Consider the following 54,626-nt stretch of genomic DNA (forward strand, 5'->3'; position numbering starts at 1 on the left):
TCCGCTGGACTTTGGAATTTCTCCTCTTCCTCCTGTTCTGAAAACCTGGGCTAAGCGCTCAGCGTGCTGCCCCCTGCTAATGAAGGCAGGCACATGCTTAACCACAGGTCTCCCTTAAGAGAGAGCCACAAGCTGAGCTGGTGAGTGGGTAGAAAACATCAACCGTGCCCTGATTTATTTTGTTTTTGAAGCCATCACATTTGTAGTACACTACATCCTCCTTCCTCTTCCTCCACAGCTTTAAACAACCACCATCTTTCAAGCTGCGGGATGATCACAAGGCCATTATTAATGCCAAGGCCATGGGATTTGTAACGTAGCATCACTCTCGGTGAAAAAGCTACTGCCAGAACCAGCCTGGACGTTTAAATGAATTTTTAAAAAAAGAGGTAATGTCTTCATCTACCCCCAAGGACTTCTTGTACCGCCACCTAAGCAACAGCTTGAGCTGTAGCATAGCAGAAGAGTTAATAAGAGAAGACCCAAGACAGCCTCAGGCTTTTATCACTCAGAACAAACTCTTGTTTACAGAGCTGGTGTCAGAGCTGCTCAGGAAGTCGGGGCACAATTCTTGAAAGATGAATGGCAACATCAGCGGAGAGGCACTCCTGCCTCATCTCTCAGGCAAGCAGATGCAGTGTTTTTGATGTGTGTGTGTTCAGCAAAGGAAGGGATGCGTGGGTTAGCCCCAGCTCTCCGGGTTACATCAGGAAGAATCCCAGATCTCCCCATTTCACGCTGCTCTTACACCTCTCACCTTCACCAGCCTCCAGCAGGGAAACACCTTGGGCAGTTAATTCATGTAAAGGGACTGGCACCAGGGATTTACGTAGCTGTGCCCAACACCAGAATAAACCTACCCAGGCCACCGCTCCCCCTCACCCCTAGTAAAGTCAACATACTCCCTAAGGCCACTTCCAAGAAGCCTTTTAAGGTTTCTTTTAAGGTTTCCCAGCCTCCTGCAGCACAAACTGCCAATTGAGATTCATGCGGAAACTCTGGGATCACGCTGTGATTGCAGCAGCCACCCACTCAACCAGCGCAAAGCGTTCAGTCCTGGAGCTGGAGGCCAAATCCTGCTCACCAGAAGCCACCAGCTCCAGTAATAACGCGGCATGCGGCTCAAGCAGCCCTCACTGCAGACAGAACTGAAAAATGTTGGGTTTCAGCAGATTAAATATTTTCATTTGTGTAAACGGGCAACAAAGGACATCTTAGCCACTGCAGAAAGACCCCAAGTTGTTTTTAACCACAGAACCACAAGAACTTCTGGTTTGTTCAACACCTTTCATATTTAATTTATTTAGATATTCTCTACATTAAAGTATTCTCATGCCAACACTTCCAACCTCCCATCCCTACCTCAAGAAAAATAGACTCGACACAGCTTTAGAGTGGAATGCACTGGAATAAAGTTGCTAATGCGTCCAAGTTACAGAGAACACTGAACAAATCATAGGAAGAACTGCACATAGGAAACATCAGGGAAAGCTGGAATTAGCACACTATCATTCAAGTCATGTTAGCACCTTCCCAGACAAGCACTGAAGGCATTTAGAGAGGTGTAACATGCTTTGGTTAGCTAGACCAGCGCTTAGACTACATTATGCCTGGAAAAAAGCACGAAAGCCTGCCAGCACTGGGCTCTGAGCCTCATCTGAACCAGTTTAAAATAAAATAAAAATATCACACTGAAGTGGCTAGCCAAGCTTGCTGTGTTTGGGAATGCTGAGCTCTCCTGACTAGCCAAATCTGTGCCTGGAGTGCAAACCACAACAGTTTCAAACACGACTCAGGACCCAGTGCCACCTAGAGCATGCTTTATAGCAGAATTCAAAATATCCATTCGTATGGCAGGTTGCTTTCTCCTGCTGCACTGTTTGGTATGAACATTTTAAAAGCTGACCTCCCCCCAGTACAACTGCGTCAGGTGTAAGAGCTTTCACATCACATAATAGCCTTCCATAGCAGCATGAAGCCTTGAATTACCTACAGACCTGCCCGCTGGGGGACACTACTGATTTCAGAATGCTTTTAGCTGCTCTTCCACATCTCTGGCATTTCCAGAATTCAAAAAAAAAAAAAGTTAACTAGGAAATTTGCTCTGCAAACATCGATTTAAAACCTTTAATTCGGCAACTGAGCCTTAGCATGCTGCCTTCAGGTAGCAACCCACTGGCCTGTGACCTCTGAAAAAGACCCTTTATTAGTAGAAAAGCGCCTGGTGTGCCCACTAGTGTCCTCAGTTCGTGCATACCTCTACAAATCTTAAGCCACAGCTAAAAAACAGCGACTTGCATGTTTCAGAGAGGCATACTGTTGTGCACCACACTTTCCACATACTACCCTGGTCTTCAGGCACAACAGCAGGACAGCAGAGTACCATCTGCTCGATCAGCAGCAAGGCAACTGCACATGATCAGATAGAGCAGATGCTTTGGACAAAGGAAGTCGCATTTGCTCTTTGATGCTTTCTAAACCATGTGCTCCTGGTTTGAAAGCAAAGATCTGCAGTTTCTGGTAATCCTCAAGACATTCCCTTGAAATGTCTAGAAAAGGTCCAGTTCAAAAAAAAAATAAATGCTTCGTGATAGCTATTGCACATTTGTAAGAGCTGGCCTAAAGGTTTTCCTGAAGACCCGGGCTTTGGAAGAAGGGATATTTTAAAAACTGGTATCAGTGTATGTTGGAACACTGGCACAAATGTCACCTACTCTTGGTTTTAATTATAAGGGCAACAAGTAAACACCAACACATGAAAAAAGAAAACAAACAGCATTTCACAGAGCAAGGAGCTAGAGATGAAGCTGTGGCTAGTGTTTTGCAGTTGAATCTCGAGGATAGAATTCAGCCAGTGTTGTCTGAGGAATTCTCTTCAACATCTCCTTGGGGAAGATTCGCAAAAGCTGCCATCCAATGTCCAAGGTCTCGTAAACAGTGCGATTTTCGTAAGGACCTACAGAAATTAAACACAGACTGAAACACGTGGCAGGAAAGTATCTCACTAACAGGAAGGTCTGCAACCAAGACCTTCTAGGTGTTAATGCAGACCACGACGTTATTGAAACAGGTTCTTACCCTGAGCAATGAAGTTCTTCTCAAACTTCTGCAGAAACTCCAGATAAAGAAGATCATCTGAGGTAAGAGCTTCCTCGCCAACTACAGCCTTCATAGCCTGTACATCCTTCCCAATAGCATAGCAGGCGTACTGAAAACAAAAGAAACATTAGTGCTTTTACTTTGGTAACTAAATTACATCCTTAGTTTAACAGCAAAAGAGGTGCTCATTTGGAAGGATGACATTTGGGGTCCTTCAGTTAGCTCAGTCTCCTACCAACACTGCATCATTATCATATTGCACAGTGACCAACACACTACAACTGAATCTGCCTACATTTAATACAGAAAAGAACAATTTATACAACAAACATCCTCAGCAGTTACTGCATACCCTACAGCACACGCATTTCGTGCTGCAGAGAATCTCGTGAAGGTGACTCACAAGGCTCCACAGCATCCATGCAAACATTTCTGTTCCAAACCCAAAACAAGGGTCCCACTAATCACTCCTTACTTTAAAGCAGCCTCAGGAGCATTCTGGGCCCCAAGTGTTTGGCTGAGTAGTGAGAGAGGTGCATTTGAAATATGCCTCTGCTTCTCTGAAGGGGTTTTTACATACCAGTTGGTTGGATACATCTGCGTGATCCTTCCTTGTCATGCCCTCTCCAATAGCGGACTTCATCAGTCGAGACAAGGAGGGCAAGACATTAATAGGTGGGTAAATCTGAAAAAAGAAAGAGACATCCCCCCAAAAAATCAGTAATAGTACTTCAAAAAAGCATAGAAATGATCTTAAACAGGTTCCAACCACTGTGGTACATACCTGCCTGTTGTGCAGCTGCCTGTCCACGTAAATTTGTCCCTCAGTGATGTATCCAGTCAAGTCAGGGATAGGATGAGTAATATCTTTGGGGAAAAAATGGTTTGACAGTTTTCAGACCTTTTATATTCATTCTAGCAGTGATGTGCCAGCTTTTTCAAACACTTAAATAACTTCTAAAGTAAAATGCCATCAGTTAGTACCCCCATAAATCTCTAAGCCATCTTATGCAAGAGCTGCAAGTACTCCTGACAGAGCTGGAGAACAGTCCTGAAGTCTTAAATGGGCAAAGTATTTCTCTTAACCACACAGAGGAGACAGCCAACAAGTGCCCTACCCAAATGAAAACCTAAAGGCCACAGGACCTACCTCGCTGTGCATCAGCAATAGGGCAGTCTGCTCTAAAGGAGTCCTTTAAAGTGCTAGTTATGAAAACCATTTGAAAATTACTCACCGTCATTGGGCATGGTAAGAATAGGAATCTGAGTAATGGAACCATTTCTGCCTTCCACACGCCCAGCACGCTCGTAGATGGTAGCCAAGTCAGTGTACATGTAACCTGGGAAGCCACGACGGCCAGGGACTTCCTCTCTAGCTGCTGAAACCTGAGAGTCAAGAGAAGCATTTGAGGAAGCCAGATCACTCACACAAACCCGCCATCTCCCCTAATTAATCCATAGCAGTCACTTAAAGGACCTATTCCCACGGCTGATACTGAAATACAGCCAATAAGCCCCTATAAAGGGAAATATGTCACCCCAACTGTGTATGATGAGACAAGATGCCAAGGCAAATCAGAAAGTATTAAGCTGCTGAATGCCGCTAGTCAAATAAGTTTAGCTGTGAAAAAGGCAATAGCTTTTTGACTGCTGAATATAATTCTAGGCAATAAATGAGTAACTAAAAGCCTCACTGGCTAATTTAAGAACATTGTAAGGAATACTAATTGTAACAGCTTGAGCACAGATTTATATTCACTTTATACTATGAACCCTTTGTGCCAACACCCAGCATACGAGTTAATAAATGCGTACCTCTCGCAGGGCTTCAGCATAGGAGCTCATATCTGTCAGAATGACCAGCACATGCTTCTCACACTGATATGCCAAGAACTCTGCTGTTGTTAGAGCTAGACGAGGTGTGATAATGCGTTCAATGCTGAAACAGAACAGCACGGCCTATTTATGACAGGTACTTTAAGGCAGCAAAATAACAGTTTGAAGTTATATGCATTAAAACCCTCTGAAAAGTCTGCTACATGCACCGACTGGAGCACCAGCATTGCCAATTCCACTGAGCTGCAAAATGTCAACCAAAATGACACCTGGCAGGTCAACAGTGACGCTCTGGCTTCCAGTTTATTTGCTCTTCTCAGCCTTTTCCCAGCCAACACAGGTAACTTACGTTGGATCGTTGGCCAAATTCAAGAACAGGCACACGTTGTCCATGGACCCGTTTTCCTCAAAGTCCGATTTGAAGAACCGAGCAGTTTCCATGTTCACCTGAATTGTAATATTAAAGCATCAGTTCCAGACCAGATTTTAACATCCTTCAGGTCTAAACACCTTATTACTAATCCATAAGCAAAGCTCTTCACACCACAGACTCCCCTGCAATCCCAACTGAATGAGTTATTTCTACAGAATTCCACCCAAGGGACAAAGTTTAATATTTTACTCTGACCAGGGAATCACTTTGGCTGAAAATCCCAAATAGATGGTAGTACTTTAACATTCAGCCAATTTACTATTTAATTACACACATGACCTACCCAGAGAACTTTCAGAAAAAGTAACGTCCAGCTACCTGCAGCACTGTCTCATTACTTGAGCATCATTTTCCTCCAACAATATTGACTTACACCCATAGCAGCAAACACGATGGCAAAGTTTTCTTCACTGTAGTCCATCACATCTTTGGATTTCTTCACCAAGCCAGCTTGGCGACATATCTGAGCTGCAATCTAAAGGAGAAAGCTTAATAGTCCATCTGCATATTTGATGCAGAATTTAACCCCAGTGAAATGCAATTTGCTTTAGCAGTTTTAAGAACAGCACTGAATACCCACCTCGTTGTGGGGCAAGCCAGCAGCTGAGAATATTGGGATTTTCTGCCCCCTGGCAATACTGTTCATACCATCTATAGCAGAAATGCCAGTCTGGATCATTTCTTCTGGATAGATTCGACACTGGGGATTAATTGGCTGACCTGTTACGTGTTTAGAGAACACACATTATTCCATATACATGTTTGAAGTTTGATCAAACTATCACTGATCTAAGGCTCATGTCAGAAGCTAGAAACCCCACCTTTAGGCCCATAAATCTTAAGATGCACCTGGCCAAATCTGAGCCTTTTGCTGATCTCAAGACTCTGGCATTCTACATTCATACAAATGGTAAGGGTGCTTTCAAGAAAAGTCTGTCAGGTTATTACCTTTTTATCTCTGAAGGCTATATAGTTAAGTAGTATATGTGTACTTCTCTGAACAGGTTTCAAGCATTACTAAAGACAATGACCTTCTTCTACCCTAACCACCTGCACTTATATGAATTTGATTTGAGTTTGATGCTACACAGAAAAATAAAAATAAAGATTAAACTCCTTCTAACGTTTAGAACCTACGTTCACAAACAAATCTATTGTAACATTCAGAAAACAGAAACAACGGATGCAAATAAATACCAGAAATGGACTAACATACCCATAATGTCAAGGAAATCTTCAGCCAAAACAATAGGGCCTCTGTCTATAGGTTTTCCTGATCCATTAAATACTCTGCCTGCAAGAAACAGCAATAAAATAGAAGTGTAAGTTACTGCAAAAATAAGTTAGTGGGTAGTAAGTTTGTTCACTCTTCAAAGCAAGACTCAAGTACTTACCAAGCATATCTTCAGAGACAGGGGTTCGAAGAATATCCCCAGTAAATTCACAAGATGTTTTCTTTGCATCAATACCTGAAGTTCCCTCAAATACCTGTCAAAATACCAGGAAAAAAAAGAAAGCAAAAGAAAAAGTAGTATTGTGCTCTACAAAATAATGCACTGGAATGCTGCTTCACAGCTTGAGAATTTGATCAGCCGGAGGGAAGGAAAGCCAGGCAGTCCCCTGCTAGCAGAGGATTTCAGAAGCAGTTCACTCGTACAAAACATGACATAAAAACCTACTTTAAACAAAATTCATGAGGTGTATCAGCAGCAACCAACAAACCCAGTGCCATTCTTTTGATCTCAAGTATTTTCCTTTGCCAACAGGGTAAAGTTCTTCAGATAAGAAGAATTGTTATTAACAAGAAACAGCTGCCTAGAAGACAGACCTGCATCTGCATATCAGAGGAGCTGATCCTGAACCTAACACTGTACAAACATAGTATGATTCCCTTAATCTATCTGCAAGGGAATCAGGGTGTTGAGGGAGTGCAAATAAAAAAAAAAAAAAAGTCATTCTCCGCTCCAGTTTTCAATCTTTTAAAATTATTCATACCATTTGTACTTGGAGTAAGTGGATTTTTATTTATTTTTTACTTACAGTACAAAAAAATGCATTGCAAGACATCTGACAAAGTTCAAACGCATACTGATTAATAAAATATTTCTCTGTTGCATCCAGAGACAATACAGTCCCCAGTCTTACCTGAACAACAGCTTTGGAGCCACTGACTTCCAGAACCTGTCCGCTTCTTCTTGTGCCATCAGGAAGAGTCAAGTGGACAATCTCTGCATATCTAGGAAACTGAAAATGAGCAAGAAAGATCCATTAAATCTGTTTGTGGTTCCCTTTGAAATGGCACTATTATAATAACTAAAAGATCAAGAACAGAGTGATTATATATGTTTCTTCATTTAAGTTTGACAACATTGGGAGAGTTTGGTAGAACTGGAACGGTTCCTTTCTTTCTCAACAGCTTCAGCTACTCATCCCTTTCTGCTGGCACTGGGACAACTCTTCGGATTTAATACCAATTGACTTATTTTCTTTTATTTCAGCAGTCAAAAGCATATCTAGCATTTAAATTGCTCAGGCGACCCACAGATTTCACAACAGTCTGCATTTAAACTCTCACAGCTTATCCTGGAAAATATCCCTCAACAACTTCATTAAGAGTCTTTGTCTTTACCTTAACTTGATCCAAGATAACCAGGGGACCATTCACACCCGAAACAGTTTTATAAGCTGCAAGAAAGAGCCACAAGTCAGGTACTTCCTCAAAACATCAGAAATATCCCACATCAAGTTCTCAAAGTCTCATTCTTATCACCAGCCACAGTTTTGCAGATTTTGGGCCCAGCTCTGCATTGCTTCTCTGTTTATTATGAGCTCCACAAGAAGGATTCGGTGCTGAGCTGCATTGCCAGCATTTTGCCAGTACTCACAAAGCAGTGGAATTAACTTTAAGATACACAATTCTGCCATTTTCTCATCTGTCACAAATTCATCGATGCAAGCATTGTATCTGGGGATAACCAGAATGCTGGTGAAGTTCACCCTGCCACCAGAAACACCACTACAACGTAAAGCTACCATTTTAAAACAAAACAGTTCTTTAAAATAAAACACTTCTTGAGCTATTCTGTGTTGACTTAAGGATTGACACCAGATACAAGGCCACGGCTCACCGGTGCACCACTAGGCTCATGCCTTAAACATCAGCAGCTCAGGTATAAGCACTAAATGCAGCTTTGCAAGGCACCAGAGTGCCCAGAAGTTAGAATTCATTACTCTGATATCAGCACGGCCGAAAAGCTGTGGAAACAGTGAAAAACCCTGCCCTGCTCCAAGGACACGCGAGCACCCCAACATCACTTGATCCAGGCAGAAGTAACGCCGAGTCAGAGCGTTATCAGGGTCACAAGGGAGCAGTGACCCAGAGCCAGCGTTAATCACTTGTTCCTGGGGGAAAAAATGAGCAAGTGGAGCCATTCACAGCACACAGACAGCAGCACCGCTATAAGGCAGGGGAAATGGGTGCCACAAAAAAGGTCCCAAATCCCAGCAAGGCCAAGCTGCAGGGAATTGCCTACCTTAGGCATCGTGCAGCTTTGCCCAGGCCTGGCACACAAACCTGGTGTTGTATCGACCATCAACACAGCAATGTTTACACCTAAGCAAACCGTTTGAACTGTTGCAATGTAATCTCTTAACTGCAACAATCAAAGCTGCATCAGATAAGGTCAGTGGGTGATGAGGCACATGAAGAGGCCTAATGCCAGAATTCCTCCTGTCTCAGTTTTAGCACTTGTCTCACGTTGTTTGGCACGATTTTGGTGTTATAAAATTGGCTTTAATCCAAAGCACAATGGGCCGCTGCTGTCACCTGGGCAAGGAGAATGACACAGGCCTCGGCCTGAGGAGAGGCCTCTGCACGGCCTGCGAGGGCTGGCAGCACAGCAAGAAGACGGGAACATCCTCTTGAGCAACACACCTCATCCCATGACAGTCTTGTGAGCGTTTCTTCCTCATTTCCCTTGCTCTGACCACCAGAAAACATCCCTGGCACAAACAGCCCCAATCCCACCAGTGCAGCTCACCGCTGACTTTAATCCCCATCCCCAGGCAGATCGAGCCACACCATGACAACCCAAAAGGAACCGAAACACCGCATTTCCCACACGCAGACGAAAGCAGAGGCAGTTTGGGGCAAAAGCCAGACAAAACGCGAATTGTGCAGGAAGCCGCAGCAGCTCCAGCCCTCAAGCCTTCACTACAGGCACAAGCAGAGCAGCTGGGCTGTGGTGGGAGGCCTTTTACGGATAGATTTGGATTTTATACCAGATGGAAGCGCTCAGGAAACAAACAGCACGGCCTAGGGAGCGCTCGCAGCGCCTCAGGGCCCGGCTGGCCCCGCACCCAGCCGCCTCCCGCAGCACCCCGCGACGCTCCCAAACCCCGCGGCTCCCCTCTTTCCTTCTCCCCCCAGCTCCCCGGCTCCCTTTTAGAGGCCGTGCGGCACTCACTGAGGCGAGGCTGGCTCACGAAGTCCCGCACCAGGACCGCCGCCTGCTCGCGGGCCCCGCCGAGCCCGGCACCGTTGGGCAGCCCCCGGCCCGCCGCCGCCGCCCGCACCGCCGCCATCTTGTGCGCCCTGCGCCGCCCGGGCTCGGCTGCTGCGCATGCGCACATATAGGGGAGGGGAGGGGCCGGCCGCGGGGGGGAGGGAGCTGGCCAGGGTGCTGCGGGGGGGGGGGAAAGGGGAAAAGGAAAGGAAATGAGGGAAAAAGGGAATATAAAAGGAAATAAAGGAAATAAAAAGAGGAAAAAGAGGAAAAAAAATAAAGGAAAAAATAAAAGGAAATAAAAATGAGGAAAAGGAAATAAAGGAAAAAGGAAAGAGGAAAGAGGAAAGAGGAAAAAGGAAAAAGGAAAAAGGAAAAAAAGGAAAAAGGAAAAAGGAAAAAGAAATAAAGAGAAAAATAAAAGGAAATAAAAAATAGGAAAAGGAAAAAAGGAAAAAGGAAAAATAAAAGGAAAAGGAAATAAAGGAAAAAGGAAAAATAAAAGGAAGTAAAAAAAGAGGAAAAAGGAAAAGGAAGTAAAGGGGAAAATGAAATAAAAAGAGGAAAAGGAAAAAAGGAAAAGGAAAAGGAAAAGGAAGGGAAAAAGGGTAAAGGGAGAGGAAAAGGAAGAGGAAAAAAGAAAATGGGAAAGGGAAAGGAAAAAGGGGAAAGGAAAAAGGGAAGAGGAAAATGAAATAAAGGGAAAAAAGAAAAGGAAAATAAAAATTAGGGAAAGAATAAAGAAAAAGAAAAAAGAAAAAGAAGAAGAATGAAAGAAAGAAGTACTAGAGAAAGAAGAAACAGAGAAAGAAGGAAAATGAGAATTAGAGAAAAAGAAGTAGAGAAAGAAGAATTAGGGGAAAAAGCCTTTCTCCCAGACCTTTGCTTTAATAAAAAAGTTAGTGGCCGTAGTTAGAGCCGGCCCTGACTACCTCAGGCCACACTCATTTTGTTTCCGTACAGTTTTTGAAAGAAAAAAATCATGGAAAACATTTATCATTGTTAAAATAACAGAAATACTCAAAGAGAACTGCCTGGAAAAAGCTGACGGGCATGTGGAAATGCTTCCAAAGCACATCTGAGCAAGCTTTCCCGTCAGCTCTGCAGAGCAAGTGACATGACATTGCAGTCTCCTTCAGCCAAACGAGATGGTGCCTGACCTTGGGGCCCACAGGAGAATGAGATAACGACAATAATGTCTCCACAAGTCCCTCTTCGCCTGAAGGAGAGTCTGAAGTATTTTCTGCACAAAGCCCGAGTAGAGCTGAGCAATTCTGAGCTCCCTCAGTAGATGGTAGTGGTGCACTGCTCATCCGCTGTCTACTCTGCAGGTACTTTGAAAGTAATTTCCAGGCCTAGACGTTCAATTCTCAGCTCACAAAATGTATTTAAAGGCTTCAGCTTCTGCTGTAATGCACAGCCAGGGAATTCCTTGGTGGGATGCACTATTCTCATGTTATTGGCAATAGTTTTGGGCCATGCAGAAGCCAGACAAATAGCTTCAGTGGCAGATTTACATGTCAACAGAGAGAAGGTGAATATGTTTGGGATTTATTTTCTTTTACTGCAGTAAATCTCTGTATCCTGAATGAATGATGGTATCAGTTTGGGTTTAAAAACGAAATGAAGGAGCTTTATGTCAAAAGTTTAAGAAGATAGAAATGATGGAAGAAAAGAGATCGCATTTTAAATAATATTTGCAGTACCTCAATCATGCGCGGATATAATTTTCCATCCGGCTTTGCTTACGGGAAACCAGCCTTGTTAGTCTGAGAAATAGCTGGCTCCTGTCCCTGGAGATGAAGCAGGCAGGGTAAAAGTGCAGGGGAAGGCTGAGCTCGAAGCTCACCACTGCCAGCATCCTTCTGGATGCAGGCAACAGCAGAATATCGGATGCAAAGGGACCACAACTGCTTGTACCACAGCTGCACAGGGATCATGGCCTGGATCAGTGGATTTTGGCCTTAAAAATTCTTCTCTCCACTATGAACGCTTATTGTTACACTTTTAGTTTTGGAAATCCTGAAGTGATGATTTGCGTTGTGGACTGGGTAAAGGCAGCTTGCCAGTGCCCTGTGGACCAGCCAGAGCCTGGGGGCCAAGGAACCAGATATTTCTATATTCCTTCAGAGGAAGAGCTTTCTCTCAGTTTATTCTCCTTCTGATGTTAAAAACATTCAGCACAAAAAGGGGAAAAACAAGCTGAGAAGCGAACCCTTGGAGGGAGCTGCTTGTACCACCTCCCACGGGAGAAGCTCTTGTACAAGCAGCTGCGGGGATTGTTCGACACGCGGCTCTTTCCCCTCCCTTTGTAGGTTGTAAAGCAAAGCAGAGCTCACTGCAAAGCCTCCTCAAAACCCACAGCTGCTGCCTTTCCAGCTGGGTATCCTGCAGAAGCATCTCCCACCCTCACAGGGAGTCCCTCCAGACCCGATCGCTGGTGCAGCTCCTTCACCACATGCCTGCTGGGGGAGAGGGGATACAACCCGCGTCTTTCTTCACATCGGGCTCCCCAAGTGATGGATGAGTTAACCCAAAATCCCCAGGGCACAGCAGGTCTCGCTGCTGACACCTGCCTGTGTTTATTGCAGGATGTGCAACACGAAGCCAAAGCTGGGGAGAGGACAGATGCACCAGGGACGAGCAGCTTTGGGCAGTGAGAAAATGGCCAGCAGTCACTGGAGGGTAGTCCAAGACCTAGACTGTGACCTGTTTTAAGATTGCATTTCCCAGGGCCATTTAATGATGTTATCCTTTCCTCCCAGCCATGAATCCACATGCTGTTATTCCATGGGGGCAGATCAGGCTTGCCCTACAGAACAGAGGGTCCCCAGGCAGCAGGCTCGGTGTGCTCAGAAACAGGCTGGCAGGGAGATGAGCATCACGGAGAGCCTGGCTAAATGCTTCTGAGATAAACGCTGCCGCCTCTCCCCCCGTCCCTCCGGTCCTGCTCTGACGCAGGGGGAGCTGCAGGGCTGAAGGAAACTTGTTTGAGCTCCTAATTACATCTCCATGGAAGAGGGACACTCATATCCTCTTCTGATAAAAGGCAGCGATAAATCCTCCGGGAGCAGCAGCTCCAGAGCACACCGCTGCCCGCTGCCACCAGCTCCTCACTCCGGGATGCACCCAGGGGTAAGGGGTTATTTCGCCCTGCTCCATGCAACAGGACTGTGCCTTGCGATTTGGGGGCTTCTTTACTCTGCTTGTCTTTATTTTCCCTACTTTCTTTACTCCTCCTCTGTCCCTGTTGTTTTATACATATATATTTCTATTCTCCTGCATTCATTCTATTATTTTGTCTTTGCTCTTACCAGCTTAGTGACTCGTGTGGCACTCAGATCAGATGATGGAGGGTCTGGAGGCTTTGCTCTGTTTTGTTTTTTTATTGAAAATTGATAAATACCATTGCCTGGGATTTCAGGAAACCACAGGAGTACTGGCAAGAATGATAGTTGAGGCTCAGCTCTGTTCATTTTGCCGCTTAGTCGCTCAAGTTGCTACCAGCTATAAAAATGTAAAGGGCTAATTGGTTGGGTGGCTTAGCACAAATTTCTCTCTGATGTTTTCAGTGTGACCGAGCAAGTGATCTTCTCTCAGCCCCTCTGAAGCCCTGATCTTAATCACATATGTTAGGCTTTCAAGTCCTGAATCTTGCCATGACATTTCAATTAGGTCAAATGAAAAGACACGCAAGGTAAATGAATTTTCTTTGAGACCTAATTTAATCTCCAAAGAACAAACAGGGAAGGAAAGATGTAGAGATTACCACAGATAAGCTACTGGCCTGATTTGTGCTTTGAGTCTTTGAAAGACGACTTAAGTGATGCTTTGAAGCAGAGACGAGATGTCTCCGGAGAGTGGAAAGGGGCTAGAGAGTGCTGCGCCTCTTGGCCGTGATGACTTTAAATGTGAGATTGATGAAAATACGGTTTTTCATAGCAAAACCGGTGCTCACAGGGCACAGCCGCTGAGCGATCTTAGGCAGGAGGGAGAAGCCTTGAACCCTCGGGAGGTGCTAACCTCCTGCATCTCCTACAAAGGTGTCGGGACGCCCCCAGCCCTGAGCACCGGGAGGGAGCCAGAGGACCGAGCCCCCCGGCGATGCCCCCGGGTGCCGTCCCCGCGCCCCGGCGCTGGCTGGCAGAGGGCAGGGCGTCACGGAGGCTGGCGCTGGCGGTGGTGTTCGTGGCCCTGCTGCTGGACAACATGCTGCTGACGGTCGTGGGTAGGGCTGCGGGCCACCTCGGGGGGGATCCTGCACGCGGGGATGGCTGCGGTTTTGCTGGAAGGGGACAGCCATGGGGAGGGATGGGTGAGGGGGCTGCCAGGGCATCATCGTTGAGCCAGCATCCAGTTCAGCTGCCACAAAACCAACTAAAATCATTAACAACCCCCCCCCCCTTTTTTTTTTTCCCAGTACCGATCATCCCCACCTTCCTTTACACAACAGAGTACAAAGGTGCTAACAGCTCTGCTGCCCCTCGCCAGCCTGAGTCGGCTCCTCCAGCCGTGGAGGCTTCTCCTTTCTCCTCCGTGTTCTCCTATTTTGACAACAGCACCGTGACCGTCTCGGGCTCCAGCAGCACCGCAGAGCCGCTGAACGGGACCACGAGCGGACACACGCTGCCACCCTCCACGAGCCCCTCACCACCACCAAGGGGCTGCCTGGAGGGCGAGGAGTTCCTCGCCAACGAAAACGTCCGTGTGGGGCTGCTCTTTGCCTCCAAGGCTCTCGTCCAGCTCATGGTCAACCCCTTTGTGGGTCTCCTGACCAACAGGTACGTCCGAGACCCCCTCAGCACAGCCCTTTAGGGTGGCATATTTCCCCATCCACGCGTTCAGGAGGTGCTTACAGCCCCTCAGAGATGTGCGGGGTAAGGCTGGGCAGCAAGGCCAGGTCTCCACCAGGAAATGAGCAACCCCCAGTGAGATCCTGCCTCTTTTCTCCCGTTCCAGGATAGGATACCACATCCCCATGTTCATCGGCTTCATCATCATGTTCCTCTCCACAGTCAGTGAGTATTGCCCTGCGGTCTGCCCTTCACACAAAGCAGGATGCTGGGCCTTTTCCCCAGCCACCGATCTGAAATAAAAGCAGAACGAGAGAAAATTCCCCTGCTGTGTGCCCAGGCATGAGAAACAAGAGAGAGCAGAGCAGCTGCCTCAGAAACTGGAGGCAGGAATGGACAAGCAGTGCCCTGCACCCAGCAGCACCCAGGCTGGGGGCAAACAGAGGCTGCTGTCACCCTTGGCAGGGTTTTAGATCTGCAGCTCTGCCTGACACTCTGCTTCTCCTTCCTCCGCAGTGTTTGCCTTCTCCGGCACCTACACCTTGCTGTTCATTGCCCGAGCTCTCCAAGGCGTCGGCTCCTCGTTCTCATCAGTGGCAGGTGAATGTTTGAGCTCCCTGCATGCTGCTTCACCCAGCCTCGGCTCCTGCCCTACACCACAGGGTCTGCGTTAGCTCAGTGAGCATCTTGGGTTCCCTCTGCCCCCAGGCTTGGGCATGCTGGCCAGCATCTACACGGACGACTTCGAGAGGGGCAACGCCATGGGCATCGCTCTCGGAGGCTTGGCCTTGGGTGTGCTGAGTAAGGATATTTTGCTCCCGAGGGGTTTTGCGCCCGCAGCACCTCCATCACACGCTGCTTTTGGTGGGCTGAGCATCCTTCAGCCCCACGGCCATGCCTGGCCCCTGCTGCTGTGTGACGAAGCCTTTCCCTTGCAGTCGGGGCCCCCTTCGGAAGCGTGATGTACGAATTCATGGGGAAAGCCTCTCCCTTCCTGGTCCTGGCCTTCTTAGCCCTGCTGGATGGAGGTGAGGAGCTGAGTGGTTCAATCCAACCAAAAAAACAAAGCCCGTGGCAGACACAAACGCTGCTGTCTTGGGAAGGATCTCACAGGGCCCGTGTGAAGGCAGAGGCAGATGAATGCAGCATGGGTGCTAGCATCAGCACGGGTTATTCTGTTATTGCTAAATCATATGTTTCCTACCACCAGATGCATGACATAGCAGTACAGGAAGAATTAGTCCCTCATTACTTAATAAACCCTTTGATTGCTTTAATGGCTTGAATAGCACGCTCAGTAAAGCTCTGCGAGCAGAGTGCTCTCTGTACAAGGCACACGTGGTGCTGCCTGCAGCCTCTCCACCGTGCCACACGGGGATCAGACTTTGCCGGTGTGAACGGGGATCTGTGTTTTCTCAGAGAGAGGTACTATAAATCCAGGCCACGACGGTGTTCAGAGTGCAACAGCAAAGTTAGAGATAGCAGAAATGTGCATTTTTAGTGGAAAGCATTACGCTAATTAAATTACAGTCACAGTTACCATCTTTGCCTAGATGTAATGTAAGACATCTTTAATGAAGCGTGTAAGAGCCTTAGGAAAATGAAATATCGGTTCCCCACACTTGAAACCTTTTATTTTTATTTTTTATTTTTTTCTTTCATCCTATTCTTTTCCACGTCTAATTTCTGCCATGCTCCATTTGTGGCTCGATGGTGAGCAGCTCTGAGCCCGACAGCGAGCATTTCCAGATCTGTTTTGTGCCCGGATAAACCACTTGGAGCACGCTGGCTGGCTCCAGCTCCTATTTCAGCCGACGGGAGCTCTGCTGTGCTCCCACAGGGGCAGCGCTGCCACCCAGCTCCCCCCATGGTGTCCCACGGGCACAGCTCCCTCATCCCTGGGGGCTCTGCTGATGGTCAGCACCCTGCTGAAGGAAAAGCCAGTGGGAGATGTGGCCTGAAGTGCTGCCACCCCCAAAACTAGCCTAACAGCAGCATTTTCTTCCCAGCTTTGCAGCTTTGCATCCTGCAGCCCTCCAAGATCTCCCCTGAGGTGAGTACCCTTTCCCCCCTCCTGAGAGGAGAGGGGAAAGGCGCTGTGAGCAACGTAGGTGGGAGGGCAGCTCGTGTCCCCCCTGCCCACGGCACCAGTGACCCCTCCATCTCCACCAGAGCACCCAGGGCACGCCGGTGCTCACCCTGCTGCGGGATCCCTACATCCTGGTGGCTGCAGGTAAGGTCTCTCCACACCCAAACCTCCCCATCAGCTCCTGCCTGCCCCATTCAGCAGCAGGAGCAGCCCGAAGCAGAGCTTTTCTCCTTTTTCTCCCCACCAGGAGCCCTCTGCTTCTCCAACATGGGGGTGGCCATGCTGGAACCCACCCTGCCCATCTGGATGATGCAAACCATGTGCTCCCCGAAATGGCAGCTCGGTAGGCTGCTCCAATTTCAGCTGGAAGTGTCCTTAGCAGTAGCTACACAATGTGTTTTTCCCTATTATTGAAAAAATTGTATAGAATCGGGCTCCCCACAACAGCAATAACAGCAGAAGAAAGGCAGTTTCGTGCACATGAAGCCTGTTGAATCCTCTGTTCTGCAGGGCAGAGAATCGTGGCGTGCTGGGCTGGAGTCATGGCAGCCAGATGGGTTTTGCAGAGGCAGCTCTGAGTAAAACAAGGCCATTTTGAGAGTCCCACAGAGGGCAGGATGGTACATGCGAATTACCAGCTGCCTCGAAAATGTGATCTGGAGATAGCATTGTCTGTCTTTGCTGCAAAAATAAAAACTGATTGTTATAAAACCCAACTGGCTGGGGAATGACCTGGGGGATGCCCCAGGCTACACTTAGATCCCAAATTGAATTGCAGCCTGGGAGCAGCAGGGCTGAGACAGCCCCTAATCGAGTTATTCTCCGCTCAGGCAGGAGCATCCATCCCAATAAGAGCTCAGGATGCTTTGCCTGAGCAAGTGAGGGGGCAAGGGTGGGCGAGGGCAGAGCTGCATCCCAGGGCTGAGCTGAGCTTGAGGGGAATCTTTGGGGTGACAGGTTTCACTGTGTCCTGTTACAGAGGGGACAGAAAATTAAACCTAAATCTGGGTGTTTCCATAAGGAAGTTGTCTTAGTGAAATAAGCTGGTTGGTTTTATTTCCAGTCGGTGGGAGAGTATATTAAAAATAAACAACAGGTAAATCAGCATGCCGTTCAAATATTTACATTTGGCTACATGACGAGCACTGAGCTTTACGCTTAAAGCAGTTTTATTCCGCTGTATTTGGTGAGCCAAAAGCAGGGAGAGAGAGGTGGAAGAGGAAGAAGATCTGACAGGAGAGGAGGTTGAAAGCAGTGGGGCTGAACAGTTCTGATTTCGCTGCTGGTTCCCCAAGAGAGATGCAGTCAGCAAAGGGAACAGTTTTGCAAATTCTCGCCAATTCACCGTATTTCCTGGAGGATTACATGCTCTTTTTTATTCCTTCTCTCTCCTAGGGATGGCGTTCCTTCCTGCCAGCATATCCTACCTCATCGGCACCAACCTCTTTGGGGTCCTGGCTAACAAAATGGGCCGGTAAGTGGAAGGTGGAGATTTTGGCCTGGCCCTGTGTTGGCACCGACTCTGTTCATGGTGCTGCGACACCGAGAGCATCGCCTTGTGCTAACTGTGGCCTCCTTGCAGGTGGCTGTGCTCCCTGATCGGCATGGCTGTGGTGGGAATCAGTCTCCTTTGTGTGAGTAGAGACAATACTGGGAATATTCTGTGGAATAATCAGCAGGGGTGTGTGGGTGAGAGTATAGACGATCCCCTCCGCAGGGAGGGGACAGCAAAGCCCCAAATCTGCAACCAGACATTCAGAGCATGCACCCGTGGGTGCGTTTCCCTCCCCTCAGAGCCCTTCTGGCCCCATTCACGCCTTCTCTCTTTCTTCTCCAAGGTGCCTCTGGCCAAAAGCATTTACGGGCTGATCGGCCCCAATGGTGGGCTGGGCTTTGCCATAGGTAAGCTGCCAGTGTTCGGGTTTCAAAGGCAGCCTGGAGGAGGCGATGACTGCCGAGGCTGTCCTTGCTTTGGGCAGGAATGGTGGATTCCTCCATGATGCCTCTCATGGGCTACCTCGTGGACCTTCGCCACACCTCGGTCTACGGCAATGTCTACGCCATAGCCGATGTCGCCTTCTGCATGGGCTTTGCAATTGGTATGGCCCAATTTGTGCACCTTCACCCCGTTTACCACCCTCTCTCCACCCCCTGTTCACTGGCAGCAACTGATTCTGCCACAGTAACAGATCCCCTCCAAACCAGAGAGGCAAATTTTGCTCTTTTTCTGTCATCTGAGCTTTTTTTTTTTTTTTTTTTACTTTTTAAACATCCAGGTCCATCCACAGGCGGTGCGATTGTGCGAGCTGTGGGGTTTCCCTCGCTGATGGTCATCATTGGAGTTCTCAACATTGCCTACGCCCCTCTCTGCTGGTACTTGCGCAGCCCTCCTGCTAGGGAGGAGAAGATCGTGAGTTTAAGTTTGGTTTATTCCCTTAAAGCATAGGGGCTGGATAATCCAGAGGCTCGTGGCAGATCAGAATGAATTTGGCAGGGACTGTGTCTTCCCTTTTGGGCTCTACTGTGCCCTCAGCGAAGGGACAGAACAATCAGACAACAAAACCAGAAACGTTTGGAGCTATGGTCCTTCTAACTCACAGATTGTGTTCCCTGGGCAAAAGTTGGCTGCTCTGGATTTTTTTTAAAAGTGGTAATGCTTCCATTTATTATTAATCACCATTCTCACTGAAGCATGACTTCTCTCCTTCATCCAGGCCATCCTAAGCCAGGAATGCCCCATGCAAACCAAAAGCTATACCACTCAGAAGCCCCTGCGAGACTTCCCTCTCACAGATGACAGTGACGTGGAGGCAGAAAATGAGGAATAGCAGCAGCAAGGATGCGTGTCCTGTTTGAAGCTTAAGTTTACAGAGCCGTGGATGTGATTGCACCCAAGAATAACCCTGACTCCCTGACTTGTGGCACAGGATGAATGTGGGCTGTGTTGTTCTCCAGGCCATCAGGGACTGGGGACCCAGGATTTGGAGGCTCTGTCTGTTTAGCTGTGCTGCTCCTTTGCTGTGTGATTTCCAGGCAAGTCACCCAAATCACACCTCATCTGTAAAGAAGTTTAGGAGGATGAAAAGAACTGCATCATCCTGTCCTGTAAAACAACACTGTCCTGGGCACAGTCTGCCCACGTAGTAAGGGATAAGACCAACACCTCTCCCAGATGAGTCCAGTGGCATTTGCTAATGTCTTTAAAGTCCTTACTGCTCTTGAAAGAAAAGCACCAGAGAAAACTGAAATGAAATAATTAGCAACATTTCTTTCACCTGTGTCACTGCCAGTCTGCCAATAAAGATATCTTTGTACTGTTTATGTGCTCCGTGCTCGTCTAAAGACAACTAAAGAAGCTCATTGTTGTCTCAGTATAGCTCTATGTGTTTTCCCATTTATGTGTTGTTTATGGCTTCTTGTGCGTCCCTTCTACCATTCATGAACTTTAAGAACCCTTTAAGAAATTCAGGTAGAAATAAGGTTGAAAGCAGTTTTAAAATCAGACAAAGAATTAACGAAGCTACTTAGCTCACTTGCACGAGTGACTAACAGAGCACTTTTAAATCTCAGCTTTTAGTGGAGATGGAGTAACAGGCTGTTTGTGACCCCAAGCCATCACAATAAGCAGTACAGTAGGTTGATTTAATTGCCATTTTTCAATTTCCTGGCCCTGAGTTTAGAAAGAGAGCAGCTGCACTGTTTACAATACTAAATGAAGTGTAATAAATAATCTTTAATACGGAAGTGAAGTAAAGAGGGAGAGTTAGGTTATAAAAGTCACCAAATAATTATAAACCTGTCAAAGGAATTCACGTGATTTTTTTTTTCTTTTTGTCAGTAAAATCTCAAAACTTGTAACTTCTCCAGCTCCACAGCTGGCAGTTTATGAACTCATTTCTGCGTTGAAGGAGCAGGTGTTTATGGAAGGTGACTTCACTTGCCAAAAAACAACAGTTATCTCTGCTCTAGAGCCCCAGCAGCACAATGCTTTTGCCAGGAGGAAACAGGATAATAATAATTAAAATTAATCATCATTTGGTACCTCATGACTCATTACCAAAGGTCATAAGGCTATAGTCAGGAAACCACACGTACAGAGCGTGAAACCCTCGCCCTGCACGTACGGGATGAAGTTGTATTTCTTAGGCTGACTGGAAATGACTAAGGCTAAGCCTGCCCTAAATCAACGTGGCTATTTTTATCTTCCACCTGCTTCCCTGCCTCGCCAAGACCCAAAGGAAAGCGCTCCCCCTCAGCAGCACCAGCCGCCATTTTGTATCGCCCCGGCCCCGTCACCATGGCAACCCGCCGCCATGACACCCCCTCGTTGCCATGGCAACCGCCCCGCCGCTCTCGCGAGACGTTGCTGGCCCCGCCCCTTCCGGTAATGGCCGTTCGGCCGCCGAGCCGGCAGCATGCACTCGGACGATGTGAGTCCGCCGCTTGCTTCGGTTCCGTCCACCGCCTCCAGGCAGCCGCGTCGCAGCCAATCAGCGCCCGCCCCGCCGTTGGGTCGGCTGCGTCCGGCCGGGGCAGCGCCCCCCCCCGCCCCATTCCAGCCACGTGGGGGCGGCTGGGGGCAAATTTTGGGGGGGGGGGGACCAGGAATAATGGGAATGGGGCTGGGGCTGGGGGGGGAAGGGGAGTTTGGGGGCAGCCAGGGGGTGGCCCTGCGTGTCCTCTCCCTGCCCCATTAGGTTGGGGGTGCTGTGTTACAGCCTGGCTGGGGGGCAGAGGGATTTGGGGGTGGGGTCGGTAATAGGGTTGGTAATGGGGTCGGGGGGGCGCAGGGTGCTGGGAGGGGGTCCCTGATTGGGGTTTTGTCCCCGCAGGTTGTCTGGGACACGCTGGGGAACAAGCAGTTCTGCTCCTACAAGATCAGGTGAGTCAATGGGATGTGGCCTCTGGGGCTGATGTGCTCCTGGGGGTGTGGGGGGGCAAATTTGGGAATTTGGGTGCCCCCAGCTGGCAGCCCGCTCCCTGCGAGCTGCGTTTCCCTCCTCATTTGCAGGACGAAGACGCAGGGCTTCTGCCGCAATGAGTACAACCTAACCGGGCTCTGCAACCGCTCCTCCTGCCCGCTGGCCAACAGCCAGTACGCCACCGTCAGGGAGGAGAAAGGTGAGCGCCCGGCTTTGTCCCCCCCCCCACATAAATGGGGGTTCGGTGCCTCTGTGGGGTCACCTTCCTCTTCTCCTCTTCCCTCCAGGCCGCTGTTACCTCTACATGAAGACAATTGAGCGGGCACCTTTTCCCAGCCGACTGTGGGAGCGGGTGAGTTGTGATCAGGCTGCTGCCTGCATCTGCTCTGACCTCCTCCCAAGCACAGAGGTGTTCCTGGGGTGTTGCTGCTCTGGATTTCAACCCTAATCCTTTTTTCCCCCCCACCCCAGGTTCTGCTGAGCAAGAACTACGAGAAAGCCCTGGAGGAGATAGACGAGAATCTCATCTACTGGCCCCGCTTCATCCGGCACAAATGCAAGCAGCGCTTCACCAAGATAACGCAGTACCTCATCCGCATCCGCAAGCTGACGCTGAAGCGACAGTAAGCGCCGCTACGAGCGAGCTGACGTGCTGGTTTGCTGCCTGCAGAGCCCTTCCCTGGCTCTAGTGCCCCTCCAGGCACTCGCTGTTTTCCTGCAGGGTGCAGGTTTTGGCAGGCTTGTAAAGAAACCCAGTTAAAAGCGATGTAATTGTGGTGTGAGGTGACTTTACAGCTGCACCTGAACTAGAACAGCCCCATTTCTGAGGATGCAGCCGCTGGTTTTTGCCCTGAGCGAGCATTTTCTCACCTGCTACAGAGGGGGCTGAAGGATTCCCTAATTGTTCTTGTTCCCTCACAGGAGGAAAATCGTTCCCTTAAGCAGAAAGATTGAAAGGCGAGAGAAAAGAAGAGAGGTAACGTGACTGTTCCCTGCGATCTCCTCTTGGTGCTTCTGTTCTCGCGTCTCTGAGCGCGCTGACACGAGGCCTCTTTGCTCTGGTAGGAGAAAGCCCTGATCGCTGCTCAGCTGGACAACGCCATCGAGAAGGAATTGCTGGAGAGGCTGAAGCAGGACACGGTAGGGATCACCCCCGTCAGAGCACAGCAGGAAAAGTGCTCCCAGTGCCCTCTGTCCTGATGCTCCTGTGGGGAGGGGGTGCGGGTTGGTACGAAGGGAAGGCAGGGGGTGACTGCTGAGTGGGTTCAGAGCAGCCTGGAAAACTTGTTCCCCAAAAGGCAGAGCCCCTGAAATGTGAATTTGTTTTTTTTGGATAGAAAATTGGCTTTTCTATGAAGCTCGTGCTTCAGAATTAGGAAGGGGGGAACCTCCAGTTGAGCCTGTCTCGATGCAGGCCTCAGACGACCCCAGCACCGCTGGCTGTTTCCCCTCAGCACCTCACAAAACGTTTTCCTTTTCAGTACGGGGACATTTACAACTTCCCCATCCACGCCTTCGACAAAGCTCTGCAGCAGCAAGACGAAGGAAGCGAGAGCGAGTCTGACGTGGAAAAGGAAGAGGAAGAAGACGAAGACAAGGAGGTAAGGGTAACGCTCCCCCCGCAGCACCACGCTCGATCTTTCCCTGCTGGTGAGGGCTGTGATGAGCTCCCAGCTTCGTTTCTTACAGGAAACAGATGAAAGAGAGTTCGTGGAAGCAGATGACAGCGACATCAGTGACTTTGAGGTAAATAAAACACCAGGCGTGAGCTGTTTGGAAGTGACCTCCACCAGCCTGGTGTCCCTGGTGATTGATCAGAGCTGGTGGAAGCGGGTTTGAGGAGCACAAGGCAGAGTCAGGCTGCTCTGCTGTACCCCTGGCTGTCTGGCTGGGATCAGGAATTAGGAAGTGGGATTGGATAATTCTGCAGAAAGTGGAGGTTTTGGTACTACACACACACCTCTTCCTTTCTCAGGACATGGATAAGTTGGAGACGAGCAGCGAAGAGGAGCAGGAAGACGAGGAAGAAACAGAGAAGAAAGCGCACTCCAAATCCAAGGGGAAAACTCCCCTGAAAGGGCCAACCAGAAGAAAACGTCCCCACCTGGAAATCGAGTATGAAAAGGAAACAGAGCCAGCCGCCAAGAGTAAAGCCTCCTGACTCCCTCCTGGACTGGTGTTTTTTACTGAATGACCACATCTGTCCTCTGGATCTGCTCCAGCTTCGCCCCTCTGAGCACCATCAGAAGTTACTTCTCCAATATTTTAGAGCAAAAACTTTCTTTTTTTTAAAGGAAAGGAGGGTTTCAGGATGTCCGGGTTTCTGTCCTGACCCCAGGCAGTTGCAATAACTTTGGACAGCTCTGCACAAAGTGCAGTTTTTAGGAAGAAGGCTCCCCAAAACCACGCGAGGCTCAGCTCAGGTTGCTCCAGGAAAGAACCTGGCCTCAGAATGCCGCTGCAGCGACCCGCAGGCAGCTCGGAGAGGCACAACCAAACCTCGTTTGGGGCAGGTATGAGGCTAACGGGGCAGAGATGGGGGAAAGACAACTTAAAAATAAATATTTTACTGTACAAAGCCGGCGAGCAGCGGATCAGCCGTGCCTCCTCACGTGTTCTCTCGCACTTTCCTGAGGCAGTCCCGCACGCAGCTCTCCTCGCAGCTGCTGTAGACGCCCTCCAGCAGGATCTGGAACAGAAAGCAGCATTTTCCAGAGCCCTGGCACACCGAGGCTAACCGCATTATCAGCCCTGCCCAGCGGTCTGTTGGAAGGGAATGATATCGAGCACCTTATCTCTGGTTGTACATAAAGTCACCCATCAGTTAGGTCAGATACTAACCCCGGGGTGGGTGGAAATCTTTGGAAATCCTGTTTTACTGAAGCAGGCTCCTGCATGTAGTGTCCTGCTGCTTCCTTTAAGGGGACAGAGAGCAGAAATGAAGCAGGAGGTCCCCAGCTCACCTTCACCTGTCCCGCAGAGCAGCGATCCAGCAGGATGAGGCACTCGGTGGCCCCCTGGAGCAGGGCAGCTTTCACCGGCTCCGGCGTCGGGCCTTGGTCAGTGTGGACATCCCACATCATCCTCAGCAGGGCCTGGAGGAGCTCGGGGAGCCTGCAGGGCATCCTGAGAAGGGAATCAAGCACGTGCAGCTTATTGGAAATGCTCTTTGTGAGCCGGGTAAAGCACAGCCCTGCTCAGCAGTACCAGCCAGTGATGTGTGAAGCTAAACTGCAGTTGGACTGGGAGGGAAATGCAGGTGGAATAACAAGAACTGCCAGCACAGGGCCCTAATTAGCAGCACAGGGCTTATTATGCAGCTCTGCTGTGCAGAGAATGTAGATTCAGCTCTTAGCCAAAGTTATTTTCACCTGACTTTTTCCTGCTCTAGAAGCACGAGGGCCCAGATTAACTTTTGGGCTAGGTTTTCCCAGGAATGCAGCAATGCTAACGATTGTTCCCTATCAGAGATTTTCCCCTCAAGGTTTTGGGGCCTTTCCCTCAAACAACACTAACTTTGGCTCTGGAAGGGATGTAACATTTAGGATAAGCTTCCTTAAGGATCTTTTACCCCCAGAGCAGCACCTGGGCCAGGCGTGCTCTATGGTGCACCTCAGCGTCTGCAGGATTCCCAGCCTGGCTTCCTCCTCGGGGCCGTCGCAGACTTCCAGGTAGCCCACGATGACGCGCTGCAGCCTCTTCAGGTGCCGCACCACCAGGACGCCCAGCCTGCCGCCACGAAGCACAAAACTGAGGGAGGGGACACACCCCAGGGCTAAAGCACATCCCTGCGGGTTTTGGGGGCCGCTCTCACCTCTGCACAAAGGCAGGCAGGCTCCTGGCGTACAGGCGCCGCAGCGCCAGGCGATGCTCGGCCTCCATGTGGGTCAGCAGCAGCTGCAGCACCTCGTCGGAGCGGCTGGGAGCTCTGGGCTGCTGCTGCTGCCGGTGCTGAGCTCGCTCCAGGACGGGCAGCAAGTCCAGCAGGCACAGCAGCACTGCCTGGGGGGGGACAGGACGCCTGGGTGATCCCCCAAAAGTCCCCTCACAGCCCCCCCAGTTCACTTGGCAGCCTGCTACTGCTTGCAGCCACTGAGGCCGGCCCTGAGGGCTGCCACCTCCTTTGAGTTGTTCCTAAAATCCTCTGAGTTACTCCTGGCTGCGAGGATCGGCTGTTAACAGCCTGAAGCTAGGCCTGGAGCGCCCGTGAGTGCTCCTCCTCGTGCCCTCAGCTCCCTGTCCCGTGTAGGATTGATTCACAGCACTGTGAGGCTGCTAAAAATTCAGTTCTGCTGCCCTACCTGGAGGAGGGGGGCCTCTCGTGAGTAGAGGTGGTTGTAGAGGGCGTGGTACACGACCTGAGCCCTGTTGTACTGGCACAGATCAGCAGCTGGCTGCAACAAGAGGGAGAGAAACATCATTCCTGTGCCTCACGCTATTGAGCACAGGGCAAAATCCCGAGGTTAATACAAGAACCAGAAAGAAAAGTTCGGAAATCCAACAGGCACCCAACCCCCTTCCTTTAAACAACACCCACAGAAGGAGGTGGCTCCCCAGCCCCTTACCACATTGAGGACGAGGTGATGCAGGCAGCGCACGCCCAGGATCTTGTTCTCCTCACGGTAATCGTCCGAGATGAGCAGCGACGGGGGGAGGACACTCTCCAGGTAGTGGCTGAGCCAGGGCCGCGTGACGTGAGGCAGCGTCCAGGAGAAGATGTGCTTCGTGGCAGGGTTACGCTTCCACGTGTCTCTAGGAGCACAAACTCAGTGAATGCTGGAACTGCAGAGCTCTCATTTCTTGTAATTTGTCCCTCTCTGTACAGGATTTCCCTTCCTCCCGCCCCATTATGGGAGTGTTTGCAAAGTTCTTGGTCCCATGTTTATCACCTAGTGCTCGTACCACGTGCACTCACAGCTGCACCAGCACAATTCCCCGATTCTCCCAGTATTTCCTCCGTGGAGACCAGCCAAACACGCCACCCTCTCCGCTGCAGCCCTCCCCTCCTTACTCACTTGGTCAGCTCCTGCTTCAGCAGCCCCATCACGGCCACAAATCTCCCCTCCTCGTCCTCCTTCTTCCCCCGCAGGAACTCCGCCACCGACCCGCAGTCTGTAGCCCGAACCAGCGACTCCAGCAGCTCCCTGGCTACCGCCCGAGACCTCGCGTTTGTCCAGGGCTGGTCCACGACGTGTGTCACAGCGAAGAGATAGATGGGCGCTGCCACACGGCGCAGGATCGGACCCACCACGGGCTCACCCGGAGTCTCTTCAGTCCTGGCAGCCTCCAGCTTGGCGAGGAGGCGCAGGAGCACGGCGCCCACCTCCACCGCTCGCTCAGCGACGGCCTCGTAGGCGCTGTCCTTGGCAGGCAGCTCCGCAGCCTCCTGCTGCTGCTCGGGAGGCGCCGCGAAGCGGCTCAGCGAGGCCACCAGCTCACCCAGCGTGCCGGGGCTCACGTCCCCGAAGAGCCGGCGGCTGCCCGCGGCCTCCAGGAGCGCCCCCAGCTCGCTGAGCGCCCCGGGACCCTCAGGGGTGAGCGGCCGGGGCTGAGGCAGCGCCCGCTCGGCCGGCGGCGGGGCTGGGGGCGGCCGCTCCCCGGGTACCTGAGGGGGCTGCAAGAAGCCGGCGAGCTCCATGACCCCCTCCCTGGCTCCCCGAGCCCTTTAAGCGCTCCCCAAATCCTTTAAGCCCTCCCCAAAACCCTTTAAGGTTCCCCTAAATCTTTTAAGGCGCCCCCGGGAGGGAGAAGCCGCGACGCTCCTCAGCGATCCCCTCACACACAACCCGCCGCCGTAAAGCGCGCCGCCGCCGCCGAGCTCGCAGCCGTCGCAAAACCACAACTGTCGTAAAGGCGGGGCGAGTGGGCGTGGCGCTGTGTGAATAAATTAGCATGGGTAATAAGGAAAAAACGGGGGTGTTTTTTGGCCCCAAAAAGGCTCAAAACGAGAAGCAGCGAGCGCAGAGCTCTGGTGGACACTGGAATGAATTAAAATAAAGTGGGAAGTTTGGGATGTCGCTGCTCGCCCTGACCTTGGGATCAGTGGCGCGGCCTTGGGGTGGGGCGCTGCAAACTTTGGTCCGATCCTTCCGGTTCATAGCGCATGATGAATGGGAGCGGCACGCGGCTGCGTGACGTGTGCGCCCTGCGTTACGACGTGGCACAGTCCCTTCTGAGCGCCGGGGGGTCGCTGATGGCGTCACTTCAGGACAGTTTTGTTCAAAATCAGGCGGTTTGGGGGACGGAAACAAATCGTGAGGTCATAAAGGTTTTCCCTCGGCCGCCCCAAAGCGCCCCGGAAACCCCCCGAGTGCACAGACCCGGCTGACAAACTGTCCTTTTAATCGTGGCGTTACACAAAACTGCGCAATCTCTCCCCAAAACGGGAGCCTCAGAGTCCGGAGGGGGCAGCTACAAAAACAACCCCACGTGGGGAGCAGCGGGGGCGCAGCCCTGCCCGTGCCGTGGGCTCTGCCTTCCGTCAGCAAGCCCAGGCGGTCCTGGCAGAGATCATCCAGGGGTGGCATTAAAAATCACCCCCAAAACCAACGCAACGCCCCCATGAGTTAAAAACCCCAGCTCCGAAATCCCAAATCCTCCGAGACGAAGCGTTCGTCCCCCCCAGGGACACGGGGCCGCTCACACCAGCTCGTCCAGCAGCGTCCCGATGCCAGCGCGGGGCTGTGCCGGCCCCGCCATGGGCTTGTTGCACATGGGGCACACGCAGCGCACCTCCAGCCACTTCACCAGGCACCTGCAGGGGTGTGGGGGGGAAATGTGAGGCTGAAAAACCCCCGTGGGGAGGAAATCCCCGCTCCCCGCTGCACTGTACTCACTTTCGGTGGAAGGCGTGCTGGCACGGCAGCACCCCCAGCTCCTCCTTCGCCTTGAAATCCTCCAGGCAGACGGCACAGGTCTGCTGCGGGAGATGAGATGGGGGTTAGGGGTGGTGTGAACGCACAGGACCCTATAAAATGCCCACGCACAGCCTGCTATGCTCCTGCTATGATGCTGTGGCCAGGGAAAGCCCTGGGTGGTGGGGTCTCTTCCCAGGAATTTCTGGCAGGGAGTTTCCCTCCCCAATTTCCAACCAGTTTCATGCGGTGCTGGCACGTCCCTGTCCTGCCTCGCGGAGCAATGGGGACCCAAAGCACCATCCCCGTGAGCCCCAGAGGGGTTTCTGCGCTCACCCCGTGCACGTTCAGCCTCCGGGCATCGCCTTTCAAAACCACCTGCGGGAGAAAAGGAGACAGGATCAGGAGCAGGAGCAGCCGGGACCGAGCTGGGCAGTGGGATTCACTGCAAACAAGCACTGAGCTGGCAAAAATCCAGGCTGGACGGGCAGCGACCGCGTGTCCAGGCCTGGATCCCATCGGGATTTTGCCAATGGGATCCAAAATGAGCCAGGAAAGGGCAGGTTGAGCTCAGGCACAGCAGCAGTGTCCCATCACGCGGCCTTTGAATATTTCAGGTCAGCTGGGGACGAGAAGCATCAGTCCCTGCTGCACCCCCACCTCCCGCTTGGCCCCAAATCGATGTCTGCGTGTAGGAAACAGCCGTGACTTTACCTCCTTGTACCCGAACCTCTCGCTCTGAGCCTGGTGCCGCAGTTTGCTGGAGAAGGGGGGAGAAAAAGGCACCGTGAGCTTTCCAGCACCTTCAAGAGCCGCCTGGGAGCAGCACAACCCCGAAATTTCAGGAGGCACCAGGGCAGCGTGGCCCTACCCGGCCTGGGGATGGGATTTAGGGCTGAGTTGTGCTGGGGCAGGACCTGGTCCCGTAGCACTGGGGAGCCGTCAGGAATCGGCAGCAGGGAGCGATAAGAGCCGGCGGCCCCGATTGTTTGCCTTAGGAAGTCGTTGGTGGCGCAGGAAGCGCTCGATTTCCAGCGCTCGCCCGCCGGCAGCTCCCAGCCCCACCGCGACCTTGGCTGAGGCGAGGGTGCCAGGGAAAACTGCCTCGGAGAGAGCCCCAGCAAGGCACAGGGGGCAGGGGACCTCACTGCCTTCGCTTCTCCTCCACGCCAAGCCCCGAAACATCCTTCTGCAGCCCCCGGAGCGGCTGAGAGATGCTGGGGCTGGCAGCAGAGAGTTGGGGCATCCCGCAGAGAAGGGCTGGAGGCCTGCAGAAAGGCCAGCTGCTGCCTCCGAGTTTAAAAATAGCCCTGGCTGAGCAGGGAGGGCAATGTAAAGACATCCTCTGCTGTGCAGCGCCGCTCCTCCCCCTGCCCGACACAATGCAGCCCTCCGAAACGTCCCCTGGAAAACAGGAGCCCCTTCCTGCGCTTCCTGCCCTGCTCCACCGCGGGGACCACGGGGGCTGCAGGAGTGCCTGGCCCCGCTCCGGGGTCAGATCCCTGTGGCAAAAGGCTCCTGGGGTGTGGGGCAGAACAATGGGGCACGGGGAAGGGCAAGGCGGGGGCACCTACGGGGCTGGGATGGCCCCGAGGGGGGTGGCCGGCTCACCTGATGAAGTAGCAGCAGAAAATGAGGCTGAGCACGAAGACGAAGATGCCGGTGCCGAAAATGACCATGTAGATGTTGAGCGGCAGGTCCTGGAACGTGATGGGGGGCATCGTGCAGGGTTTAGGGGTATAAATCAGGCCCAGACTGCAGGAGCACCCTTGGGGGAGGAAAGAGAAGTCAGCGGTTAGAATGGAAGAGGAAAAGAGCCCCTGAAGTGGCTGCAGCCACTTCTGTGCTTCCACGGTCCCAAAAACCCTTCTCCAGCAGCACAAATGCGAGGCAAAGTCCCGGTGTCTGGAAGGAAAGGAGGCCCCAGGGGAGCCAGGAGGGGATTTAGGGAGGGATGGAGCTCGGAAAGCCGGAGCAGCTGGTGCCTGTCAGTGCTTGGAGGGAGCCAGGAGCAGCCCCGGGGCTGTGCTGGGTGGCACAGAGACCGAACGGGGCAGGAGGGCACCGCACGGGGTGGTGGCAGCACGGGGAGGGCAGCAGGGTGCCCACCCAGCGAGGGAACACCAAACCCACTGCTGGCTGATGCAAAATCGGGGTCTGGCAGCGGGTGAGTGCTGCTGCTTGTCTCGAAACGGTGCTGACCCCGCAAGAGCTTTGATTTCCCAGCAGATCGGGCTCACACGGGACTTCAAAGCAGAGCGGAGGCCCCGGCTGTGCTCTGCGGAGCATCTGCCCGCGATGCGCAGCGCAGGGACAGAGGGTGCCGGGCCAGCTCATCAAAAAGCTCCTCCAGAAACACTTCTGGGTTTAATTACAGCCCGCTAAAATCCTCCGCCTGCTTCTCAGGAGAGGAGGAAAACTGCTTTCCACCGGGACAGCAGAGACAGGCAGGGCACGGCGTTAGAAAGCTCTGCACGAGCAGCGAGGTCCCTGGGGAGCTGCAGGACGCACACCGATGCCCCCAGCCCCGTGGTGCTCCCAGCTGGGCTTCTGCCGGGTGTCTGCGTCCTCGTGCACGCTGAATTTACTCAGAGTTTACACGTGGTGTGCTGGCCAAACCCTGCGTGGCTGGAGAGAGGCGTCTGGGCTGTAGGAAACGTTTTTTTTTTTTTGCTGGCCACGCCACCTCTGCCTCCTCACCCACACAGCAGGGAAAGGGAGGATTTGTTTGCTGGGTCCTGCTCTCCCTGCCTCCTGCTCTCGAGACCACCAGGTGCAGGGAAAGACAATAAGAAAGCTGTTTTTTTCTTTTTTCTTTTTTTTTTTTTTTTTTTTTTTCCATTTCCTTACTGGAAATGATTGAGAAATGCTCGGAAAATAGAATGAGAAAAAAAACAAAACAAAACAAAACAACAAAAAAAAACAAACAAGTCAATGAGGTAATGCTGGTGTGTGGTGGGGGGACACGGGCTGGCAGCAGCTGTCGATGGGACATTAAAAATCCCTTGCACGGGCACCCGAGGGGCAGCAGAAGAGGGAAAAGGCGAGGTGGAAGAGGAGAAGCCCCAAGTCCCGGCCCTGTACCGAAGAGGAGCCGGTCCAACACGTCCCCGCCAGCCGCAGCACAGCTGGCAAGGCTAATTTTAGGCTCGCCAGCTCAGCCGGGCTCATTCCTGCTAAAGAAGCTTTCCAGCCCCCACGAGCTCCAAGCAGAGCCACGGGCTGGGAGGCGAAGCTGCTGCCGGGGGAAGCCCTCGAGCAGCGGGTCCCAGGGGGGAGATGCGACCCCCTCCCCAAATCCGGGGCCTCTCCAACCCCGGCCGGCCCCTTCCAGCTCCCCCCAGCAGCAGGCTGGGCGCTGGCTCGGCTGTGGTTTTAATTAGCACAACCCCCTTCTCCTGACAAAGGCTTTCAATATTTTTAGCTCAGGAGGCACAGAAGGCAGCTGGTTTTAATACAATGAAGGCCTGAGGGGCACCAAACCCAAACCGAAACAACCCCGTCACCAGCCTCAGTCCACCCGGGGACGGTTTTGCACCTGGAGCCAGGAGCCTTGAAAGCTGCTCCAACAATTATTTAGGTGAAAAAAAGGAGAAAAGAGGACATCTGCAGAAGGGCTGCAGACACACGATGTCTTTCTCACCCTTCTTGCTACCCGAGGGCTGCTCGGGAAGGCGGTGTGCCCTGCCAGCGGAGCGTTTTCTCATGCCAACCCCAAAAACTCCCCTGTGTAAGCAGGAAAGGTGCAGCCCGACCTGTCGGGGCACTGGGGTTGCGCCACCTCCAACCCCAGCAGGTTCAGGCTGCCTGGTGGATTTCGGTGCTGAGCTGGCCCAAATAACAACGCACGCAGCATGAGGGTGACCCCGTCCTGCTCCCCCGGCCAGGATTAATTCCTCCGGGACACGCAGCCAGGAGCAGTGACGCTTCTCAAGGTCCCAGCCATCCTTCTCACTGGCCTGGAGAAAAACTACAGAGGAAAAGCAGACACCTAACTGCGTCCCCGTCCGATTCCAGCCCTGATGCTGCAACACGCCTCTGAGAGCCCCGGGGATAATTTCTGCCACCAAACGACCAAAAAATGGATGCACGGTCCAAAAAATGCCCCCCACATCCAGGTCTGTGCCCTGCAAAGTGCTGGGCTGAAGTCATGGGGCCCTGCAGCATTTGGGGTCGAACAGCACACCTTCGACCACTGTGACCCCCCAGCTCCAGGCAGCATTTTAAACCGGGACAGACACGAGCTCTGCACGGGCACTGGGTTTTTGGGTTTTTGCTGAGCTGAGCTTCTCCCTCACCCCAATTCTTCTTCAACACCAGGAATGGAAAACTCAGCAGGTCATGAAATAAAACCCATTCTTTCCCCTCCCACACAAAAGCCGTGGGCTTCGCATCACAAAATTGAATGCAGCTTCCAGGTCACGTCTGCTGTGATGTGGGAACGGGCTTCCTCCAAAAGGCTCCCCTGTGCCAGGCAGCTCGCAGCGGGGGTAGCCAAGTCCCCGCCGGACCAAATTACCTGCAAAATGCCCCAAACTACGGCTGAGCAACAGGAGGAGCCGTGATGTGAAAGAGGAGCTGCAACTCCAAGCCAGCACAGCGCCTGCCTGCTGCTCAGACCTTTGGGACGTGTCTATGAACGGCGAAAACTTCATTTCTTTACTGGGATTCGGACTTAAACCACCAGCCCCCGTTCTTGCCAGGGTCCTCAGCAGCGCTTCCCCCTGCCCCCGGGGGGGTGACACCAGGGGGGTGACCCCAAAGAGCACGGCACCCCTTGCCTGGGGGGCAAAACTTATTGGGGTGGATGTGGGGGGCTGCCTGCTCCCTGGCATTGCTACCCCCAAAACTCCCAGGAGAAGCAGCAGCCCCCTGACCCCCCAAACCCCTCCTGACCCCACAACCCCCTCCTGCCCCCTCCAAACCCCTTGTACACCCCCAAACTCCTCTTGCCCCCCCAGACCCCTCCTGGTGCCCCTAAACTCCCTCCCAGCCTCCCCAAAACCCCTCCTGACCCCCAAACCCCTCCTGCCCCCTCCAAACCCCTTGTACCCCCCCAAACTCCTCCTGCCTCCCCCTTTAACCCCCCCAAACCCCTCCTGACCCCAAAACCCCTCCTTCCCCTCCAGCCCCCTTGTACCCCCCATAAACTCCTCCTACCCTATCCCAACCCCCTCCTGGCGCCCCTAAACCCCTCCCAGCCCCCCCAGGACCCCTAAAACCCCCCCAAAAAAACCCTTTTCTCACCGTGGCACCACTGGAACGGGGGCATCCGGGAGCGGCTCCGCGGGGCCGGGCCGGCTCCGCCGTGCGCGGCTCGGGGCCATGGCCGGGAGCGGGGCCGGGCCGGGAGCCGGGGAACGGGGCCGGGCCGCAAACCCCGCCCCAAGCCGGGCCCCCAAGTCCCGGGGCCGCCCCCGAGTTAAAAGGGGGACGGGTGAAGGGCTCCGGGACCCCCCCAGTGCATGGGGAGGGGGCTGCTTGTAGCACTGGGTTGGGGCTCGCACGCAGCGTGGGTCCCCCAAGGCGTGGGGAGCCCAGCCCTATAGAACCCCCCCGGCCCTATAGAGCTCCCCCTGGTCCCATAGAGCCCCCCCGGCCCTATAGAGCCCCCCTCGGTCCCAAACAGCTTCCCCTGGGGGTGTGTGGCCCCCAAAAGGGAAAGCTCCAGGGGAGCTGGGGGGGGTCTCTGTTTTGGGGCGCAGGGTTGGGACCTGGGTAAAGGCTTTGAACTAAAAGAGCAGGGATTTGGGTTGGATATATGGAAGAAATTCTTCACTCTGAGGGCAGTGAGGTGCTCCACAGGGTGCCCCAAAGAGCTGGGGGTGCCCCCCATGCCTGGCAGTGGCCAAGGTCAGGCTGGGTGGGCTTTGGGCAAGCTGGGCTCAGGCAGGGGGTTGGGATGAGATGATCTTGAAGGGCTCTTCCACCCCAAAGCAGCCTGTGGTCCTGTTCACCAGCCCTTTTGGGAGCCTTGCTGAAGCTCCCAGCATCTCTCAGCCTCGTGCAGGAGGTTTTGGACACCGTCAGCACCCCCAGCCATGCCGGGGAGCCTGCAGGAGACCCCAAGGGGGCCATAGGGTGGGCATCATAGGGTGCCATCCAGGGCACGTCTTTTCCACCAAGCCAAATCCTGGCCTGAACAAAAAGTCTGTCCCAAAGCACACGAGGGACAGCCAGACTTCTTCCTTAGCGCTGTCTTTATTTTCACAGGTTAACACTAGGCGTGGAGGACATCCAAACACGATGACAAAAGGCCTGTTTGCCAGAGCCCACACACCAGACCGACTTCACATTGCTACACAGACCGAAAACAAATGGGAAACGAGACGAGGAACACACACAGCTTCAGTCTCCCGGGAGGGAGGGACGGGACCGGCTTGGCAAATGCATCTGCCACGTGGGAGAGCCAACCCTTGAAGGCTTCCTGGAGCCAAACGGGGTAGGGAAAAACCTGAAACGTGGGGCTGAGTCCCTCCAGAGGCATCTCTGAGCGAGCAGGCTGGGAAGGAGGCGATACATCAGGCCTACCGAAGTGCTGAGATTGCAGGTTGAGGGCCTAGACTTTACCACTAGGAATAGCTCGCATGTCTGGGGAACCCCTCAGCTGAGAGGGGGGGGCCGGTTGCACGGGACCCTATTTAGCTGCCAAGCATCTGCACTGGGAGGAAAGGCCTACCCCTATCACTCAGCGGGCACGGGGGAAAGGGGAGCACCGCACACCCCTTCTCATCCTCCTTCACGAACTCCTCTTCAGCCTCAGGGCATTGTCCAGGGCGACCAGCTGGCGCAAGAAGCCCCGGTTGGGGATGATACCGCGGTGGTCCTTCACCGTCTTTATGGCTTCTACAAGGGGCATGTGGTGGCGGATCATGAGGTAGGCGAGGACCAAGGTGGCCGACCTGCTCACCCCAACAGCACAGTGCACAAGGATCCTTCCTGGGGAGGGGGCAAAACACAGGGGCTGTGTCACAGCAGACCAAACATCCCAATTAAAAAATAAATAAATAAAAGAGGACCCAACCGTTTGTCATGGTGCAGCCTGGCACTGCAGGTGTGCAGCCTCCAGGGCCCCAAATTTAATAGGGACGTGATGCACTGAGGTCCTCCTCTTTGGAAAGGGTGTCAGTGCATCAGGATATCCCAAAACAGCCTGAATAGGAACTGGACACAGGCTGAGGCTGTGATCTATGGGGCTAGTGCTCTAATTTTGCCTATCTCCTCTTTGGAGCAGGCAGTCCAGAGCGAAGACACCACACCAGTCTAGAAATACCCCCATTTTCTACGATGCTTAGCAATAGGATGTTGATCCAGCTTTCCACCCACCAAAAGGAGCTTCTCCCCTCCCCAATTCGCCCCACCAATCTTTACCACTGACCTTCATTCAGCGCCTGGTGGATGAAGTCAGCGGCAGGGTAGAAGTAGGGGCTCATGTCGAAGGAAGGCGAGTCGTGGGCCTCGATGCCCAGGTAGCGGATGCCTGTGCCCTCGTAGTACTCGGCACCCCCCCTCCACTTGCTGTGCGAGGCGTTGAGGATGTGGGTGATGCGCAGGTGGGCCAGCTCGCGGCGGTTGGCTGCTATATCTCTGCAGGGAGGAACAGAGCAGAGGTGTGCGAGTTTAGAAACGTCAAACGCTAAAAAAAATAATCCCAAGGACAGTGTAAGGGCTGTCCATTTTCATCAGAGGCAAAGGAAAGATGCCAGGCTCAGGCGCCAGAATTTTAAGTCAATCTCACGGACTCCATGGGCACACCACCTCCTCCCACCCTCCCACAGCAGCTCTCTCAGCACAGCTGTGCTCACGTCCTTCCTCCTCCAACCCATCGCGTCCTCCTCTCCCTCACACTTCCAGCTTTCCTCTCCCGGCCCTCTGCGTTTCAAATACCCCTCAGCCCCCCGTTCTTGTCCCCCTCCGATACATACTGATCGCCCAGGTAGAGGCCTGGCCAGACCTCGTCGGCGTGGTTGCAGGCTGTCTTCCCCGTGTACAGCAGCCTTTCCAGCTCGAAGACGCTGAGGATGGGGTGGTTGCTGCGCTCCTCCCGCGAGCCCCGGCTCGGCGACCTGGTGCCGTTCCTGGAGAACCTGGACAGGAAAGCCATGGGAGCTGCCGAGACCCACAAGGCATACCTGTGGGGTCGTGAAGGCCGGCGGGGGGCCTGGAGGTCTCTTCTGCTGCTGCTGCCACCCACGGTCCTGGCACAGAAGCGGAGGAGATGCTGTTAGAAGAGCCGGGGACCTCTCGCTCCAGCCCTTTTGTAGAAATGCTGGCCCGAAGCAGCCAAAAACCTGACCTTCCTGGCAAGAGGGCTGTGTCGAGCCAGCTTCCCAGCAGCTCCCGCTGTGAGACACGCTCACCTGCGCTCCCTTCCAAGAAGGGATGCTGCTGGGGAGCAGCTTGCGGTGCCAGGGAAGCTGGAGAAGCAGCCAGATTGCTGAGTCTCCACGGGCTGAGGTTTTGCTCCAGCCCCACGAGTTGGGTTGAGGCCACATTGGCAGGAGATGCTCTGTACAGGACCACCTTCCTCCTGAGCTGGCTCGGGGGTTTTGCCTGCCAGCGGGACAATGCCAGCTCGAGAACTGACGCTGCCAACCTGTGATCAGAAGCAGCGGAAGGCGGCCAGCTCCGGGCAAGCCACCAGGATCGGGGAGGAAAAGCCCCAAACAGGTGGAGGATTCCATATGGCACCACGCAGAGTCTGGCTGGGGCCCAGACTCCTGCGGACCAGGCACAAAAGCCTGTGGGGAGGGAGAGGCAGCGTTAACCCCTCCGAGCACAGCAGCCCTGCTGCTGCATTTGAACACCCAGGACAGGTTTGAGGTGGGTAAGAGTTAATTTCAGGGGATGTGAAAGCTCGTTTTACAAAGCCCATCCTCTGGGACACGGCTCTGCTCTCAGCCCTTTAGATGATGCCGATATTTGTCAGGAAACCTCCCTGGCCAGTGCCTCAGAGCAGTGACAGTCCCCGCGGCCAGGCAGAGCCCCCTGGTTTTGCTCGCTGGCTGCTGCCTCACCAGCTCGCAGAGCCCCCCTACATGAGCAGATCGAGCAGATCATTTCCCTTCCTGCCCTGGAGGGGCTGGGAGGTGTCCAAAATGTGTCCCACCACAGCCACCCAGCGCTGGCACCCTTGGGCCGGGCTGGCTGCCCTCAGCCTGCCTGCTCGGACATCTCGCCCAAGGCGCAGGCCAGCAGCCAACAGTGCAGAAGGAAGCAGCCTCCGGCCATTTCTTGGCAAGGCACGGAGGAGGAAAACATTGCAAGGGCATGAGGCAGCTCAGGGGGAGACTGGAGACACTGCACGTCTCCCTCCCTGCTCCCTGTTCTGTAAGGGGAGCAGCTCAGACCCTGCCTGGCACCCTGGGGTGCTGCCCATGCTGCTCGCCCCCAACACAGAGCACGGGCCACCCCCTCTGCCCTGATGAATTTTGGACTCCTTCTCGCTGGGCATCCCGACTTGGCAAAACCCACCTGGAAATGGCATTTGGCATGGCCGCGTGCCGGGCCCTTAAACCTTGGGTGACCTTGGCTGCAGCACAGCCACGCGCCACCAGCCCTGGGCAGCGTCAGGGAACGGGCAGCAGAGGGGTCTGAAAAACCACCACGTCCCCAGCACGAGGCTGTAAAGAGCCAGACAGCCCCTCGGATTGCTACAGCCCGCTGGTAAAACAGCAGCCTGTACCTATGGAGGGATGTAGCTCACAAAACCTCAGGCCCAGAGCTGGCCTCCAGCATCCCCCCCCCAGCACACCACCGTGCCAGCCCCACAAGGTGCTGCAGGGAAGAGAAATTGCCCCCGTCCATGTCCTCCAAACAGCCCCCCCAGCACTCCCAGCACCCAAATCCCTCCCAAACCCCACCTGCATCCCCCCTGTGGGTGCCAAGCCCGGAGGGGGGGCTCGCTCCCAGCTCTCCCAAGCAGGCTCCTGGCTGTCCCCGAGCCCCCCTGGCAGCCGTGCAGGGCTTGGAGGGAGGGGGGGAAGCAGCCAGAGGCTGCCTGGGCGCAGAGCAAGAGGCATCGCCGAGCGAGCACAGGCTCACGGAGACAGACAGACAGACACGGGGAGGAAGGAGACGCCCCCCCCCCATACTCTACCTTAGCGAGGGCTGAGGCTTCCCCTGCTCAGAGCGAGGGTGGCAGGCAGATCCAGTCGGCCATGTCTTCCTGCTGCCGCCGCCGCCGCTGGAGAACGGCTGATGTATGAACATCTATTTTAAGCCATGGCATGTCCAGAGGCAGGTTTGTTTATAGCACGCCGTGCATGGGTGGCTACGGGAGGAACGAGGGAGACGGGCACGGAGTCGGAGACCGCATGCAGGCATGCACAGGCACACACGGAGGTGCCCATCACTATGCGGACGAAAACAGCAGCAGCAGCAACAACACACCGAAACGCTGCTGCCAGCTTTGCTTTCACTCCTCCTCCCGCAAACCAAAAGCCACAGGCATGCAGAGAAGGAGAAAAAGCCGACAAAGTGGTGCCGATGACATGGTTACCTACATCGGAGCTCTGTGGCTGTCTCCAGAGGATGCTCCCTCATTTCTTTTTTATAATTGACCCCGTCCAACCCCCCTCGCTTAAGGTCGGTTTGGCAGAGCCAGGGCTTGGTGACATTTTCTTCATTTGCTAAGAAAATAAGCCTCTGTGTGTGTGTGTGCGTGTGGAGATACGTGGTATCTATTTACAAATTCACATCAAAGTCAGGGAATACCTTTTTTTCCCCCTAGAACAAATAAAAAGTTCAAAAAATTGAAGCTTTTTGTTTTGACATTCTCTAAATGACACCATTCATTTCAGAAGCGCTGCAATATTTCACTTCAGCATTTTCCAGGCAGAATATTCTCCATCCCCTTAGAAGTGCTGGCGTTTGATTTAAAAGTTTGACTCAAATCAGAAAGTAGGAGTGTGGTGGGAAAAACAATCTGAGGAAGAGTCAAAACACGCTGTTCCAGGCCAAACAACACATCCCAAGGTTTGTGGCGTTCCCTGCCTCCCTCCTGTTCAATTAAACGGGAACATTTTCTGTCTTGTTTTCGGCTGAATCTGTAATGGTCTCAGATGCAACCTCAGAAGCTCTGGGCACGAACCCAGCATCACCAGCAACCTGCCCTGTCCCGTACACTGGGTATGGATGCCTCCACATCCCTCAGCCACACACCAAGGAATTACGGTCCCAGTAGTCTGAAAAACATGCTTCTACACAGAAGTGCCTACAACCCTCGTCACAAAAGGTTAAATCTGAGTAAGAAGAAAACAACATGGAATAAAATTAGCTGGATAAACGTTTTGGCAGAGAGTTGCCCGCAGGGAACTTACTGGCCGTTTAAACAGAGGATTAGTAGTTGGTATGTTTTTACTCCAATAATAATACTGGAATTGCTTTGTAAAGCAGCCAGAAGTCCCCAGCAAAGCCAGTGACTGCTTCTTAGATAATGAAGTCTCAGACGCTTCGGAATGCCTGGGCAGCTGCAGCAAGAAGTGTCAGCAATCTGGCTTTTTATAAGGGAAGTTTCTCAGACATGCAGCTGACCTCCCTGACTCGCCTCCTCTCCTTGTTTTCCATAAACATCGGTGTTGTAGCAGAGACTGACTCACTCCTTGCTCCCTGATAGCCTTTATCGGCTCGGCGTGTCCCTTCTCCCTTCTGAAGCATCTCTCCTTGAAGGCAGGAGGTGACCCGAAGCACTGCAACGGGTCTGCAGGCTCGGAGGGGGCACAAACACTGCTGGGGGGTTGAAACCTTCTCTCCTACCAGCGGTGACTCTCAAAGCTGCTCCCCAGGGATGTACCCAGATGCAGAACCAGCCCCAAAAAAATCCTGCAACCCCACTTTCCTCTGGGCTTCATCACCTCATGATGCTGAGCCCCCTGAGCAGGGCCATTGGTGCTGGGCAGCTAAAGCACAGCTGTGGGCACCCAGGAGAGGTAAAGGCCAGCTCTCCCCAGCCACGGGCACCACCACAGGCTGCTCTAGGGTTGGACAGCATCAGCATGGATTTCCTACATCCCCTAGCTGGCAGACTTGCTTGCAGCGGGGTGCTGCTGTTCTAGCAGGGGCAGGATGCTGGCACAGGCAGCCACCACATCCCCACGTCTCATCTAGTGTCAGAAACTGCTGCGTGCAGCAGTGAGGACAGAGCAGCTGCCTTCAGCTCCATTAGGAGGGGAATCGGCTCCCAGCAGAATAAGCAGGGCACCCGCTGCTCCCAGCTGTCCCTTTTCACCCAGCCAGAGCTCGGAGCAGGGAGGAATCGGGGTTGGGGCCCTGCAAAACCCGCAAGCGAGCTGCAATAAAGGGCAGCTCGGAAAAGTTCACAGCTCCAACCACTGGAGGCTGCTCTGGTTATACATAAATCACCACCGCGCGCACTGTCAAACATGGAAAACTCAGCCCAAGGAAATAAAGGGCAGGGGTTAGAGAGTTTCAGAGCTGCTATTTCCTGGCTTTACACTCCACACGCATGCAAATTCGCCACGGTCTTCACAGCTCTATTTTAAAGATCAGAGATCAATCACTTCACGCACTAAATGCTGCAAGTCCAAAAGCCACCTGGAAGGCAGAGGCGCCAGAGTTTATTACACTCAATAATAAACAGAAAGAATATGTATTTCATCCAACGTGTGCCATTTGATAGGCCCACCGCAGAGGAGGGTGGCAGACGGAGGGAGCACGGAGGGCAGAGAGAGCTGCAGAATAACCACAGAAAATTAAGCCTCTTTACATTAGTGGTCAGGGTGGGAAGGTGGCGTTGTTGAAAGGGGTCGTGCAGGATGGCAGAGATGCATTACAGCAGCATACTGGATAGGATTTGGACAAGCATGATTCTCCTGGCACTGAAGGTAAGTCCACCACGCTCTTCCCTAGCTGCATGGATGCAGCATTGCATCCATGGGGGCTGCTGCAGGCTGCCTCAAAAAAAAAAATCATTGAAAATTTATCCACAGAGGGCTTCTAAGGTCATGTGGCCAGTATATCCAAGGTAGCACCAACTCTTGATCAAAGCAATAAAGTAATCTTCACTCTCTTCTTGCCTGCGTTTAGGGCAGGGATAAAGGTTTCTTTTGGGGCTCCAGCAATCAGGAAGCAAACTGCAAAGCTTGAGGTTACAGCCTTCTCAGGGCTCTCCCAAGCCTCTCCAGTCTCAGCACCTTTTGGACAGCATTCGAGCACTGTAAAATCCTCTCCCAGCCCCAGAACAGACGCCTGCTTCCCTGCAAGAAATGTGATCGAAGGCAATAAACCCTTCCAAGGGAGGATGTGCAGGTAACACAACTCCTCGGTGCCCATTGCGGCAGCGCCAGCCAGGAGTTAAAGACTCATCACTCGGCTCTATCGATTCACTGCTGGAGGGGGCCACTTGAGTTCTGGCAACGCTGAGATATTTTCCATTAAAAGAAAGAAAAAGGAAGGGGGAAAAAAAAAAAAAAAGGAAGAGGAAATAACAGCACCAGACTCATTGTCCGACAGCTGTAAAACCTGCAGAGCCTCAACTTGCGAGGAAGCAGCGCTTGTCCAGAAGGAGAGAGACAGCTGCTGGCTTTGTTGCAAACTTGCAGTGTTTATGATTACTTAGCGGGGAGACTCTGAATTGCTCGTGGACGCATCCTGCCTGTCATCCACTGTCTTGTTAATGTCAGAAGCAGCCTGGGATGGATCTGAGTTGCTATAGCGTACAGAGGAAAAAAAAAAATCACTAAAAAAAAAAAGCAGTCGAAAAGCCCAGCAAGTTGCTGGCAAAGTCTGCTGTGAAATCGTGATGCTTTCTGTCTAACTGCTCACTTCAGCTTGTCACATCTTGTTAGGAGAGCAGGCTGGGGCACAGTCCAAACCTTCTTAAAGCTGGTGGGAGGTTTGCTGTTGACCTGCTCCTCATTGTGTTTAAATGCTCGGAAAGATGTCAGAAGGGAGAGAACTACCCAGGGCTGAGCCAGCCACGATCCCCATTAGCAAAGAGCCTGAGCTACTCGCGCTTTCTAAAGGCTAATCTTTCAAGATGAAGGTCACATCTATCTTGCATAGCAAAGAGATCTTCAAAATAGCGCCAATCAGCACTGGAAACCTGCACCTCGAAGGCGCTGGGCTGGGAGCAGAGCCCGGTGTGCTGGGACGGCCGCGCTCTGTAACCAGCATCACCTCTGCACCGTGTGCCTCGAGCTGTGCGCTCCCAGAGCTGCAGCCCTCACTGCGCCACCTCTGCCTCCAGGAGCTCCACTCTTGCTCTTGCAAATCCAAAAACCTTTGGGAAATCTGCTCTCGAGGAAAAAAAAGGAATTATATCTGCATCAGGGTGGGAGCTGGGGGCAGGTCCCTGGTAAATTCATGCTGACTTCAGAGAGGCCAGGACCCATCCGTGATTATTTCTCTCCTTCGTGTTCTTGGAGCAAGAACTAATCGCAGTGAGCACGACATGCAGCAGCGGTGTCTTTTTGAGGTCTGCAGCTACTCTTAACACAATGAGTTTCTATTCACTGTGTCTGTGGCACTAAGCACCCCAACAGCCCAGCCACGATTTCTAAAGCAGGGAGAAGAGCTTAGGAGCTCAAATAGAAAGCCAGCGAGAGTTGGGTGCCTAATTCCTTTCAATCTTCTTTTTAATTCCTAGCCTTAGGGCTTTGAGGAAGTGGCTGGTTTGATTTGATGAAGAAAAAAGCTGTTCCATTAACAGGTCTGATGTTGGAGAGGTTTCTTTCAGCCTGTGATGAATCCCAGAACCCTTTAGCAGGCCACACTCGCTGCTAGATCATATTTTCCCTTCAGTGACATTACATCTCAAGCAGGCTTTCACTGTAATAACATTTGCAGTAATGAAATCACCCGGCTGTACGGTCTTCTTTTAACAGCACAAATATCCGAGCTGGCGACAAAGGGAGATTTAAATGTCACACAGCTCGTGCTGTATGTGTCCATCAGAAGATAAGGTTTCTCTTTGTCGATGAACGGAGATGCAACGGCGGCTGCTGGGCGTTGGGAGCACAAAGGCTCGCCGCAGCTCTGAATAGAGAATGAGGAGGCTCAGGGTGTGGGACGAGCTAATACAGAGAGCTTCCCAAATCCCACGCTGGCTACAGGGCTCCGAAAGATGTACCAATGACACAGCACTGAATTTGCAAATGAAAGGACTTCGAATCAGCTCCTCTCTTGCCTCCTGAGTTTGGGTTTGCTCTAAGAGCAGCTGGTGGTACAGGACGGGGAAGCGAGGGATGGAAGATCTGAGCTGGGGGAGAACAGCCCCAGCAGGGGTGCTCCCAAAAACCTGTAGAAACCTTACGCAGGTTACCATGCAGGATGCCACTGCTGCCCATGAGAGCTTCACACCCACCCAGGAACTTCAGCTCATGGTCAAATGGAAAACGTCAGCAGAGAGGAAAAAACCCACTGGGTCAACCCAAACCAAATATTTAAAATTAATAAACTGCAAAAAAAAATGTTGTCATTTCTTAATTGTTTTCTTGCAGCAAACACAGGCACAATGGGTCTCCCCAATAAACACAAACTGATTTTCCTTGCACGTGCTCAAGATGACTTGGGCCTGATTTGCTTCAGCTGATTAGACCCCAAACTGATGTTTCTAATTAGACTATCAGAAGTAGTCTTCCTTTTGAAAATGTTGCTGCTTGATTTTGTAGTATGGAAATCCTTTCCTACCTATCCCCAGGAAAGCTCTCGTGTGATTGATTTACTCCAATAAAAGGGCTAAAAATTCCCAGATCCATCAATGCCAGTTGTAAAACTCCCAACATCTGAAGGCAGGATTTTACCAGCACACTTAGTTCTGCCTCAGGGTTGTTTTTTTTTTTTTTTTTTTTTTCTTAACAAAAAATGAGAAACTGCTCTGTCAATGACTTGAAGGGTTACATTAGAAACCATTACATTTTGCTGCTGGCTCTTATGGTAACACGACTTGTACCTCCAGCTTGGCTTTCCATCTGCTACCAGCAGAGACAGTAATGCTCCAGTCAACACAGAAGGTACTCGTGTTTCAAGGAGAGGAGAGTAATAATGAAAGAAGAAAAACATTAGAGACGATGATTTAGCCTGAGAAAGGGCAGATCACCTCAACCGATATGCCACGTAGCACGGCTATGAAAGGAGTAACATCTCCTCGGCAGGAATGTTTGGTGCAGTGGGAAGAGGGACCAATTTCCCACCTCTGTTTTTAGCAGAAATGTTAATTTTAGCAAAAGAAGCAAAGGTCGTGAAGGACAAAAGATTGTGAGGCAGTAAAAAAACCAAACCTCCTCCTCTCCCCTCCCCAAAGACGTGACAGTCTGAGCTGCTTCGCCTAGTGGAAACAGGCAGCAAAGAACATTTTAGCTTTAATAATTCTAATTATTCCACAGTATTGTGAAACAAATTAGAAATCCAAATGAAATCAGTGTCCCATGGCACTAGGAAACGTACAGTCACAGAATGCAGGTATCTAAATCTATCCTGAGTTCTGTCTGGCTTAGACAAGACAGAAAATGATGGAAAATATGCTTAGAAACAGGAGAGAAAATTAAAGCACATATTTCTGCACACTAACTGCTGCAAAGTCATGCAGGGAGCTGAAGGAAAATCAGCCCTGAAACTAAGCCTCCTGCACACCGCTCCTATGCCAGAGCTTTCCTTTTCCAATTTTTTCTCTAACTGATTTTTCCCTGTTTATTTTTCCCCTCTGCCCTTCTCCTGGGGATACGCGGCTGTGATCCCTGGGCCTGGTGCTTCCAGCAGCTCTGGGTCCCTCAGGAACAGGGTGCCTCGGGAGCTGGGAGATGCCAAGGGATCAGGCACTTAACAGGCTGTGAAATCCCCGAGGATTTGCTGCAGCCAGAATATGAAGCCCTGAAACTCCCCCAAGGGCATTCGTGGTGCTCCCCTGGAGTCCCTGCCCCACGGGAAGGAGCTGACTGCAAGCAGGGAAGAAATTCACTTTTATTTACAGTAAGGGAGCAGAAAACCCCCAGCTCCCATCCTAAGGCACAGCTTTAACCCTGGGCTTGGCATTCAGAGATCTTTAACAGTTGTTCATGAGGCAGGTGAGCAGGAAGACAATTTACACGGCCACATATGAGAACTAAGGACCAAAAATAGTCCTTCTCGTGGAGGCAGCTATTTATCAGCATCCTCATCCATCACACTGAAGCATGAAAGGCCAAATAAATGACCCTGCTCCCGGCCACTATTATTCCTGCATGCTCACAGGAAGGCAAATACCTTGAAAGAACTTGGCTGAGGCTGGGAGCAGAGGGCAGTGCCTGCCTCCCATAAAGTGCCGGGATGAATGGGATATGACAGCAGGTAAACAAGCGTGGCCAGGTGAAGCCATCCTGGCGAGGGCAGTCAGCACTGTGCAGTGCCTCCTGCCTGGTTTATGCTGCCCAGGTGCAACAAAGCTCTTCCTCCACCTCCACAACAAGCTTTTCACTCACAACAGTGCTAACCTGGCCTCAGCAGGCTGTTATCTCCCCACACAGACCCGGTGCTTGAGCAAAAAACACTCCCCTTCATTTTTCTCAGTGGGACAACAAAGCAGAATTGGGGGCATCTGCTTGACCGTGGCCATGCTGCTCTGCCAAGGGGTGCTTTTACCTGCTGCCATCCAGCCCTCCGTTCACAGCCAGTCCCGAAGCTACAGCAGAAATCCCAAAAGCAGCCATTAATGCAGGACCTGCCTTTATCTTCTCCATGCACCTGGCAGGCACTGACAGCAATATCCTCACAGCTGAGGCCGGTGGTGCTGGAGCAAGGGAGGACGAGCCACCTGCAGCAGGTGTTCAAATGAATGCCCAGGGGAAAGAGGGCTAACAGCAAGTGCTGCCATCCCCGTTATTAAAATACAGAGATCGTGACACTGAGCCACTAAGGGAAAAATCCACAAAGATCACTTGCAGGGTCCTAAGTCTTACCAGAATGACTCACAAAGGGAAACTATCTCACTTCTGAGCCACTGCCTAAAGGACCCCTGCTCTGCTAAATTGCCTTTCCTGCATATGCCCAAATAGCAGCCTGGAGATATGTTGATTGCACTCTCTTAGATAGTCCCCGTGTGCTTTGGGCAGCACCAGTCGAGCATTGCAAAGTCCATCTATCTTCATGTTTCTTGCTTTCAGTGATTTACGACGGCACATGGAAGCTGGAGGCAGAGCAGGAAATTAAAGCAGCTTTCCCGGTGTGACCCCCGCCTCTGAATCCCTCCGTGCCTCACCGGCGGGTTTATGCAAACTCATATGAACTCAGGAGAACTGAGGCATGAAGAGAATAAGTGATTTACACCATTCATGTAAGGAATATGACAGAAATTGGGAAGAAAGGAAGCTCTCCGAAGCCAGAGCCCTCACCTACCAGGACATCCTGGGCAGTCTCCCGGGCCCCTGGCTGCAAGCGCCCACCCGGCAGCACTGGGGGCTTGCCAGCAGCTCCCCTGCTCTCTCCAACAGGGTTTGAGATGCACAGCTTTGCATCCCGCAGCCCCTGCCTTGGCTTTACTGCTGTCACACGCTGACAGATACTTTATGAGCCCGGGGACCCAACTCCTTCTGTTCACTTCAGAAACACTTTGCTGAGCAAACGGAGGCAAGGGGTGAGTGGAGCCGGTGCGCCTCCCAGGCAAGGCTGGGCTCTTTGGGGTTGAGTCTTTTGTTCTTTTCCCTCATTGCCTCCGCTGGCTTTGGCGATCTTTCTTCATAAGTTTCCCAAAAGTGACAAGGGCAATTTATTACGTGCGCGCAAGGCCTTGGGAATCTCCTGGAGACATATCATTCCTGCTATTATCCTCCTCACACGAGGAGCCGTTGTTCTTGTCAAGCTCGCTCGCTTCCTCCCTTGCAAAGAGAAGAAAGGATGCCGGGGATTTTTCATTAATCATTTTTACGCCCAGAGCTGCAGCTCCCGTCTGCATTCTGATCACTTCTGATCTCTGCCACCATTTTTCACAGGAGCACTTATGAGGATTGTTTTATGCTGCTGATTCGAAGTGTGTTAATGACCAACCATTCAGTGTCCAGAGCAAAGCCTTAAATTTAGCGTACACTCCGGTGGGGAAAATCTATTACGGCTATACATTCTCGTTCTTGCTATTCTTCTTCAAGGAAGGTGCCAGTTGCAAAGAGTCGGGGAGTGAGAGGGAAAGCTGGCAGAAGGAGTTTGGTTTATGGTGAAAATGAAGAAGCAAGCAGAGGTTTCTGCAGAGGTTTCTGAGCTAGGGTTTTGGGCTGCCGTGGTTGAAAATTGGAAGCTCTAGCCAAGGAATGGCCAAGCTGGAAGGGAGAATATTGCCAAAACAGAATTGTTTCAGCTGATGGCAGCTCAGCACGCCCTGATTTCTAGTCTGTAAGGTAAAGCTGCTCCTGACAGTGTGCCAGGGTCTCCAAGTGGACGGCTTTTTTTGGGATGGCACCAAGCACCAGGTGCTCCATCTCAGCCACGGCCTCTTCACACAGACCTCTCGGAGTAACAGCGAGGTTACACACGGCTGAGGCTGAGTTTGGTCCTGGGCTGATTTCCTCACCTCCCTGGGCATTCCCAGTTTCCAACAACTGCGCTGATGAGCACAGTAGGTGATTATTAATAATGACAAAAACGTGTAACTTCTGTCATGTCAGCTCCAAGTCCTTCCAAAATACAGCAGGACCAAGCAGCAGTCTCCCATTTCCTCTCTAGAGGGTGGTAAAATATGCTCAATCTAAAAATAACAGTAAAACTGGACCTTGAATAAGTCCCTTCCTCATGCTATGCCTCTGGACTCCTCCCGGTGTCTGTCTCCTGTGCTAATTTCGTGCTGGCTCCCTGCAGCAGGGCAGAAGAGCCTGATCCTGGCACCTGGAATCAGTGCCCCTTCCTCGGTGTGCAAGTACCGGCACCTCCAGCCACACAGAATTCATCCCAAATGTAATCTTGTCTTTTTACACAAGGGTCAGGAACCGGCTCCTATTCTGTGTCTGAATGAGTGAATACACAGTGCATTGTAATTCTGACCCTCTGACACCTCATTTTAATACAAAAAGCATAAAACATAGGAGCCAGAGATTGGAAAAGACCTTCTGGACCATGAAGTTCAGCTCTCTGAGATAAGATCTCATTCATACCTTATCACATTTTCTCTTGAAACTGTTAGGCTTCCTCTGCCACTGCCCTTAGTTCAGGATCAGCCTTTTCAATGTGCAAAAATCTCCCAAATTTTGAGCATAAGCTTACTCACAGTGAGGTTGCTCTTGTACTAACACCATCCTTTAGCTGAAATAGTAACCCCAGTACTAACAATAATAATAGTTAATTACAAGCCCAGAGGGGCTGTTGCTGGAACCAAAAATAACCATGGTAATAGCCCAATGCATTCAAGCCGGGGGATGGCAATAAATAACCTCTCGGATCCATCAGCAGTAAAATGGCACATCCATGTCGGAGTCCAGGAGGGAGGAGATGCTGCAACGAGCGCAAGTGGTGAGGCAGGCTCCTAGGGCGCCGCTCCGAGCGGGTGCGGTTGGACGAAGAAAAATGCGAGGAGGGAAGAAAAGAAACCTTATTCCCTTGTGTGGAGCAATTTTCAGACAGCTGCTCGGTCCCCTGGGACCAGGCAGAGGGGGAGAGAGAGAAAGATGTTCTTGCTGCCTTTCAGGCTAGACCTACATCAAACTCGTTAATGTCAATAGGAGGGAAATTGAACTGAGCTTTGTTGTAACCCTAATGAATCCTTTGCCAGTTACAGTAAATTTATTCTTTTGATTTCCCTTTCTCCCCCCATCTTGTTTCATGTGGGCTTTTTTCCCCCCCTTTATTTAATGTTCCTTTTCTGGCAGCTTCTTCTTTTTATTTCTCTCCAATTTAAAACACAGTTAAAAAGCTGTGGTTGATTCCAATTAAACACCCCCTTTGGGATTACTAAAACACACACACACACAAAGACCCCCTTCTTTGATTGTTTCCACGGCAACGTATTTAAATATCTCATTCACGGTGTCCAAGTGAAGAGCTGAAGGATTTGGAGAAGCTTTCTTTTTCTGCTCCCTCACCTCCCTCCTCCCCAAATTACTCATGCTGTAGCGGTAACCGGTGTGATACACACACTGCGCTCGCCAGGCTTTGGCCAGAATGCAGAATGGATCTGGAACCCGTGGATATGCTCCTGGAATCCCAGAGGAGGAGGAGAACAGGGCCAATATTATGTCTGACAGCAATGCAGAGCTATTGTAATTACTTAGGAACTGGGAATGATAGGGAAGCATCGTCAACAACCAGACAGGCCAAATTCTGCCGTTCCCTACACCAGCAGACAGCACAGTAACTCTGCTGGGACTTGTGGGGCTGTGCTGGCTGGGAGCTGGTTAAGAAAGAAGTGGAAGGGAGCTGGTCTTGATAGTGCAGGTACCTGGAACCACCAAAACCAGCGAAAATCTGAAGGAGACAGTTGGGTCTGCAAGCACAGATCTGGGGAGGTAAAGGAAGTTTTCCTCTCCTCTTCAGCACAGAGGTTTTAGCGTTGAATGCAGACACTGACTGGGAACAGTAACCCAGCCTCCAAAAAGCCTCAGTCTGTGAAATCCCTGTGCTGAGCGCTCCAGCAGGGGCCCACCAGAGTCGATATGGAAACGAAATGTGCCAGAAGTTCACTTTCTCTGCCCACAAGACTCTTACAGAACGCAGAAGTACAGTGGCTTTTCTGCTTGATTTTTTTTTTTTTTTTCTGTGTTTGTCATATTTCTGTAGGAAGTGCTTGAATTTTCCTTCCTCTGCTGGCTCATCAATCTGTGCTCTATGCTGCTCGCTCTGCCCTCCTGCAGGGCGCACATCCCAAGGCCTGCAACTCCCACACGGGGCTGAGCTGGGACCTCGCTGTTCACTCTGGGGATAGAGATTCACCCATGAATGTCCTCTCCACAGAGGCATCAGGAGGCAGGACAGGCTGCAGCTGGCACAGTTTTAACCACTGACCACTTCTTCAGGGTGGGAAGCAAAGCTCGGAGCCTTCTGTGGCTGTGAGCAGGGCCGTGTGCTCCTGGGGTGACTGCAGCCACTTGTGAATTCATGTAATGGCATATTAAAGTGGGTAATAATGTGTGTCTGCGTTAGTAGATGTACCACTTATGTACACTGGGCCATGGGGACACACCTGCCCCAGCTCCAGGACTGCTCAGTGAGGGCAGAGCTTAGGCCCTACCTCTCGGGAGCCTGTGTGCTCCCGGCCATGACTTGTATGTACCACGTCCCATGACATGCACGTGCCATGTACCATGATTTGTACGTGCCACAGCGCCACGAGCACGTGTGTAGAGCTGGATGTGCAGTCTGCCCACAGACCTGGGCACGAGCAATCGATAAACCTCCCCTCAGCCGCAATCATGTGCAGGCTGGGAGGCACCCGCGGCACCTGCTGTGCCCTTGACATTTTCCCCCTTCCTTCGTGGCTGAGGAAGCTCACTCCAGTGCGAACGGGTTGCTTTGCAGCTGTTAAATATTACTTCTGCTTTAACAAAGGGGGTATTTTATCATTAAGTGTTCTGTCTCCAAGGAGGGGAAAGGCCCAACAGCAGAAGTGCACAAGCCAAATCATTGTTGCGGTAATGAGAGGAGGACTCCTACAAGGCGCTCATTTCACCTGCTGTTCTTTTCCCTTTCTGTTGCTTTGTGTTCACTCCCTTCTTGACTCCAAGAAACACAGCTTCTGGCTGAGTTTTCCACACCCACACAATTGGCCCAATTTAGGGAAGGGAAATTTATAACGCAGAGGTGCTGTTTTGTGTGTGGCCAATACAATCCCCGCTTGCTTTTGAGCATTTCACACAGAAGATATGGCCTCTGTCTGTCACTTACAAACTGTTGTTCTTTCGGAAACAAATAGCAGACGTAAACACATAGTTTTCTTTTCAGAGGGAAATTATCCAGCCCCTTTGGTTTGCTCGTGCTTAGTGGCATTCTTTGCAGCTCCAGGCCTGTGTAGCTTAACCAGCAAGGGGTTAAAAAGCAGCACAGGCTCTGAGGGTGCCTCCAAAGAGCAGGGAAGGGAATAATCAAGTTAACAGACGTGTGGTCTGCTTGTTAAAAGAACTTGGTATCCAGCGTGAGCTCTTTGAGTGACCTGGCCTCATATTTTGGTCCCTTAATGGGAGAAAAACAGCTCTGGAGATCTCTCCCTCCTGGGTTTCTTCCAAGTCTCGCTGAAGTCAGTGCATCAGAGCCAGGACCATAACATCTTAATTTCGATTTTTCTTAAAAAGGGAGAGAGGGAACGACAAAAGCTTGAAAACATGAAGCAAGAGCAACTAGAAAAATCAGAAATCAGAAGATGATGTATTATAGCATTGCTAAACCTCTGGCTTTTTTTTTTTTTTTTAAGATTAAAATATTTCTGGGTGATGCTCATAATTTCTCAATGCTTGGTAGAGACCATAGGAACTTGCGAAATAGTTCACATTTGTAAATATTTCATTCCTGTGACTAAAACTCATGTGATTTAAGTGTACATTGCTCCATGTTGTAGTACAAGGACTGAATAATAAACGGCCATGTTAGAAACTACCTGGCTAGAAAACAACAAAAAAACCTCACTGTGCATTATCTGACTATGACAAGTGAGATGCTGGTGGGAGAGAGAAGGAAGACTGGTGGCTCACTGTAGATTTACTCAGGGAACTCTGCAAAGACAGGCATTTTCTGCAACTTTCTCCTTCGCTTGTTTTATTCCATTTCTGGGCTGTCATTTCAGCAACATCTTTAACAAATGAAAACCCTCTGTAGAGTCAATAGTAATTATAGGAATTTATCACAATTGCCAATCAAGGTGTGTTGGAAAGACTCATCTTTCTATTTTAAATTAGCTTTCACTGCACACAGACCACAAGTTATCTTTAGGAAATCAATTGCAGAAAAATGACAGCTTTTGTGGTGTTATGTGACCTCACCAGCCATCATACAGCATAATTCCCCTCCTCAGACACTTGTGTGGCCTCATACAGCTGTTTTCTAGGATAAAAGAGGACAGAAACCCTCAACGCAAAGCTGGAAATACTTCTCTATGCACCTAAATATAGGGAGGATATTGAACAAAATGCAGGCTCAGCTTAGACATTTTTGTAAATGAATTTGATAAGAGAAGGCCCTGGCCATATTTACACCTTGATCTGGTTTGCTGCTCCAAACCACACTAGCACAAATTCTGCCTTCAGCCCTGCTGATGCAGCTCCCATTTTAAATGGAGACCAAGCAGACACACCTGAAGGCAAAATTCAACTGTGCGTGTAGCTGCAAACACTTCCTCCTAGATAATTAATGCACATTTGTCAGGAGTCCCTTCTCTGCTGAAAATGCTGCCATGAGGAAGATCCTCACCTGATATATATCAGCCTGAGATCCGACTCGGTAGGAGAGGACAGGTTAAGTAATTCAAACCAATAAGAGGCCAATGATTTCATTCTGCTGATAAAGTCTATATTCCTGTATCAGCTAGAGTTTTTCTGCCACCCACATACTCCTATTTCTAGGTTTTGGCCAAGCACATATGTCAGGGACTATACGAACCACAGACTGACACACTTGAGAAATTAAATTAGATCATAAAACTGCCCAGGGATTGCTGACTCCTTCCCTTGACCTAGCTGTGCATCTGGAAACGATTTATTACTTGAGTTTTACATCTGAACATAACCCTTTGTCTGAAGAGGAACCCTGTCCTGCATTTGCTTATGCAGACGTGCAGTGAGAGCAGGACCACCTGTAGGGTAACAGCACAAGAAACCAACAGAGACACAGCCAACTGTTCCCTGATCCTGTCCAATGGTTCCATCCGAGATGAATTTCTGTTGCAATCCACTGACTCCACTGGCTTTCAGTGAGATCTGCTGTTTTTAAGGGATTTCAGGTATCCAGTTGCCATTAATTCCTCAACACCTCAACAAATTTTAAAATTCTGAGCCTCGGTTATTTTTACACTGGCATAGCCTGTTAACTTTCAGTAGGGCTTTTCTTGTTCTGCATTGCCGTGGGTAAGCTAAGGAAGTTGTCACAGATTAACTGTAGGAGCTCGGTCAGCTCTGGCAGAGCTTCGTCCATGGGTGCTGCCTCCATCCCCAGCACTGCTCCTTCACCTCCTCCTGTTCCTTGCTGCTGCCGCCAGCTCCTCTCTTGCACAACACTCATGCTCCTGTTTCTACTGACTGGCTTTTGTCTGATTCTGACATCTACCTAGGAAGGGGAGTGATTAATTAATAGGGCTCATCATTTTACAGGAGCTACATAAGCAAATATCTTACCCTGCATCTTAAGCGCTTTCAGAGTGCTGTTCATCCTTCCAAGGCACCTAAGTGACAGCTGTTTAAAAATCATATGGATGCCTGGCAGCTCAAAGAGACTGCGCTCTGTCAACTATTGTGTTAACAGAAGTCTGTGCACTTAACAATTTACCTTTCCCTGGCACAATATGGAGCCTGTCATTTGTGGGGGAGTAGTGGAGCTGCGAACACACTGGGTGATATGAGAAAATAACTTGGGCTCCAGCCCTGCTGACAAAAGTTCCTCAAGGTTAAGAAAGACAGAAAGACAGAGAAAGGGAGAAAGAGAGAGAGAGAAAGAGAAAGAAAGAAAGAAAGAGAGAGAGAGAGAGAGAAAGAAAGAAAGAAAGAGAGAAAGAGAGAAAGAGAGAGAAAGAGAAAGAGAGAAAGAAAGAGAGAAAGAGAAAGAAAGAGAGAAAGAGAGAAAGCAGTTGATATATAATGGCTTGAGGGTCAGGGTGAAAAATAAAATGGAATTTATGGAAAAATCACTCCAATCCACACTTGTCTGTTCCAGAGGATGAGCCACATCAGCCCTCATAAACTGTCACAACTGATGGAGTGATTTAAAATTGCAGTGGAGAAGTACAAAAGGAATGTAAAGAGCTGTGAATAATTACTGTTGTGGGTGGCTGCGGGCTGTGCGAGCAGTGACTTGCAGATGAAACAAGCTCTGCGCTGCTGCTAGTGCTGTAGCTGCCAGTGAGGTTTCCTCTTCCCCCATCTGGAATGGCAACTGTGGACAGGGACAGTCCTGGAAAAAATCTTAACAAGGACAATGTGCAGCACACAGAAATAACATTCCTTTCATTTACACCCATGTGAACTGGGATTCGCTCCAGTGAGCT

The 54,626-nt window shown here is 51.5% G+C and overlaps 6 protein-coding genes across 15 annotated transcripts; 2 read left to right on the forward strand and 4 right to left on the reverse strand.

Annotated features, from left to right (window-relative positions):
- Window positions 1–1,273: 1,273 nt before the first annotated feature.
- Window positions 1,274–9,957, reverse strand: ATP6V1B2 (ATPase H+ transporting V1 subunit B2). Its single transcript, XM_084499459.1, has 14 exons — window positions 9,835–9,957; window positions 7,998–8,053; window positions 7,514–7,612; window positions 6,763–6,856; window positions 6,585–6,662; window positions 5,949–6,088; window positions 5,742–5,843; window positions 5,285–5,382; window positions 4,915–5,038; window positions 4,335–4,485; window positions 3,884–3,966; window positions 3,680–3,784; window positions 3,079–3,208; window positions 1,274–2,956 (listed from the first exon to the last, which is right to left on the reverse strand). The coding sequence occupies exons 1-14, from the start codon at window positions 9,950–9,952 to the stop codon at window positions 2,814–2,816; spliced, it is 1,521 nt and encodes a 506-aa protein (XP_084355585.1). The 5' UTR covers window positions 9,953–9,957; the 3' UTR covers window positions 1,274–2,813.
- Window positions 9,958–12,765: 2,808 nt separating this feature from the next.
- SLC18A1 (solute carrier family 18 member A1) lies at window positions 12,766–21,030 on the forward strand. Of its 2 annotated transcripts, XM_084499431.1 has the most exons (16): window positions 12,766–13,008; window positions 13,917–14,101; window positions 14,294–14,654; window positions 14,833–14,891; window positions 15,183–15,266; window positions 15,375–15,467; window positions 15,605–15,694; window positions 16,676–16,719; window positions 16,839–16,899; window positions 17,003–17,098; window positions 18,151–18,229; window positions 18,338–18,389; window positions 18,594–18,657; window positions 18,735–18,854; window positions 19,032–19,165; window positions 19,470–21,030. In XM_084499431.1, exons 2-16 carry the CDS (start codon window positions 13,978–13,980, stop codon window positions 19,581–19,583), a joined length of 1,575 nt encoding a protein of 524 aa, XP_084355557.1. In that variant the 5' UTR covers window positions 12,766–13,008; window positions 13,917–13,977; the 3' UTR covers window positions 19,584–21,030. The 2 variants fall into 2 exon arrangements, with proteins under 2 accessions (XP_084355557.1, XP_084355556.1); XM_084499430.1 differs by having other exon boundaries at window positions 18,338–18,657.
- Window positions 21,031–21,106: 76 nt separating this feature from the next.
- On the forward strand, window positions 21,107–24,271 carry MAK16 (MAK16 homolog). Of its 2 annotated transcripts, none has more exons than XM_084499436.1 (10): window positions 21,107–21,185; window positions 21,588–21,637; window positions 21,767–21,876; window positions 21,965–22,029; window positions 22,149–22,300; window positions 22,599–22,653; window positions 22,743–22,817; window positions 23,159–23,284; window positions 23,374–23,423; window positions 23,653–24,271. In XM_084499436.1, the coding sequence occupies exons 1-10, from the start codon at window positions 21,171–21,173 to the stop codon at window positions 23,750–23,752; spliced, it is 798 nt and encodes a 265-aa protein (XP_084355562.1). In that variant the 5' UTR covers window positions 21,107–21,170; the 3' UTR covers window positions 23,753–24,271. The 2 variants fall into 2 exon arrangements, with proteins under 2 accessions (XP_084355562.1, XP_084355561.1); XM_084499435.1 differs by having other exon boundaries at window positions 21,108–21,185; window positions 23,159–23,278; window positions 23,367–23,423.
- Window positions 24,229–27,881, reverse strand: TTI2 (TELO2 interacting protein 2). 3 transcript variants are annotated; one of them, XM_084499434.1, is made up of 7 exons: window positions 26,693–27,881; window positions 26,243–26,429; window positions 25,979–26,071; window positions 25,492–25,679; window positions 25,290–25,406; window positions 24,641–24,803; window positions 24,229–24,366 (listed from the first exon to the last, which is right to left on the reverse strand). In XM_084499434.1, exons 1-7 carry the CDS (start codon window positions 27,313–27,315, stop codon window positions 24,286–24,288), a joined length of 1,452 nt encoding a protein of 483 aa, XP_084355560.1. In that variant the 5' UTR covers window positions 27,316–27,881; the 3' UTR covers window positions 24,229–24,285. The 3 variants fall into 3 exon arrangements, with proteins under 3 accessions (XP_084355560.1, XP_084355559.1, XP_084355558.1); XM_084499433.1 differs by having other exon boundaries at window positions 25,263–25,406; XM_084499432.1 differs by having other exon boundaries at window positions 25,194–25,406.
- A 121-nt stretch (window positions 27,882–28,002) lies between these two features.
- On the reverse strand, window positions 28,003–33,905 carry RNF122 (ring finger protein 122). 2 transcript variants are annotated; one of them, XM_084499437.1, is made up of 6 exons: window positions 33,779–33,905; window positions 30,143–30,299; window positions 29,246–29,291; window positions 28,868–28,909; window positions 28,514–28,596; window positions 28,003–28,431 (listed from the first exon to the last, which is right to left on the reverse strand). In XM_084499437.1, the coding sequence occupies exons 1-6, from the start codon at window positions 33,801–33,803 to the stop codon at window positions 28,317–28,319; spliced, it is 468 nt and encodes a 155-aa protein (XP_084355563.1). In that variant the 5' UTR covers window positions 33,804–33,905; the 3' UTR covers window positions 28,003–28,316. The 2 variants fall into 2 exon arrangements, with proteins under 2 accessions (XP_084355563.1, XP_084355564.1); XM_084499438.1 differs by having other exon boundaries at window positions 28,514–28,593; window positions 33,779–33,903.
- An 808-nt stretch (window positions 33,906–34,713) lies between these two features.
- DUSP26 (dual specificity phosphatase 26) lies at window positions 34,714–46,238 on the reverse strand. 5 transcript variants are annotated; one of them, XM_084499440.1, is made up of 5 exons: window positions 46,109–46,170; window positions 38,631–38,804; window positions 36,457–36,729; window positions 35,910–36,118; window positions 34,714–35,470 (listed from the first exon to the last, which is right to left on the reverse strand). In XM_084499440.1, exons 2-5 carry the CDS (start codon window positions 38,741–38,743, stop codon window positions 35,271–35,273), a joined length of 795 nt encoding a protein of 264 aa, XP_084355566.1. In that variant the 5' UTR covers window positions 38,744–38,804; window positions 46,109–46,170; the 3' UTR covers window positions 34,714–35,270. The 5 variants fall into 5 exon arrangements, with proteins under 5 accessions (XP_084355566.1, XP_084355568.1, XP_084355567.1 ...); XM_084499442.1 differs by having other exon boundaries at window positions 36,457–36,618; window positions 46,109–46,164; XM_084499441.1 differs by lacking the exon at window positions 38,631–38,804 and having other exon boundaries at window positions 46,109–46,238.
- Between the last annotated feature and the right edge of the window lie 8,388 nt (window positions 46,239–54,626).

This window comes from Aythya ferina (genome assembly GCF_964211825.1).
Source record: "Aythya ferina genome assembly, chromosome: 27".
NCBI classification, from domain to species: Eukaryota; Metazoa; Chordata; class Aves; order Anseriformes; family Anatidae; genus Aythya; species Aythya ferina.

Bases quoted from the DNA above. Each gene is read 5' to 3' on its own strand.
- ATP6V1B2 (XM_084499459.1), bottom strand. From the start codon at position 9,952: ATGGCGGCGGTGCGGGCGGCGGCGGCGGGCCGGGGGCTGCCCAACGGT. The intron at 6,857-7,513 runs GTAAGACTGGGG...GTATTTTGACAG, and splicing joins GCTCCAAAGCTGTTGTTCAG to GTATTTGAGGGAACTTCAGG. The intron at 5,039-5,284 runs GTAAGTTACCTG...GTTCTGTTTCAG, and splicing joins AATTTGGCCAACGATCCAAC to CATTGAACGCATTATCACAC.
- TTI2 (XM_084499432.1), bottom strand. From the start codon at position 27,315: ATGGAGCTCGCCGGCTTCTTGCAGCCCCCTCAGGTACCCGGGGAGCGG. The intron at 26,430-26,692 runs GTGAGTAAGGAG...TTGTGCTCCTAG, and splicing joins CTGAAGCAGGAGCTGACCAA to AGACACGTGGAAGCGTAACC. The intron at 26,072-26,242 runs GTAAGGGGCTGG...CTCTTGTTGCAG, and splicing joins ATCACCTCGTCCTCAATGTG to CCAGCTGCTGATCTGTGCCA.
- DUSP26 (XM_084499440.1), bottom strand. From the start codon at position 38,743: ATGTTCATACATCAGCCGTTCTCCAGCGGCGGCGGCGGCAGCAGGAAG. The intron at 36,730-38,630 runs GTAGAGTATGGG...CTTCTGTGCCAG, and splicing joins AAGCCTCAGCCCTCGCTAAG to GACCGTGGGTGGCAGCAGCA. The intron at 35,471-35,909 runs GTCAGTGGTAAA...CCCCCTCCCCAG, and splicing joins CCACCAGGCGCTGAATGAAG to GAAGGATCCTTGTGCACTGT.
- MAK16 (XM_084499435.1), top strand. The intron at 21,877-21,964 runs GTGAGCGCCCGG...TCTTCCCTCCAG, and splicing joins CACCGTCAGGGAGGAGAAAG to GCCGCTGTTACCTCTACATG. The intron at 23,424-23,652 runs GTAAATAAAACA...TTCCTTTCTCAG, and splicing joins GCGACATCAGTGACTTTGAG to GACATGGATAAGTTGGAGAC.
- RNF122 (XM_084499437.1), bottom strand. From the start codon at position 33,803: ATGCCCCCGTTCCAGTGGTGCCACG. The intron at 28,597-28,867 runs GTGAGCGCAGAA...CATCTCCCGCAG, and splicing joins GGAGGCTGAACGTGCACGGG to CAGACCTGTGCCGTCTGCCT. The intron at 28,432-28,513 runs GTGAGTACAGTG...ACACCCCTGCAG, and splicing joins CAGCACGCCTTCCACCGAAA to GTGCCTGGTGAAGTGGCTGG.
- SLC18A1 (XM_084499430.1), top strand. From the start codon at position 13,978: ATGCCCCCGGGTGCCGTCCCCGCGCCCCGGCGCTGGCTGGCAGAGGGC. The intron at 14,102-14,293 runs GTAGGGCTGCGG...TTTTTTTCCCAG, and splicing joins CATGCTGCTGACGGTCGTGG to TACCGATCATCCCCACCTTC. The intron at 16,900-17,002 runs GTAAGGTCTCTC...TCTCCCCACCAG, and splicing joins CTACATCCTGGTGGCTGCAG to GAGCCCTCTGCTTCTCCAAC.